General features: G+C 33.9%; 5 protein-coding genes and 1 long non-coding RNA gene across 9 annotated transcripts in view; 1 reads left to right on the top strand and 5 right to left on the bottom strand.

Moving 5' to 3' along the window:
• On the top strand, window positions 8,230-11,084 carry LOC18598843. The gene is made up of 2 exons (XM_018120513.1): window positions 8,230-8,795; window positions 9,952-11,084. Exons 1-2 carry the CDS (start codon window positions 8,705-8,707, stop codon window positions 10,776-10,778), a joined length of 918 nt encoding a protein of 305 aa, XP_017976002.1. The 5' UTR covers window positions 8,230-8,704; the 3' UTR covers window positions 10,779-11,084.
• On the bottom strand, window positions 25,933-32,396 carry LOC18598842 (UDP-N-acetylglucosamine--dolichyl-phosphate N-acetylglucosaminephosphotransferase). The gene is made up of 11 exons (XM_007028546.2): window positions 31,942-32,396; window positions 31,383-31,470; window positions 30,266-30,357; window positions 30,021-30,139; window positions 28,193-28,308; window positions 27,995-28,122; window positions 27,814-27,900; window positions 27,137-27,197; window positions 26,984-27,024; window positions 26,775-26,895; window positions 25,933-26,388 (listed from the first exon to the last, which is right to left on the bottom strand). The coding sequence occupies exons 1-11, from the start codon at window positions 32,295-32,297 to the stop codon at window positions 26,329-26,331; spliced, it is 1,269 nt and encodes a 422-aa protein (XP_007028608.1). The 5' UTR covers window positions 32,298-32,396; the 3' UTR covers window positions 25,933-26,328.
• On the bottom strand, window positions 32,909-39,943 carry LOC18598841 (DNA-(apurinic or apyrimidinic site) lyase, chloroplastic). Its single transcript, XM_007028544.2, has 12 exons — window positions 39,771-39,943; window positions 39,496-39,676; window positions 39,199-39,263; window positions 38,718-38,797; window positions 38,297-38,542; window positions 37,813-38,138; window positions 36,813-36,923; window positions 36,014-36,151; window positions 35,865-35,912; window positions 34,658-34,738; window positions 33,874-34,033; window positions 32,909-33,534 (listed from the first exon to the last, which is right to left on the bottom strand). The coding sequence occupies exons 1-12, from the start codon at window positions 39,818-39,820 to the stop codon at window positions 33,413-33,415; spliced, it is 1,608 nt and encodes a 535-aa protein (XP_007028606.2). The 5' UTR covers window positions 39,821-39,943; the 3' UTR covers window positions 32,909-33,412.
• On the bottom strand, window positions 40,152-47,610 carry LOC18598840 (glycosyltransferase-like At2g41451). Its single transcript, XM_007028543.2, has 11 exons — window positions 47,054-47,610; window positions 45,266-45,415; window positions 45,103-45,155; window positions 44,377-44,485; window positions 44,133-44,267; window positions 43,944-43,988; window positions 43,545-43,732; window positions 42,507-42,648; window positions 41,637-41,683; window positions 41,068-41,155; window positions 40,152-40,924 (listed from the first exon to the last, which is right to left on the bottom strand). The coding sequence occupies exons 1-11, from the start codon at window positions 47,408-47,410 to the stop codon at window positions 40,649-40,651; spliced, it is 1,590 nt and encodes a 529-aa protein (XP_007028605.2). The 5' UTR covers window positions 47,411-47,610; the 3' UTR covers window positions 40,152-40,648.
• LOC108662134 lies at window positions 55,535-56,408 on the bottom strand. The gene is made up of 2 exons (XR_001927916.1): window positions 56,247-56,408; window positions 55,535-56,160 (listed from the first exon to the last, which is right to left on the bottom strand). It is a non-coding gene; the product is annotated as an uncharacterized LOC108662134 (long non-coding RNA).
• LOC18598838 (folylpolyglutamate synthase) overlaps window positions 65,395-71,851 on the bottom strand; it is a 14,286-nt gene continuing 7,829 nt past the window's right edge. For 2 of the 4 annotated variants that reach the window (XM_018121756.1, XM_018121757.1), the window contains exons 7-17: window positions 71,574-71,657; window positions 70,822-70,878; window positions 70,516-70,576; window positions 70,178-70,224; window positions 69,970-70,047; window positions 69,313-69,471; window positions 68,690-69,019; window positions 68,424-68,502; window positions 67,428-67,583; window positions 65,950-66,143; window positions 65,395-65,816 (exon numbers count right to left, since the gene is read on the bottom strand). In XM_018121756.1, coding sequence (XP_017977245.1) covers window positions 65,757-65,816; window positions 65,950-66,143; window positions 67,428-67,583; window positions 68,424-68,502; window positions 68,690-69,019; window positions 69,313-69,471; window positions 69,970-70,047; window positions 70,178-70,224; window positions 70,516-70,576; window positions 70,822-70,878; window positions 71,574-71,657 — 1,305 coding nt within the window. In that variant the 3' untranslated portion in view covers window positions 65,395-65,756. The remainder of the gene's footprint in view (window positions 65,817-65,949; window positions 66,144-67,427; window positions 67,584-68,423; window positions 68,503-68,689; window positions 69,020-69,312; window positions 69,472-69,969; window positions 70,048-70,177; window positions 70,225-70,515; window positions 70,577-70,821; window positions 70,879-71,573; window positions 71,658-71,851) is intronic. The other 2 variants (XM_018121758.1, XM_018121759.1) reach the window with 2 other exon arrangements.

Below are 71,851 nucleotides of genomic sequence, written 5' to 3'. Positions count from 1 at the left end.
ACATGGTGTGGTTATAGAGATAGTTAGGTGTTAAGTAAATTAAATAGGTTCCTACTCGACACGGAGTGGATGCAAATAGAGTAAGGGTTGATCCAAGTATGCTTACCAAGCTCTTTGTCGGACCATAGTCTAAAGATATTGAGATTTTGTTGTGTTGATTGGGGTTCTAGACCCTTTAAGTTGTTTAACCACTAGTTAGATGAGCAGAGTTTCCAAAAAGGGGTGGCTGATTTTTGGAATAGCTAAGGTAATGCTTATTTAAGTAAATGAGGTATGTGGGGAAAATTAAGAGAATTGAAATCATTTATCAAAGATTGGAGAGTTAAGGTGTTGGGAAATACTCAACAGCAGATTCAAAGTCTTGAAGAGGAAATAAAATTGTTGCAAACAAATTGCCAAGATAAGGGAATGGATGAGGTTTGTAGAAGGGATTTGAGCATGAAAAAAGCTGAATTATGGGGCCTTTACAGCCAAAAAGAAAGAGAATGGGTTTAAAAGTCTAGAGTCAAATGGGTTAATGAAGGAGATCGCAACATAAAATACTTTCATGCGATGGCAACTACTAGAGGACATGTGAACCGCCTTGGATGTATTAAAAGTGCTAATGGTATCAGAGGAGTCTGTTAAAAATTAAAGAAGAAGTTGCTAAGTACTTTGAAGGTCTATACAAAGAAAATAAGGTGCTACAACTGGTTATTTTAGGATGCCAACTTAACAAACTGTCTAAGAAGTCAGTAAAGTTTTTGGAACGACCGTTTGATGAGGAGAACGTTTTAAAGATTATTAATGGGTGCAAACGACAATAAAACCTTAAGCTTTGACAGGTATAATATGAACTTCTTTAAGAAGCAATGGTCAATGGTGAAAGTAGATGTCATGAAATTAATGGACAGATTGTTTCATTGCGACAAATTACGGTATAGTGTTAATGCCTCTATTATAGCTTTTATACCCAAGGTTCCAAATATGACCAACTTGAAGGAATATCACCTAATCAGTTTAGTGGGTTGCTTGTATAAGATTTTAGCAAAAACCTTGGCTAACAGGTTGAAAATGGTTATGGGGGAAATGATTGGTTGTAATCAATTTTGCCTTTATCCAATGTTGTCAATTAATCGACTACGCTCTTATTGCCAATAAGGTCATCAATTGGATAAAGAAAGATGTTGTAAGGGGTGTGGTCTTTAAAATTGATTTCAAGAAAGCCTTTAATAGCATATGTTGGAGTTTTTGGATCATGTGATGGGTAATATGGGATTTGGAGTTAGACAAAGAAATTGGATCAGGGAGTGCATTTTCATAGCGAATATTTCCATTTTGGTCAATGGCTCGCCTTTAAGGCAATTTGGTATGGAAAGAGAGCTTCTACAAAGTTGTCCCCTCTATCTGTTCTTATTTAATATTGCTGGTGAAGCTCTTAGTTCTATATTGAGGAAAGTGAAAAGTATTGGATTATGTAAGAGGGGTGAAGATTGGAGATAGTGGTTTATGTGTTACTCATCTATAGTATGCAGATGATACAATTTTATTCTGCAAACTTAACTTAGAAAGTATCTTGGTGTTAAAGAGGTTGTTAAGATGTTTCTAAAGTGTCTCGAGCCTCAAAGTTAACCTCGTGAAGAGTCATCTTATTAGAATTAGGGTGGAACAAGGGCTAGTTTAGTGCTGGGCCAATAGGATCATGTATAAGGTAAGCAGTCTTCCCACTAAGTAACTAGGCCTGCTATTAGGGGTTAAGCACAACACCACCAAATTTTGGAACCTAGTTTTAGAGAAGAGCAGATTTAAGCTTGCAGTATGGAAAACTAAAATGTTGTTTTTTGAGGGAAGAATTACTTTGCTTAGATCTGTCATGGGCATTTTGCCAATGTTCTATATATCTTCATTTCAAGTATCTTGTCAAGTGAAAAATGAACTGAAAAAATTATAACGTAGCTTTTTATGGGGGGATGATGGATGAAAAAGAAAAATTCACTATGTCTAGTGGGATAAGGTTTGTAATTGTAGAGAATGTAGAGGGAATTGGAATTACGGACATAGAGATTCAAAATCAAGCCTTGCTCAACAAATGGATATAGAGATATAGTAAGGAGGCAAATAGTTATGAAGACAAATGGTTGTGACAAAAACCAACAATGACCCTTCCTTAATCTTGCTAAACTCGAGTGATAATAGGAAAGCCTCTACTTTGTGGATCCACATAACTAGTCCCCTTTCTCTTTCTAATAAAATTTTCTTGCAAGTTCTTTCTAATTTTGGTTTTGCAGTGGTCAATGGTAAAAATTTGCCTTTTTGGAGTGACGAATGAATCAAGGGTCATATCTTGGCTCAATCTTTCTTGAGAATCTTTGCTTTAATGAACAACAAAAATGGTAAGGTTATTGAGTATGGATATTAGGATATTGAGGGTTCTTGGGTTTGGAATGTTTGTTTAAGACATTGTTTATTTGAGTGGGACAATGAGCAATGGGAGCAACTAATTGTTGTCCTTAGTGAATTCCAATTAAGCAAAGAACTTAGGGACAAGTTGATTTGGAAAAAAGAGGCCAACGGAGTTTACACTATTAAATCTTTTTGTAAACATATTTTGGCACCAAACAAAAAAAAAGAATATATGGAAAAACATTTAGGCAGGTTTAGCCCCTTTTAGAATTGAAACTTTTGTTTGGCAGCTATTACACGGTAAGCTTGCAGTTAAAGATGAGTTGGCAAAAAGAGGAATAATGTATAACAACCCACTGCTATGTGTTTTGTGTAATATTAAACAAAGAAACATGTTACCATTTGTTTGTTGAATGTAGGGAATTTTAGAAGGTGTGGACAAGTTGGAGCAAGTTGTGTGGTTATGAATGGATTGCTCCTAGGGACATTAGATCTTTCTTTGAGGCTTGAAACGATAGTAACTTGGGTAACATTGATGCTCGAATTTGGAATATGGTTGTCTTTGCTATTGTTTGGTCCATCAGGAAATATAGAAATGAGGTTATTTTCAACGGCAAGGAATGGGAGATAGCTTAATGTTTGGAGTTAATCAAAGTGAGAATGGCAACTTGGTCCAATGTTAAGTGGCCAAATGATTACTTGTCTATCTTAGACACTTACAGACAACCTTTAGGACTTCGTCAACCTAAAATGAAGGAGAAACGGAACAATAACATCCCATGAGAGGCTCTTGGGAATGGCACTATGAAGTTCAACGTTGACGGAGTAGCACAATGATGCCCTAAGCTAGCCGATATCGGTGGTCTTCTTCGGAATAACAATAGAAAGGTTAAAATGTTGCTTTCTAAGAGCATTGGAATGGTTTATTCTAAACTTGTTGAAATTAGAGCCGTAAAGGACAACTTTGCTATATTTGTAACTTTTAAATGGAAAGAAACCTATGGACTCATGATTGAAAGCAACTCAAGCAACATTGTCAAATGGACAAAAGCATCAAACTTAGCCCCTTGGAGACTTAGGAAGTGGCTACTGCAGATTGAGAGGTTTAAAAAGGTTATCGGTCATTAGGACATCCAGCACACCAAAAGAGAAGCTAACCAAAGAACGAACATCTTGGCTGAGGATGGAGTGTATTTGTCTTATGATGTTCTATGCATTTTTAAGTAAGTTGCTCACCTTTCTCTTTCACTTTAGAATCTCTTGGAACTGTTTTTTGAGTTATGGTGAGTGGACTAGGCTCATTGATTTCTTGATTGGTATTGGTCTTTTTTGCTTTAATCTTGAATATGCTCCAACTTGTTTGGTTATGTTGATTCTGTTGGCTAATCTATAGGTGGATGTGATTCTCTGGAACCTTTATTTTTGTTTTAAATGATGGATTTTTTTTTTGTTTTTTGGTATTTTTTGCTAAAGAGGGTTTCTTGTATAACCATGTTAAATATTTTTTGCTCTCTACCGACTAGGTTTGTGTTTAAGTGCAAAATGTATAGGTGCACATGCAATGGCTTTGTTCTTTTTGCTTTCGTTTTTTGGGGCACCTTGCTTTGCCACTTTATGGTGTATTAGGGAAGTATTCTCTTTTATTGCCTTGTGCATACCTACCAATACCCCTTCTTGATGTTTTTGTATTTGTCACCTTACTAGTGGGAATCCTTTCATTCCATTAGGTTTAATGAAAGCTGCTCTTTAATTTTCAAAAAAAAAAAAGTTAAAAAGTTTACAAATCCTTAAATGAAAAGGGCTTAAGCGGTGATAAATCATGCAAGTATGGCTAAGTGTGTTTCCTATACATGCTGCGATATTTTGAGAATAACTCTCACTACAAAAGTTCAATTGATGTGATTCTTGAACCATTGGAAATCTAAGAGATAGAGCTACAACTTTCATGTTTACCACTTTTTCCAGTTCAGAACAAATCGAGGTCAAAATCACTTCGGAATAGGCTAGACTATTGTAGTTTCTACACTAGACAGCATGAAAACTTGAAAAGATATAGCCATGGTCGACCCTAAGGAAGTAACCACATGAAATCCAAGCTTTTATGAAACCATAATCAACCCTAAGTGAGTGGTAGTTGACTACACCAAGCCAAATCTAAAAAAATACAAGCTTTCTGGAAGAAGATCAACTAAAGAACTTCCATACTTGACTACAAGTGACTGTTAGACACAAAATTCAAAAAACAAATCGGCTAGTTTCTTGCTCTAATCATCTCCAACGGCTCCAAAACTCTTTCAACTTTAAAAAGGACCATTGGGAAGCATTTCAAGTTGAGGAAGAAGAAAAGAAAAAAAGCCAAACTCTTGAGGATCAAAATCTTGAAAGAAAATGAGAAAAATCAAGCTTTTTTAAGCTAAAATTTCTTTGTGCTTTCACTCTTATATTTTTACCCAATGTTAGGTATTCATCCTCCATTATACCAAACTAGTAAAATCTACCTTTTAGAGGCATTATTGCTATTCTTGTAAAGCTTCTAACTTAACCTTGAAAAGTTCATGTATGGGTTTGTAGTGATCCCGTTAAAAACCATGGGTTTGTGGTGAACTCATTAAAATTATGGGTTTGTGGTGAACTTGTTAAAACCATGGGTTTGTGATGAGCCCATTGAAAACCATGGATTTATTGTTAAACCCTTTAAAAACCGTGAGTTATTGCTTGATTTTGTAAAAAGCTGTTGTGAGGGTTATCACTTCATCTCATTAAAAAGCAAGAATCTTTTTTAGGGTCTGTTTGTTTTGCAGTAAAATATTTTTCGAAAAACGTTTTTGAGACTTATGCTTGCTTGGCAAACAGAAAATTAATTCTAGATGTAAAACATTTTACGAGCCAATAAAGTTAACCACGAAAAATGTCTTACGCCCTTAAGGAGTAAGACATTTTCCAGAGAACAACAAAAACACTTTTATACTAAGTTTATAAGTATAAGTTTGATAAATATTAATATTTAACTAAAAATATTAAAAATATATTAATATTAAAATTTAAAATAATTAATTTAAAATATTAATATTTAAATTATACAACGCTATTAAAATTAAAAAATTATTATTTTAATGAAACCATTCAATACAATTAAATTTTTTATTTATAAATGGAATAAATCTTACTAATAATTATAATAAAGAATATTCCAATGATCATCATTTGATGAATACACATTTATAATTGGTTTAAATCTTACTAATAATTAAAATAAAAATATTTCAATAATTGTTATTTAATGAATACATATTTATAAGTATAGGTTTTGGATATCTTATACAATTGATGAATATTTTTATTTTTATAGCTATGATAAAAAAGTGATAAGATGGAAAATTTTTAAAAAATTAGAGTTTATTTTTATTACAAATTTGTGGTTAAATGCTTTGGGAAATATCATTATAGATTTTATCCATTTTCATTTCCATTCTTAATTTTGATCCCAAATTAGTGAAATTCAAATATCAATATTGTTTTGTACTCAACTCGTATTTATTAATTTAACACCTAAATAACTCCATCATGATGAAAAATATTTTTCATAAAATGATCCAAGTAACAAATTCGACAGTTTATCCAAACAACAGAAAGCATTAAATTTTCCTATAAAACATTTGACACAGAAAACATTTTCCTTCAGCAAGTCATTTTTCGATTACCAAATGGACCCTTAGTGAATTGAAAATTCCTTGGTGAACCAAAGGAGTGGATGTAGGCACTTGAAAAGCCGAATCACTATAAATCTTTGTGTCTTGATTTATTTTTACGTTTTGTGATTTATTGTTGAAACTCTATTTTAGAAAAATCATTTGTTTTGATTTTAACACAAGTAGAAAATCCATTTTGAAGAAGTTTTGATTTTTACCTAGTGTCTTCATTTTATCATTGTTTTGTTTTGTTATATTTTTTTCCAAAAGAACTCATTTCATAAAGTGCTTGTAGTTTGATTCATACTATTCACATCTTGGTTGGTTCTTTGCTAAATCTTTTTCAACCATCACAATTTGTCCATCCCTATTGAAAAGATGTCTTGAAATGTTTTTCTCAAAGTTGCCTTTATTTTATTTACATTTGAAGAATGCTTAAGCATTTCAAAGTAATCATTTATTTATGTTTGATTAAATAGCTTTGATTAAAAGTTGCATATACATCAAGGTTTTTGTTAAAATTCCTCTTACAAGTTTTCAAAATGAGTTTCCTAGTCAACGATTGATTTTTGAGTCTTTATAGTCTATCAAGATTTTGTTTGAAAGACATTGGAGTTGATTTCTAAAAAGAACCACAACCATAGTCAACTATAGTTTCTTTATATTCGACTATAGCTTACTATTTTAACATTTTTCAATCTTTTTAAAATCCAATTCATCTCTATGGGATATTTTCATTGAACTAACTTTTTAAACAAAATAGACAAGAAATTTGAACTTTTAATTTCACTTTCTGATATAACATATCTTTTTATGTAATGAAATTTTAAAAAGTGTAACTATTTAGACTTACAGTTACATTTTTTTTCATATTTAATAATAATATAAAAAAGGCAATTTTCACTAGTATATGCAATCGTTAATAATTACATTTTGTTCATAATGTTATTAAAAAAACTTATGTAGTGCAGTTAAATATATAAAAATATTGTAAAAAGTATAAAAAAGTGTTAAATTATTTTTAATAACATATTTTAGAAATGTGTAGCTAATTGATGTATTTTAGTGCATCAATATATTTTTTGATTTCTTAATTTTTTTGGGATATAGATGAGAAATCTGCTTAGTCAATGCTTTATTTTTAGAAAATTGAATTTTTAAAATTATTCCAAACTTTAAAGTTATAAATGTCAATTAAATTAGAAAATTATAATTATTATCCTCCTTAACGCCTACCGACACTTGAAAACAGTAACTAAATATTTTGATATTCATTTATACTTTTCATTTATAATTTCAAAAAAAAGTAAAATTCTTAGCAGATTCATAAACAATAAATTATATCAAAACAAGTTTTTTTTTTCTTTCTCTTCCTCGACTCATTCACCCTATATTTTTCCTATTTTTCTTGCATTTTTAAAGTGCTCACACTCTTCTTTTTTGTCATGAATTTCCTCTTTTCCATGAAAAATTTGATTTGTAAACAAAAAAAAAACAAAGTACTCAGTAACAATTATTTATATACAAAAAAATATCTTGTTAATGAGTACCTCTTTTGTTTCATGTTTGAGTGCCCACTAATTACCTTTGATCAAACAAAATCAATTTTGACTAAGTTGATTTATTGTTTATTATAACATCATAAGTAGTTAAAATTTTTTTTTAAGAATTCTAAGCTCAATCATTCAAATTTTTTATTTTAAAAATTTTAATTTCAAATAATAAAACTCATTGGTTGATACATAATCTCTCTACTTTTCGAATCTTTTCTCTCTTAATTATAAAAAAAATAATATAACAAAAAATTAAGATATAAATTAATTAAGTTTGATTAAAAAATATTATTGATTATTTTCTTTGAAAAATACCCAAAGATGAAGGCCTTAAACATGAGTTCCCTACATAAAACTTATAAAAAAAAATATATGACGTATGCACACGAATACATTAATAAATAAATAAATATATAATATTTATTATATAATTTTTTTAAAAATATTTAACTTATTAATTAATACAAAATATATCGAGAACACTGCAAGATAAAATCATTGATAGTGATGGTTCGGTATGCAAAATCCTGTCGTAGACCTGAGGATAGGTTTAAATACTCATTTTTCGAGTCCAAAATTTAGAAGCATCTAGGTTACAAACTCCATCGGAACGCGTGGAATCCGGACCAATTTCACCGCCAATGACTCGGTCCTCATCAAAGATCCAAAGCGCCAAAAGGTCCAATTCTGTAAATTCAGCAAAAACCAAGGGCCGTTAAACACCATTATGCTTCCCTTAAAAACTCAAAAACAAAAGAAGACGTTTTCAAACAAAAACAAAGCCTTAGGAAAGGAGAAAAAAATAAAAAAGCTTTCCTAGTTATGATCACATAGGTAGAACGCATCCTTCAAATTCCCGCAACTTTTCAACCAATCCCGACCCAAAGTTTCAGATCATAACTCTGACACAAATTCTACACAACCCAGAATTCTTTTGGTTTGGGGGTGTTGAAAAAGTCACTGTATTTGGCACTGTTTATTTCTTGTTTTTCAAGTCGATTTGCCTTTATATTTCTTAGGGTACTTTTAACTTTTTTATTTTCTTCTTCTTCTGGGGGAGTTGTAGTTGTGGTTGTGGTTATGAATAATAATAACTGGAGAAGACAAAAAGGTGAAATTCATCATCAAGAGATGCAAGGGACGAGATCACACAGCAGAAAGCCACCACTCGGTACTTCTCTTTCCTTTGTCCTTTTCTTAAGTTTGTTTTAAGATGTTAATTATGCATTATTATTCTTTAATTTTCTTCAAAAGAAACGGTGCCTCTTCTTGTGGCTGCCTCCTTTTGTGTGTTTATATTTTGGAAATTTCATTGATGGTTAGCTTTCAGTATGGTAAAAATTAAGAGCTTTGATCTTCAAGTCTTCATGCAAAATAATTTATTTTGTGTTGCTTAAGTTAAGAGCAGAGCTGTTATAGCTTTTATGATGTTTTCTGATACTTTTCATGTGTTGTAATGGTTTGTGTTTGTATAGTACTAGCAATATTTTATCTGGGGCCGGAGGTGGGGGTGAGAGTTTATGGAGATAAATTAAATTGATTTAGTCAAATCGGGAGTTGGCCGATTTCCATAATTAGCTGCACTTATATGCTCTTTTATCTTAGTAATTTTGTTTTCAATGGTTTTTTTTTTTTTTTTTTGAGGGGGTGGGGAGGTGTTGGAATTGAATGGCAATAGAAGGAACGTTTTGTTATTTATTATTAATATTTATTGTTTGGTAAGTTTGAATATATTGCTCTGGATCTTAGACATCCCTGGATCTCTTTTTGAATTGGGATAGTGTTCCTTTGTTAGAATAAGAAAAAGAGCTGCCTTCTGCATGGTTACTAAGGAACTTGTTTCAGTTCCCAATCTTTTGTTGCAGATGGGAACAGTTGAGTGACAAATGTAAGGAAGGATATGGAAATCCACTATGAGATCGATAATTTTATTTTGAGATCATGAGAATTCTCCAGATGAGCAATACATTGTCATAAAGAGTATGCCGAATTATTCCAGCTGACAATATAATCTCTTGTAACTGTATTCTAACTAGCATGCAGACGGCATTGGTCCAAATATGCTCAGCTTATGCTTACGTATTCATTTTTGCTGTCGTTTTCTAGGCTTTTCCATAAATAGCTTATGGGATCAGCTGTATCCAAACTTAAAGTAGAGTTTCAGGATCTCTTTCCTATCTAGTTTCTTGCATGTGTCTCCCTTTCTGGAAATTATAGCAATGTGTTTCATTGAAAATGAATATGCCTATTATGATTATCTGATTTTATTGCAATAATGACTCCTGTGTGAATGATTACCCTGACATTTCTTAAATCCTCTATCCCAGCTACGTGGCAGCCTACCGTGCCTTCATGGGAGAAGAAGTTTTGCACTTTGGTAGGCTCTGTTCCGTGGCGGAAGCTCCTAGAAACCAAGAGGTTTATGTATCTTTATGACAATGTAGTCCAGTGGAATGACTCAGCTGGTGAAGAGGCATTCAATAACGCTAAAAACCGGTTTTGGGCTGAGATTAATGGCCTTCCTTGTGACATAAGACTCCCAGACCCTGACAGTTATATCGATGAAATAGATTGGGACTCCGAAATTGATCCTGAACTGCTTCTGGACTTGGAGAGAGAACCGAACACCCCTGATGAGAAGGATAAAAGTGAGAATGTTGTGATTCTTGGTAATTCTCTTCTTTTGAATCAGTCATTTTCCTGTGGTGGATGGGGGGATGCCGAAGAGGGTGTAGTGAAGGAGAATAACATGTCTTCCAATTGGAAAAACCAAGACTGTGAAAATTCTTGGGAGCAGAATTATGCTTCAAATAATTGCAACATGAAAGATATTGGATATAGAAACTGTTGGAATAATTCTTGGGAATGGAACCGAAGGGAGAATAACTATAATGAGTGGGACAATAATGAATCTAACTACGTGGATTATCGGAGTGGAGATTGGGATGCATGGGATGGTACAAGAAGAAAGAGAGAAGGCCCTGGGCGGTACATGTCAAGGTATAAAACCTCAAGATTTCATAGTGATAACCGTCAGAATAATCGGGGATGGAGGAATGTGAGAGGGAGGCAGAGGGCAAATTTTGCATATGAACGACCACCTGTGGATTCAACACAGTGGAACTCTGTGAATTATTGCGGGTGGGCCAATTAAACATTACGAAATTGGCAAAGCAGGAGTCCCTATGGAATTGGGAGTGGCAAGTTTTGTAAGTAAAAGGTTATAAGCATATGGTATATAATGCTGTAGATTGTAGGTCTCAATATTATTTTATTTGTTCTGTGTTGGTATGATAGTATATAATAGGTACAACAGCTTTTGGCAAAGTCCCTGTTATGTTCAATTTCCGTTGCATTTTTGTAGTTTGCTTCTTCGGAAGGCGTGTCTGAATTTCTAAATATTATTTTTAATCCTGAGAGTGTGTGTTGTTAAGTGATATGTTTGTTAATCTGTCCAATATATCGATCTGTTATAGTAATTATATTGTGACTAGTTGGAATTTATATCCATCATCGGCATTCTGTAGCCTGTATCTTGAGTCCAAAGGGCTTCAAATGTACTGTTATCTGTAGGAGCTTCCTGGCTGTCTGAGCAAAACTGTGTTTTGTTCCATCATGGGGTGGGCAATTTTTGATGTTCTTAGTTTCTGTTTATCTACGTTCTGTCGTTTTCATTCTTTTTCTTGCAGAAGTAATCTCTATTTGAAGGATATACTGTTGTGCTTGATCATCTGGATTTCAGGACTCTTTACCAAATCAAGTCTTATGAAGCTTTTTTAGCCCAAGTCTGCCGAAACAAACCAGCCAGGATGTTATAGTTTAACTTCCACTAAACGCCACGCTGGTTTTCTGCGAGCGGTATCAACGCCTACCTAGAACAATTATTCATTCTAGGCATCTTACTTTCATGCTTGCTCAAGAGAAAAAAAGACCATAGACCAAACTTCCCTTAAACTTAAGGTCAGGTTAAAATAATGCAAAATTTACTGTTCTGAAGAATTCAAACAATCAAAGAATTTTTCAAAGGAATAAGACAAAAGTATATTATAGTGCGTATAGTATATACGAGAGAAACTAAAGCATGTAATATTTAAAAACTTATTGAACTGTTTAATAAAATTTAAATAAATTTTTATTCTTTTATTATATTTAATCAATCTGTGTTTTTTTTATTTCGAAGTAAATAGGTTTTTATAAATAACAGTTGATTAATCATTTTATGACACATGGTATTAATGTGATATGTTGACATATTATAGTCAACGATAATGTTATACGTTAACATGACATAATAACATGTTCACGTGATATTTTTACTATTCACGTTAACATCACGTGATATAAAAAATAAAAAGTTATATTTTGAGTAATGACAATTAATTAATGACTAGTCATAAAAATCTATTTGATCCAAAACAAAAATATGATAATGTGATTGAACTCAATATAAATAAAAACTTACTTACATTTTCATGGACAGTTTAACGGAGTATTATGCCGAAAAGAAACATTGCTAATGATGATTTTACGTTGACTTGAAGTTATCTACAAATGAAATCTTAACAACCATGACCAGTACAATTAGACCCTTGGAAGAGGATAACAGTTTGCTGGGATCAACCAATACATCAAATCCGTTCACTGATGTCTCAAAATCATGCTCAATGTCACATTGCAATTTGTTCGACTCTGGTCCAAACTTGGACGTTTGGTCAAGTTTCGAATCAAAGTCATTATAACAATAGGATATAGTGTTGAACTTTATGCGTAATCATTTATACTAACTCAATATCTATTTATTACAATTGAAATTTAAAATATAAATCATATTTGATTCTTAACAAATGATTTGACAACGAAAATTTATTAACTTCATTAATTGTTGAGATTTAGTGTAATTAGGATCTTTCTTCTCAATTGACAACTCTCTTGTGGGTAAGATTCTTAATGTTTTTTGTCGACATGAGAGAAGTTTAGCCTTTCTTATATATATATCATAGGATTTAAGGTTTTTTTAGTGTAAACTTACACTAATAAGTGCACATATATTTGTTGGTTCCAATGAAATGCTAAGGAAGATTGAATAGCACCAAAAATTTTGAAGGTAAGTCTACACCGAGAAATTGCTCTCTTTCTTTTACTAAATTTCTTTTTTCAAACACCTACAAAAGCACAAATAAATTAATAACAACCTATCTTATCCACATTAACACCAAATTAAGTATAAATTAACCATGATTAGATTGACTCACCTAAAATAACTAATTTAAAATAATTAAATAAAATCTATTAATTTCTATGCATTACTACAAGAACTAAGCTAAATTATTATCAAATTAAGCTCAAATAACTCTATATTAGAGAGTTATCACTTTCTATCATATATCGTGCTACATTCAAATGAATTTCATGTGTTGCAGATTCCATCAACCATATATACAAAAAGCTAACATAACTGAAACTATTGCTCCTTCCATGCTATGTGAAAGCTAGGAAATAATGAAAGGTCTTCATCTGTGCATTTTTTATATCACTTGCATAACTTTTTTAGGGGTATTTTTCTTTTTTTCCTGTGATTATCCGTCGCATGGGTGAAAGGTCATAGTTTGGGCGAATTGAGAATTCTCCCACTTAATGCTCTGTTTTTAGCAACTTTCGAATATCAGTAAGAGTGACTTTAAATTATTTTTCACTCAATAACACATTCAGCCCATACTCTTCAAAATCATTAGGATTTTCCATCTCATTTTTATTTAGGCAATGCTAGAGTAAAATTCCTTAACAAGGGTAGGGCTATAATACTTATCTCTAAAAGTACTTAGACCCTTAATTTTAAGCTCATCAAAGAACCTAGATAAGTTTGTTTTAACCAAAGGGGTTTCATCAAAACTTCCCCAATCAACAAATTTTCGCATGATATAGTGGCATTTTCTATTTTCCTATGCCTATCATCATATGCTTGGTCCCTAAATCGTGAGGTTGAAGGCTTACTTTTTTAATGGAAATGCCTTCTGTTGCAGTAGCTTCTTTTGTCTTTGGGGCCATTTTCTTTTGGCCTTCCCTTTTCATTTCAGCTAACAAATCTAGAACCATTTTACCCCTTTTCTTGGGTATTGCAATAGACGAATCCTCAACTAGTCTCTTTTCTTTTCCCTTGTCAGTAACTTTGCTAGAAAGTGACGTTTTGGCCATTGATTTCGTCGAATTTGGAGGCTTAGGGTTTCTCCTATTAACTTAGAACTTAAAAGAAAGAGGACAGATTTTAGAGGAAATCTGGGTGTTTGAAGTTTTTATTCTCTAGATTGTGGGTTTTTCTTTTTTATGAAGTTGAAGAGTTTTGAGTTGAGGTCTTGCAATCGATTAACTCATGTTTTAAGTGGGTGGTTTTCCTGTACCTCCCACTCCTCATTTTTTTTAATTTTTTAGAGATTTTCGCATGACAATTTTCTCATCATTTAAAGTACTTTAATCGATTAGAGCAAGCTTTAACTAATTAAAGTGCTATTGACTTGAGATGCTTTTAATGACTAGAATTGCTTTTACTGGTTAAGGGAATTTTTAACTAATTAACACCTCATTGACTTAGGCCTACCACTTTAACATGAAATTGCTTTAATTGATTAAAGAAGGCTTAACTAATCAATGCAGGTCTTACCTTCCTTCTAAGGTCTCTTTAACTAAGTGGAATATTTTCTAATCAATTTAAAACAACAAATGAAATCAAACATCACACAATATTTCATCAAAAACATGTTCAATTCAACTTAATCAAAATTCATTAGCATTAATCATTTCTAAGTCTCTCCTAATTGTACAAAATTGATCTTCACCCAATAGTTTTGTGAAAATATCGACTAATTGATGCAGGGTATCTCTAATGAAATGATGTCTAATTTCTATGTGCTTGGTCCTAAAGTGTTGAATAGAATTGTTTTAAAGATGTTTATGGCACTAGTATTGTAACAGAAGATAAGAACATTATGCATGGACATGCCAAAATAATTTAGTTGTTGCCTAATCCATAATATTTGTGCACAACAACAACCTAGTGAAATATATTCAGCTTAAGCAGTTGAAAGAGCAATCGACTTTTGTTTTTGGCAAGACCAAGACACAAGCATGTTTCCAAGAAATTGAAAAGTGCCACTAGTGCTTTTCCAATCAGTTTTGCTATCAACAAAATCAATATCAAAATAGCCAAGAATATTAAAAGATGATCTTTTGGATACCATAGTCCTAAGCCTTAAGTATTCAAAAGATATCTAAAAATCCTCTTCACCGCAGTCAAATGTGATTCTTTGGAACATGATTGGAATCTTGCACATAGATAAACACTAAACAAAATATTAGGTCTACTTCTAGTTAAATAAAGAAGTGAGTCAATCATATCTCTATAGAGTTATTGGTTCACATTTTTTCCTTTATCATCTTTGTCAAGCTTTGTGGAAGGACTCATACGAGTTCTTATTGATTTCAGTCACACCAAATTTTTTCAGCATTTCCTTAGTGTGTTTTTCTTGGTTGATGAATATTTCATCCTTGCATTGGTTGATTTATAGACCAAGGAAGAATTTTAGCTCTCCTATCATGCTCATTTCAAATTCACCCTGCATTTTCTTAGTAAAATTCTCATACAAATTTTCATTAGTAGCACCAAATACTATATCATCAAAATATATTTGAACCAAAATCAAATCATTTTTATCTTTTTTATGAAAAGAGTATTATCTACATTTCCCTTAAAGTATTTCTTTTTCAATTAAAAATTTTGAAAGTCTTTCATACCAAGCTCTAGGAACTTGTTTCAATCTATATAAAGCTTTATACAATATATAGACATGATCAATTTTTTCAAAATCTTCAAAACCAAAAGGCTATTCAACATACACTTTTTCGTATATAAAGCCATTTAGAAATGCACTTTTGACATCAATTTGAAACAATTTAAAATTCATGAAACAAGCATAGGCAAGCAAAAGTCAAATTGCTTCTAATCTAGCTACAAGAGCAAAAGTTTCATCATAATTAATACCTTCTTCTTGATTGTAGTCTTGAGTAACTAGCCTTGCTTTGTTTCTTACCACATTTCCCTGTTCATCCAACTTGTTTTTAAATGCCCATTTTGTACCAAAAATTAGATGGTTAGTTGTTCTTGGAACTAAGGTCCAAATTTTGTTCCTTTCAAATTGAAGAAGTTTTTCTTGCATAGCAATAATCTAACTCTCTTCCTTTTCGATTTCCTCAAAGTTCTTTGGTTCCACTTATGAAATGAATGCCAGATATTCACAAGTTTCCCTTAGTCCTTTCTAGTTTTGACACCTTGCGAGGGATCACCAATAATTTGTTCTTGAGGATGATTTCTTACAAATCTCCAGCTTCTAGGTAGATCATTGTATTGATTTTCAACTCTTTGCAAATCTTCTAGAGGTGGTTCTTCTCCATCTTTCTCCTTTGAGTTCTCTCCATCATCTTTTTTGCTGTCCAAGATCATTTTTTCCATTTTCTTCTCAATATAATCTACATCATCATCAAATACTACCTTTCTTTGTGCAGCATTAGCATCATAAAAAACAATATGAATTGACTCTTTTATGACTAAAGTTCTTTTGTTAAACACTTTATTGCTTTAAAGTTTAATTCATAACCTAAGAAAATAGCTTCATCACTCCTAGCATCAAACTTTCTTAAGGTATATTTTTCATTATTTAAAACAAAGCATTTGCACCCAAAACTCCTTAAATGTGAAATGTTTGGTTTTCTTCCTTTAAGGGGTTTTAGAAATTATGACTCTAATGAAAACTCTATTCAAAATGCAAACGACTGTGTTCACAACTTCAGCCCAAAAATATTTTAGTAAATTGTTTTTATATAGCATTGTTCTTACTTTTCTTTTAAAGTCCTATTTTTTTTGTTTTAACAACTCCATTTGTTATAGAGTTTTAAGAGCTGAGAGTATATGATCAAAACCATTCTCATTGCAAAAGATTTCAAAATCATCACTTTTAAACTCACTACCATGGTCACTTCTAACAATAACAATGGTAAGCCCTTTCTCATTTTGCACTCTTTTACAATGTTTAACAAAAGTAGGCAATGCATCATCTTTATGAGTAAGAAAGTATACCCATGTATATCTCAAGTAATCATCTACAATAATAAAGCCATATGACTTGCCTCCTAGACTAGTAACAATAATTGGTCCAAACAAGTCAACATGTAATAATTCAAGTGATCTAGTAGTTGAGATTATTTTCTTAGATTTAAATGAACTTTTAACTTGTTTCTCAAATTGACATGCATCACAAACCTTGTTATTTTCAAAAGATATCTTTGGAAGTCCAGTAATTAGGTCCTTTGTTAAGAGTTTTGAAATAATGTGCATGTTAGTATATCCTAATCTTCTATGCCACAACCAACTATCACATACATCTTTGGCTATAAGACATGATTCACTACTAGGCTCAATTTCATCAAGAAAGATAACATACATGTTCTTAATTTTTTTTCCAATAAATGCAACTTTGTTAGTGTCAACATCAATTACTTGACATCCATGAGAACCAAAGCAAACTCTAAAGTCTTTATCACAAAACTGACTAATACTTAGTAAGTTATGTCTTATACTTTTAACAAATAAAACATGCTTAATTTGAGTTTGAGAAGTGTTACCAATGGTTCCAATTCCTTAGATAACACTTTTGGAGTCATCACCAAAGGAAACAATACCACTCTTCTTCCTATCAAGCTTTGTAAACAATTTCCCATTGCTAGTCACGTGTCTTAAGCAGCCCATATCCAAATACTAAGGCTGCCTTTCTTTTGGTTGAGTTTCAAAACATTAATCCTTTTACTCTTACTCAACCTATAAAATAATTTTTAATTTTTCTTTAGAGGTACCCATACTTTGATGGGCCCTGGGGGGTTAACAAGCACATGAGATCTTTTAGGCACCCAAACCAATTTGGTTTTGGGAAGGTTACTTCCATTATGATAGCAATCATAAGAGAAATGACTTTTCTTGCCACATACATAGCAATGACGTGAGGATGCATTACTTCTCTTTCTAAAAATTGTAATGCCTTTTGGGCTCTCTTCATTTTTCAATTTCAATTTTGAGCTCTCTTTCATTGAAGCTTTGAAAGCAACATTTTCAACCATTACCTTTTCTAAGGCTATATTTTTGCTCTCTACTTCCAATTTCAAGAGTTCAAAATCTGTTTTGGAATGTTCAAGTTCAATTTGAAGCACATTCCTTTGATCAAAAGCAAAATTAAAATCATGCTTAATTGTTTCTAGTTCATCATCCAATACTTGTTAGTTAAAATTCTACTATGCAAGTATACGTATCAAATAGATAGTATATAAGCAAGTAGAATATCGATCTCACAGAGAATTGATATAAAATTTTACTAAGTATTAAATTTAGAACAATTTAGTTTTATTCAAATAATTAAAATATAAATTCTAATTAAACTAAAAATTACTCAACTAAAACTAATTTAATTAAAAATTAAAGCAACAAGATAATTGGGTAAAAAGCAAATCAAACAAGCCTAGGATTACAATATCCCTCACACTTCATCTAAATCTTACCTCTCTTCCTTAACTTATTTCATTGGGTTGAATTGGTAACCTAGAGTCCTCAATTATTTATAAAAGTCTCCCGACTTATCTTATAAAAATATATATTTTAATCAAAAAACTATATCTCTATGTGAATTGAAATTAAAATAGACTCATTAAGTTCAAACTCTAATCTGGTTACATAAGGCCTATAGGTATATACCTATCCTATACGCAAATCAACTAATATGATCATATGCTATCCAATTTTAGTCTACACTAAACTCTTTTTTTTAAGTTTGTTTAGGTTCCTAAATCAATTTAATTGGTGATCAGGCAATGAAAAGCATTAAGAACAAATTGAAATAAACTATTCCAATCCCATTAAAGATAAGCAAGAAATAGATTAAAAATTTAGATTACATATGAGTTCAACTGCAATCCTAGAAAAATAGTTTAGCTATGCATAATTGCAAAAACAATTAACATTATAGAAATTTCAACCACTGAGAGTAACAAGAAAAATAAAAGCTAAGAAAAAAAACAAAACGATTAATTGCAGCTTGTTTCTCAAGTTTTTGCCTCAACTTTTGACTTCTTAAATCTCCAAAGGTAGTCTAACCTAATTTCTCCTAAAACATACCATTTACATTAAAAAAATCTTAACCCACAATTCCCTAAATTAACCTACTAATTCTAACTATCGGGCTTAAAATTGTAATAAGGCCCAAACATCAATTGTCAACCTTAAAATTGAAATTTTCGCAACAGTACACCCAGCCATTTTCTGAAGTGATTTTTTCTATCTTCAAAGTAGAACTGGGCAAAGTGATCTCATGAAAGTTGTGGCTCTATCTTTTAACTTTCCAATGGTCTAAGAATCGCATTATTTGGAGTTTAATAGCATGAGTTATGGTCAAAATACTAACACATATGCAAGCATACTCTATGTCTGTCAACACCTTACTTTCCAAAACTAAGCATAATTCTTTTAATTGTTACAAAAAACATAAAAACTAATAAATAATAACCAAATTAAAGAAAATAAACATAAAATTAAAATAACTCATTTAAAACTAAACTAATTATAAAAACAACTAAAAATAACTAAATTATAATTGAAAATTAAAGACTTAGCAAATATTTAATACAAAATTGGACTAAAATAATTCTATAAAATAGAATTATCAATGTTATGGCTTTGTTCCTTATTGTTTTAAATTTCAATGCAAGCCTTTCAAATTCAGCATATAAGCAATCATACTCATCTTGAAGTTCATCATAAGAAATATAACAAGAGTTAAATGTTACCTCAAATTTTTCTTCTTTTGCCATTAGGCAGAAATTTGCTCTTTTTTTTCAATTTTTCTTTTTCTTTCTCTAAGCTTGAAGAATCATCGTTAGACCATGTTGCTGCCACCATTGCTCTTTTTGGTTTCTTCATTTTCTTTAAAGATTTTTCCTTGACGAGTAGGAATTCGGATTTGAAATGACCAAATTTTTTACATTCGAAGCAAACCATTTCATCCTTTTTGTTGAGATCACCCTTGTGCTTATTTTTCCATGAAGAACCTTGATCATTCTTATAATTATTTCGTCCAATCCTTCTACCTTTTGTCCCATGAGCTTTTTGAATCTTCTAGCTATCATGGCTAACTCTTCATCATCATCACTTGATAGATTTTCTAGTTCTTCCTCAAGTGTGCTGATCTTTAAAGTACGATTTTTCGTTTTCTCTTTAGCTTCTTTTTTTTCCTACTCTTCTTCTTTTTCTTTCATTTCAAGTTCATGTGTGAAGAGTGAGCACTAGATTTCATCAAGAGTAACTTTATTAAGATCTTTAGCCTCTCAGATGGCAATGAATTTAGGTTTTTAGCTTTTTGAGAGGCATTTAAGCAACCTCTTAACTAACTCATGTTCAGAGATGGTTTTGCCAAACTGATTGAACTTGTTTGTAATGTTGGTAAACCTATCAAACATGATAGAGATGTCTTCACCCAGTTTCATTTTGAACAGTTTATAGTTATGGGTGAGTAAAACAATTTTAGACTCTTTAACTTGAGAAGTCCCTTCACGAATGACTCTAAGGTTTTTCCAAATTTTCTTGATTGTGATAAAGCTAGAGATTTTATTGAATTCAATGGGAGTCAATGCACAATGGAAAGTGTTAATAGTTTTAAAATTGATTTGAACTTTTTTTACTTCAGCTTCAGTCCACTCTACCCTTGGTTTGAGAATTTTCTCTCTCATGACAAAACTAGGTGAGGTGAGAATATAAGGTCATTCTGTAGTTACATCTCACATTTCATAATCAAGAACTCTAATATAAATGACGTTTTAGTGCTCCAATAAGCATAATTTGATCCATCAAATCGAAAAGGCTTATTTGTGGATTAATCCTCAACAACAACAAACTTTTGCATAGCCATTTAGATTTCCCTTAAAGATGTTAAGCCTTAATTTTAAGGGTGTTAGGGAGGGTGAATAACACTAAAAATTTTAAAGGTAACTTTTTGTGCTTGAAGAGCTCTTTATTAAATAAGATAAAGGGTTTAAAACTTGTTAAAATTAAGAGACAAGAAGTAAGGAAAAGTTGAGAGAAGTGGACAAAACACAAGTGTTTATAATGATTTGGTCCCCTTGACCTACATCCACTATCTTGATCTCTCAATGAAGAATTTTTAACCTAACTTCACTAAACCAGTAGAATTAACAACTTTCACCAAGTTTTTACAAGATGAGTTGTTAACCCAAGCTCTAATCCCTTATAATAAATCTTAGAATGCTTCCCACACTTTAACCAACCAAGAAATAAGAAGAAAACTTTGACCGTTGGAGTTTCCTTTTATACTTGGAAACTCAGATTTTTCTGTTGGAGATAGTTTTTAGCCGTTGTCAGAAAATTTGAGGCCTTTTTAGCAGTTATTTTGTCTTTTAGCATTGAAATTCAAATAAGCAGACAATGTTCCATTATTGTTTAAAGGCAAGCTTTAATCGATTAAGCTTTATTTGACTAGCACTATCTGGTAGCTTTTTTCACTAGTTAACTAGTTAAAGGACACTCTAATTGATTAAAAACATTTTGTTTTCAAACTTATCGAACTAGTAATCTTCCTTTAATTGGTTAATTCTTTCTTTAATTGATTAGGGCTTCTTTTCCTTCAACAATATTATTGGAATATAATATACTTTATTATATCATAAAATATAAGGTAAAATGCCCTAACCTTCTAAGTTTTTGTCATAATTATATGCGGGTCTATTAATATTCGAAATGAATAGTCTACTCAAAAAGAATATCTTTTGCTAGACATATAAGTTATATCGTTAGCCCACCATCAATGTTTCAATTACTTTTTTGATATGGCAATAGTTTTAGGATTTTAACTTTCATTAATTTTAAAATTACCACTATATAAAATACAATTTTTTTCTATCTTTACCTAAGCTTTCTCTTTCTTTCTCACTAAATTTTCTCCACCATGGACAACTACAATGGACGACATGGCAAGCATCAATCAAACATTCCCCAATCGAATCTAGCCATAGGAACATGGAATTGAACGTTCCCCTACTAGATCCAACTGTAGGAACGTTGGATCTGGCGCTCCCTTGCGTTTGTCAACATTCCTCGACGTCGCCATATCTAGCCGAGGAGTGCCATATCCAACCGTGAAGTGGCCAGTCGGTGTAAAGGAGTGCTGCTAGCTATTTTGAAGGGGAGGAAAAAAGTGGAGAAAGAAAAAAGGTATTTTAAACATTTAACGTTTATCTGTTAACACCATTTAAATATATCACAAGGATATGTTCAAATAAAATTAAGCACAAAAATAAAACAATGCCAAAATTTCCCACTAACCAATTACATCAGAAGATTCCATAATACCCATGTCATAAACATGTTTCTTGAAAGTGACAGGGCACAATCCCTTGATTAAAGAATCAGTTATCATGTTATCAGTTGTAATATGTTTTATTGAAGTGTCACCTACTTTCACCAATTTTTTAACTGTCAAATATTTATCTCCTTGTACTTAGCCCTTGTGATATCTCCATTGTTATTAGTGAACTTAACTATTGCAACATTATCATAAAGTCAATCATCAATAATTTTTTAATGAGATTTCTCAACTAGGCAACTTGTGTAGCTATTCCATAACATGCTGCAAATTTTGCTTATATAGTGGACAAGGCCACAAGTTTTAGCTTTATACTTTTTCAAGATATTACACCACGTGTCAGCATATTAGAAAACATCCTAATGCTGATTTCCGATCATCTAAACACTTGCCAACATAAAAATGTATAACCTTCCAACATAAGCCTTTTAGCCTTTTGACAAATTAGCATGAAATCCTTAATCCTCTTCAAATATCTCATCACATTTTTTATAGCTTCATAATGATCTCTATCAAGATTAGATCATTATCTTCTAAAAAGATCTATTGTAAAAGTAATGTTAGGCCTTGTGCACACTTGTGCATACATCAAGCTCCTTGTTGCATTACCATATGGCACCGTTTTCATAAATTCCCCCTCAACAACATTGTCAAGATATTGCACCAAGTACATTTTATCACCTTTAACAATCAACATCTCTTCACTATTTCATTCATGCATAGAAAATCTATCTAACACACGATCGATTTATGCACACTGAAAGTCCTAACAAGTGAAGAGATCTATCTTTATGGATTTCAATCCCAATGACATAGGATGTTTTTCCCAAGATCTTTAATGTTTGTTTCGATAATAATTTTCTTAGTCTCTTGCAACATGCATAAATCACTACTTGCAACCAAGATATCATCAACATACAAGATGAAAAAAATAAGCTTGCTTCCACGGTTTTCAGAAATATGCATTAATCTACTTTGTTCTCAACAAAATCAAAAGAGATTATCAATTCATAAAATTTAAGATACTACTGACGAAAAACTTGTTTGAACTCATAAATACACTTTGAGTCTACACAAAAGATGATCGTAACTATACTCTTTAAACACTTAAGTTACAACATATAGACCTCTCTAATAGGATTCTCATTCAAGAAAACAATCTTAACATCCATTTTGTACGGCCCTAAATCATAATGAGCTACTAGTGCCATAATTACTCTAAAAAGCATTTTTGTAGAATACAGGAAAAAAAGCTCCATTATTATCAATTATTTTTCTTTAAAGTTCCACAATCTTCAAAAATATGTATCAGTCTATTTTGTTCTTAACAAAATCAAAAGAGATTATCAATTCATCAAATTTAAAATACTACTGACGAGAAGCTTGTTTAAACTCATAAATACACTTTAAGTCTACACAAAAGATGATCTTAACCATACCCTTTAAATACTTAAGTTACAACATATAGACCTTTCTAACAAGATTCTCATTCAAGAAGACAATCTTAACATCCATTTTGTGTGGCTCTAAATCATAATGAGTTATTAGTGCCATAATTACTCTAAAAAGAATTCTTGTAGAATACATGAATAAAAGTTCCATTATTATCAATTATTTTTCTCTAAATTAAACCTTTAGCAACCAATTTGGTTTTAAACCTCTAATGTTTCTTTTGAAACCTTATTTGGTCTTGTACACCCATTTAAAACCAATTGATTTGCAACCCTCAATTAGCTCAACAAGTTCTCAACCACAATTGTTTGATATAGATATTACTAGATCTAATTAAGGACTGGAAATAGCTTTTGAAAAAGTTACTGAATCAAGTACTTGACCAATATCGTAATCCTTTCCAAGGTAGAATTCGTAGATGTAGCTTCCTTACCCTCATGGATTTTTTTTATTATTGACACTTGTTTTACGACATTTTGTTATTGAGAAATCTCTTCAAGAATCGCTTAAACTTATTCTTACTTCCCAACTTGTGTATTTACCACAGTATCATACAATATGGGTATAGATATACTTATAGTCTTAGTATGCTCTCCCTGATCTCTATCTTGAGAGCAACTAGTATTAGCTACATATAACTTTAAAAATGTTGTTATTCTTGCCTCAACAATTTTGTCTCCTCCACTTGAGAAATAAATTTATAACCCATGAAATGATCTAAGTACCAAATAAGTCAAAGAGGCGGTTGCTGGAGATGATTGAGCATAAAGATTTAGAGATTGTCGACAAAAATGCTACTATTAAGACTTATCTTGATAAGATTCTAATCTTCTATTTTTTTTATTTTGTAAGTTTGGGCCCCTAAATCATATAAAATTTTTCCTAGACAAATAATGGTTGGCTTTTTTATTTTTATTTTATTTAAAGCATTTTTGTAGTTTCTTATTTCTAAATTCTTATAAAATGTCTCAGCAACATGGTAGTAGTACCACATCAACATCACATTATCACTTAAAATCCATGCATGTGTTTGATCAACATCACAGTAGCATTAATTATTGCATCATTCTTTGAATGTCAAATCATCAGATTCAACACCACATCAACAAGAATATGTTATGTCAATACAAGTCAAATACTATGTTAATATAAATAAAGGAAAGAGTGTGGTACCGTTTTAATGATTAGATTGATTTTGTTAACTTTTATAAATTATTGTACATGAATTAAATCTATCGTTTTGACAAAGCATAAGGACAAATTGTATAATTTGACCATTTATATTGTACTTCATTCTTTTAAGATTTGAATATGAAACTTTTAAATTAAAAATATCAAATTTTTATAATTGGAATATCTTTAAAACCATATGTTTTCTACTTATAAGCATATGTTTTAAGTATACGGGGAATCATTTTAATTTAGTGAATTAAAAGGACTACTCAAATGGTATAGAATTCCTCAAGTGCCTTATAGTTAATGCATGTTTTGCCTAACTTTTTTTCAGCTTATCTATTTCTTAAAAGCAAAAGTCAAGCCAAACATGATCTTTTGAGAAGCTCTTAAAAAAAATAACTTTTTTTTTAAGAACAAATTTAAAAAAAAAACCTCCAAGGAACAGCTTTTTCTTCTCTTCCTTTAAAAATACAAAAAAAATTTTATTTTTGTTCCAAAAATATCCTCATTTGTTAAAAATAATTACAATATTACCCTCTTAAAAAAAATACCTTCTATGATAATTTTAACAAAAATTATAACTTATAGAAAAGATTTTATAAAAAATATTTTACCAAACAACTTTAATTTAATTTTAAAAGTTATTATTTTTCATAAGAACTTCATAATAGTTTTTAAGAGCAATCTTGATTGCTACAAGTACAAATCAATCGAAATTTTTAAATTTTACAAATAAAATTTAAAGATAAAAATATATCTTATTAAACTATATTTTGTAAAATTTATGAATTAATAATTACTAAATACACATACGACTTTGAGAACCTTCTAATCTTAAAAGAGTAAGAGAACTTAAATGAAAAAGGATTTTCCTAATGATTGCCCAGAAGACACACTTTAGGTTTAGTAAATATACCATGTATGGTAATATTTTTGTTGAAATACAATAATTAACAATTAAAATGTGACGAATTTCAATACATTAAGGGAAAATATAATGTAATATAGCAACTTTAAAAAATGTTCCTAAGGTACTCTGAGCAAAACTCAACAAAAGAAGTGGGAAAAGTTTGTTTTTTTTTTTTAAAAAAAATACTAGGAAAAATAAGTTCAAAACAAAAATATAAGTAAACATTATTTCGGAATCTTAAAATAGAAAAATGCAGCAATCAATTTAAGATAAAATTACTAATAATAATTCAATAATTGCAACCACCATAACAATAATAATAAAAATGTAGTTCAAATTACCTCAGTCAATGTACAGTTTCAAACAAGGCAAGGCGAGGTTGTACATCAACTAAGCCTAATGACTTACGAATAACTAATGCAAAAGGAACAGTAAATACAGAGAGTTTTGAGCCATTGGCTTCCTATGATCTAATGTCGTCCAACTTTCTCTTCCACACCAAAATGTAAATTGTCAAGTGATATATATAAAAAAAAAGGGAAAATTATGCAAGTAATACTATTGTCAGCATTCATCCCAATGTTGTCAAGACTGCAGGTCATTTGTCTCTGCTGAAAGACGTACTCTCGTGTTCCGATGCTAAATTATTCTACACGACAAACCCGTATAGCAAAACTATTTTGCTTTTCTCTGATGTTGCTACCTTATTTGTACCATCCGGCGAGGAAGTACCTCAGCATGAAACAGAAGCAGCATCCTAGGGCCTATGGGAAGCAAACATACATAAATGAGACAGAAACAAACAAATGGATGCTGCAGGGTACTCTGGAGATATTCAACTTGAAAAACGAAAAATTAAGAACTATTTTTCACAAGATATAAGTTACGAACTGCATTCGTGTTTAAATTGGTCAACCTTCAGAGAGCAACAGGAATATGACACAAACTCATTGTCAGGATTGTGGGAACCCAAATTTATTTGGTTGTGTACAATCCTGTCAAATCTTTCTACGTCTAGCCAATGTAAGATGGTAAAGTCTCAATGCCTGCTATAAGTTGTTCATCTACAACCTGACTCCTCTGGTACTTTGACATTACAGAAACAAAATGTTGGTCAAGCAGAGAAAGAATGCAAACATGAGAAAATCACCTGAACAAAAAGAAGGTGGAGGCAGAGTGACTTTTCTGATTTTGGGCCAACTATTCTCAAGTAAAAGTTAACAAGTGTCCCATCATGTGTCCCAGTAAGTAGTCCAGTCTCAGGATTGAATCTAAAGATACAAAAGATAATGATTAAAAGATAAAAGAAAATTTTGATGCAGGCAACAAGCTTAGTCTTATATGGGTAAAAACAACTACCTTGGAAGACGATGTCGTGGGCATTTCACATAGCCAGAAAGCTAAAAAAATTGTATGTCAATGCAAATTAGCTGTTTTGCATATTCTTCAGAAGAGTTATAAATAGTTAGAGAGAGAGAGAGAGAGAGAGAGAAAGAGGATAGCAGATCAAACCTGAGGAAGTGACAAGAGAAAGTTCAACACTTGAGGAAGAAAGAAAATCAAGAGTGTTTCACTGTAGCAAGAAATAGAAAGAGAAAAACCAAAAAGAATTTAATCAATATTGAATAGTTTATAAGCATAGCCCGCCTCCCCCAAATTAAAGCTTGCTGATGGTAAGCATAAATACTTAGTTTGTCCAGAAAATCATGGATATTAAGCCACATAAGTTCATCAAAATAGTAGATTGGAGCAGGACATTCAGATATCCTGCTTTTAATCCCTGAATAGCGGTATTGAATTACATAGTAAGTCAGCACCAAGAGTTAAAATCAAATGGAACGGATAGAGGTCAAATCAGCAAATTCGTTTTGATTAGGATAAATATCTAAAACCATACATGCCATTAGTAGGGGCAATACAGCATATTTCTTAAAACATGGCCTTCAAGTTGGCTTGCCATGTTCTTTTACTTGCACATCACCCTTTTTTTATCACAAAACGAAGACATGTTAACTCCCAAATGTTTGGTCAGAAGGCACAGCATTTACTCCCATGGCATTATGTAAAACTTAAAAGAGACATACATACACGCATACATGGATGCATATGTATCTATTGATGTATGGATACAGGTACATCTTATCCAAGCAAAGGCGATACGAATGAAACAGAGTGTGACAAACACACACCTATAGTGTCCGAGAATCCCAACGACAGCCATGGTCATTCCAGCAAAGTATGTGTATGTATCGCCAACAAAAACTGAAGAAGGATACCTACAAACAACAGAAGCAAAAAACCATTAGTAAGACTTTGTTAGCCACGAAGTAGGATTTGCAAACAGCTGGTGGTCAAATGCAGGGTTGTTACCAGTTGTAAGAAAGTAAAGCCAACGAGGTGGCTAGTAAGGGTTGAACAAGATAAATAGAGAAAGCATGAGCTTGCTTGTACTCAGGATCTGAAGATGCTCCAATTTGCATTATATTATGTATCAAAATCTGTGAATTGCAACAAGAAGTTAGATTGCATAAAAGTCAGATTCCAAATATCATAGTTGTTTATGCTTACAGCTGATGCAATCACAACTGTTTGCCCAACTTCAAGGCCATTCAAACCAGCATGAATGTTGATGGAATTTGTGCAGAATACTGCCAAAAGCCCCATATACAATTTATATACGCATCCTGCCACAACAAAACCAACTATGAGTTCCTTGCAAGGATAAACAGCTCACTGACTTGGTTATCTACTTAAAAATTCATTTTTTCTTTAAAAACAAAGGAAATATAAAAATTTGAAAGTTGAACAAAGCTTAGCAGTTCAATAAGGATAAATCCTAACTTGAGAGAGGACAGAAAACAGAGATGACAAATTTAACAACGTTTATGCTCACATTTTAAGTCCCAACTCTTCAAAATTTTAGCAATATATAGGCCCTCTGTTTTTTCCCACATAAAAGATTACATGTAAACTCCAACTACATATAAGACATATCTCAACACTTTCCTTTATATCCTCACACATGCCCCAAAAAGTATCAGCATACAGATATAACATTAATATTATAGGAAATCTGGACTGTCCTGGCTTCAAAGATGGTATATTTGTCTGTACAATAAAAAAAAAAAACAGATGCTGTATGCTTATATGTATGATAACATACACTTTATCTAATAACAAACTCCTTTTCCTTGATTCAGTTCATCATTAAAACCAATCCAAGCTGATTGATTTCTTGGCATGGCTCAGTCAAACTATGTACATCATTAAGTTATAGGCCCACACCTAACTATCTTCTATATTATCCCAGGGTAAAGGTTTAACTCATCAATCAGCATATCTTAGTATTTTTTTCATTAACGAGCAAAAACATAATGAACTTTAGAACTTGATGGTTGCCCAGCCTTGCTTTACACTGTAAAAAATAAGTGCCAAAAGGTGCATCAAGGAAACCTGAAAATATTTTCATGTATTCTAATCTATAAACAATGGGTTCTAACAAGTTACCAAGTCAAATATTTGTCTCAGACGCAAACAAAATTCCGCAGGCTTAGCTCAATTGTGTTCATCAGGCTCAGGCAAGGGGCAAATATTTCCATCACTGAGGATAATCATTTCAATTATTGCAATTATATGGACAATCATTAACTAAAGCTCAGGACATGCTAGCATGTCAACAAGTACGTTTACTGAACAACAGGTTGAACACTTGATGCAACATTCTGATGCCAATTTTCATTATGCTGTGACCACTATCTAAAAGTTAATTCATATTAAAGCTCCAAAGTCGAGAGACATGTTAAAACTTGACCAAACTTACATTTGCAGTTTCTTGCACAACTTGACCAAACATATTGTTTAAACAAAGATCCTCCTGTGTTATTTTCATACAATAAATGCCAATATATGTATGCATTTACTTCAAAAGCTGATCCAACCACAACAACTACCCAATGCAACTTGAAAAACCAACCAAATTCATTGAAAAATCAATGATAAAAGAAAAAAGACCTGAGCTAGAACCTCACCCCCAACTAAAATGTGCTTTATTAGCTACTTGTTAGAGGAAACAAGTGGTTTGAAGCTGACCCTAAACAAAGACCCACCGATCCAGCCAAAACCCAACTTAACCAGCCTGATTTCACTCAAAAGGTCAATGGAACCTCAACTCAAAATAACCCAAAAAAAGTCAAAACCCTAAATGACTAGAACCAAAGATGACCCAACCTGCCCAATGGCCAGAAATTTGAGATTATAATTAGAGGTAGATTGGTGCTCAATATAAGAGAGAAACATTATAACATTAGAAAATGAGAGAAACAGAACAAGCACCATCCTGACATTAGAAAAGGTTCTTATTCTTACTGCCAAATTAATTCTGAGTATCATTTCGTACCTAGATCCAACACCTCTAGCCCAACAAATGAAACAAGAGGCTTTGGAATGATGATAGTTGTGTGCCCAGCATAGGCCATCAACAATGGAAGAGCAGCAATTGATGGCAGTAGTAGTTTCCTGCTCTTCATAAAAACAACATAAGGATAGTGTTAAAAATTAGTGTAGAAGCCATGGACACCCTTCCAAAAAATTAACAGGCTTCCACCGAGTATGCAAAAACCTTAAGGGTAAATGTATACTCACACTCTCCAAGGGACATCCAGGACATCATCTACGAATCCAAGCAAAATCATGAAGCAGATAGATGCTAAGGCTGCATTGTACTCAACAAGCCACTGAATAAACAATAACCAACAAATTGATCTTCAATTCTACAAAACATTAAACTCTCCATGAAGAAGCTAACATCAAAGCTAATGCAATTTGGACTTGCCCTAAATTATGATCCAAGAACCAAAATCTTTATTGTCTTAAAGATGAGGGATAGGAACCATGCAATGCTGGTAGAAAAAGTAACATATACATAAGAAAAAGCAAAAGAGCAAAAGTTTCTTAGAAGCCAACAAAAGAAAATGGAGTTATCTCAAAGTTCAACGTTCCCTGTACTATACTTAACTCAACTAAGCCTTAATCCCAAAGTATTTGAGGCCAGCTACTCGAAAAAATTTCCCCCCATTCCACTCAATTAGGGGCTTTAACATTTGATAAAAGAATTAAAGAAGCTAAATCGTTTTTTAGAATGACTTCAACATTGTAATATGGTTTACCTCTAAGTCTTTTCATTCTTTCTACAAATCTCAAATAACATTGATATATCTTATGGTACTCCTTTTCTCTTCAAGACCAACCAGAAGTGTTCTCTAGAAATTCTATCTCATCCTTTTGCCAATGTTATGCTTGGTTTATGGAAAGAATATAGTAGGAATTGAAATGGGAACAGGAGTGAGAATGAGAACAATACTAATACCTAGTTTATTTAGTGAAAAGGAAAAAAGGTATAAATTCCTATTTTATCCTATTTTTATGCCTGCTATAACTATTCTTCCCTTATACATTCCAAGAAAATTCCCAATTTTCTATTTTTTTCTTGTTTTTCCTTCTCTCACCACCTTGCCTTTTCAAAGCTGCTATTTTCAATGGTTTCATTCAAGTTCCATACTTAATACTCAAATGTGCAATTAACTATGTGTTAAACCGCGCAGTCATTTCCTCAAAATGCTATCAATCGTTCCTAGCTTTTGAATATTTTCATAAACTATTAATTTCTGACACTGAAAAATAGAGTTACACAATGTGAAGTTCAAAAAGAAATAAATAAGCAAAAACACAGCTAGAAACTTCTGGGACAAATCACACTTACATTTGAATCTGCCGTGAAGTTAAAATATTGAAACAAGATAGCCAAAACCAAGAAGACAATACCTACAACAATTCCCAATGACTCAGGCCTGCAAAACCAAAAGCCGCCTTCACTAAGTAGAGTGTTTTTTTTAAATTATTTTTTATAATTTTCATAAATGGAAAAAATTCCAACTTAAGTATAAGAATCTTAGCTGATGGCATATAGTAGCAGCATCTAAAAGCACTACCAACAGAATTCAAAAAAAGAAACTTGATAGTATTGAATAAAGGTTCGGATACAAAACCAGAAGCCAACATTGAGGATCTAACTTATAGGCAACTCGTTAATTTATTTAATGGAAGTAAAATGATAAAGCAGAGACATTTATTAAACAATGTAAAGTGCCAAAGGAATAATCACCTTGACAAATACCCAGTTTATGAAAATAAAAATTCAATCCTCAACTAGCTAATCCAATCAGAATTCTAAATGAAAACATACCCAGTTCAACAAAATTCAAAAGCAATCACAACCCATTTTTTTTCTTATAAGAAAAAACAGAAAATTTTAAACTTACACTTTAACAGTGCCTTGAGGGGTACCCTTCTTGTTAATATCAAATCCAAATAAATTGCGTTTTAAAACATATCTAGAAGCAACAGGAATCATTCTCTGAGTAAGGAAGAAGCCGGCAACGCTAAGGGCAGCATTGATAAGGATGGATCTCTTGAGGTCTTGCTCGATCTTATATCGCTGGAAAAGAAGGTAAAAGTAAGAAATTGAAAAGAAAAGACAGAGCTTAAAGATGAGGCCTTTCTTTGGTGGAGAGATCGGTGGGTCGGTTTGGGTGGTTGTTTCTTGGGTTAGAGGAGGATTCGGCTTTGTTTCTGTCGGTGTTGCTGTCGTTGCTGAAGCTCTCTTGCGAGCTGCCATGGCTGCTGCTCTGTTTCTCTGCAAAGTTTTGTTTGTCTCAAATATGTTAAGTCTTTGAATTGTCGCTGCGGTGTCTCTATTCTATGTTACATTACATGGAAAGTTGGAGTGGGTTGGGGCTTTTGAGTATCATTTTTGGCGTCATTGAACCAACGAGATCTTGCCACGATAGCAAGTTTCATGCCTACGTGTAACATATTTTCCACATAAGCCATTGCAGAAAATAATATACATCATTTCTAAAACATCAACCTTAGTCTGAATACTTTTTCTACTGTTTATTTATTGGCTTCTTTTATTCAAAGTCCAAGTCAACATGGAACATCCAACTGACCACAATTGATTCCAATGGTAGAGGGATTTAGGGGGAAAGAACGTCCACAGTATTAAGTTAAACTAAGGATGGAAAGATTAGTCATGCTCATGCCCTCCCTGTTGCAGGACAAGTTTAGATTCTACAATATTTGGGATGAACCAAAGAATAAAACATGTTTTGGTTCAATCAAAATGCATATAAAATAGGCAAGATGATGTGTAATATAATAAATTAGATTGACAAAGATTCAGTATTTCTCCCCCACCAAGCGTAAAAGCTTTTAGCAAAGGAATGATGGAAAATTGCCAAATTCAGTATCATTGTCCCCTTCAATTCAATCACATGCAAAACCATCAACAACAAAATCAAGTCAATGGGACAATCAATGACAACAATTGCAACAAGACTTGTGTGCCAGGGAAGCATAAGTTTCATAAGTACAATCAGTATTACTGCATACACAAGTGTTCATTACATATGAAAGTGGGCCGCCAAAAACGCTTGCAAAACAAGATTGTACCAACTACGCAAAGCCATACATTTTAATACAATCTCATAAAGTTCAAATGCCCTTTTGAGTTTCCACCCTCTTCCAATTTTCTGCAAAATCAATGCCAACAGCATAAGATGTAATTGCTTCCCGCTACGTCAGTAGCACAGCAGCAACTGCATCGGTGAAATTCCATTTTGTAACTCCCAACACCCTCAAACTTCTTTCAAGTTGGGTTTTGGTTGACAACAATGTTGCACTTATCCCATTCAAACGCCAATTAATCCAGTGTTGCTGGGGCAGACTAGACTAGACCTTGAGTATAAGGCCAATAGGGCAATGATCACTACCCATAACATCAGGGAGAATATACGAGTCATGAACATCATCAGCTATGGCTTCTGAAACTAGGAAATAGTCCAGCCTCCACCCTGTTCCAAAAAACAAAATTTTAACTAAATATGGGGGCACTGCCAAAATAAATATGCTAAATATTTATTAATGATGGAAGCTAATCACAGTGACTGTTACATTAACTCCCCTCAAAAATCTTACTAATCTCTAGAAGCAACGCCAAAACAAAATTCGACCATTCCCAGCATAAATAAACAAATAAATATTAATCATTTTGAGGTACAGGAAGTATCCTCAAGTCAAAGGCTACTTGAAATGGTCTCATATACTTCAAAAAAATTGGCACAAAATTAATCTTACAAATGAAGAAGGATAAAAAGAATAAGAGGGTAAGTTTAAAATGTAGGATGTCACACCTTTGTTAGTTTTGCGCACACCATGCCGATAACCCCAGTAAGTATAGCCCACAACACCTGGATGCTGCTTTCTAAAGGTGTCCACAAACCCCCTGGATAAGAAGTTTGTGCCAAAAGATTGCCTTTCTTCAATTGTAAACCCAGCACTTCTTTTATTTCCCTACATTTTAAAATTTGAAACATCTATTATAACATTTCACTGAAAACAGAGTTGCTGCTCTAATTTGCATCAGGGAACCAGTAACATTATGATGGAGTAATAGACGAGGCTGCATTTTGTATATTTCACAAATTCCTGATGCATTGAGCAGAACACCAAGGCTTAGGAACCTTATTTTCCTGTGATTGAACGTCATAAAAACCAACATCAAGCAGTTTAAAGACTGAAACAGAGTTCTGTTGTATTGCATCGCTTGCCTCTCAGATCTAAAGTCATTATAATTTTAAAGGGTAAGAGATGGCTTGTCTCACCCTAGATATTTCCATATGTATTTGCATAAGAGAACTCTAAATGAAATGTAACACTAAGGAAACGAGAAGTAATTCATAGTTTTTAGACAAGTCCATCATCCAAGGATAAGCAGGTAACATATCAAACTTAGTAATCAACAATGGCCCCAGAGTGACAAGACAGAAAGAACTTGCAATGATTGTTAATCAATTATTGCTTTGCAGAACACTTATAATAGTTCTTTGATTAAACAAATATGCTTATATTGGTTAAGCTATTAGTCAAATAAAAGCATGAGTTCTACAAAAAACATCAAAATTTTGAATGACTTACAGCAGGGTTATAAATGTCTATCTCTTCATGTGCACAATTTAGATCCCCTGTCAAAATGACCGGCTTTGACTTTTCCAGTTCCTGCATCATACAAGGGAAGCAGCTGAAGCATTAGGTCTCACAGGGAAAAGGTAAATTAAATATGTTTTGCAAGAACAAAGTTAGTTCTATTAAGAAAGAATGTAGAAAAGCCCCCTTAAAGGAAATTATGATACCTACAATACTTTGTGATACAGAACAGAAAGAGGAATAGATTAGGCAGGGAGAAAGATGAGGCAAAGAGAGAAAATAGATATTTGAGAGAAATCACAGGGAACTATGGGAGGAAAGGAAGAGAAAGAGAGAGAAACTACAGGAATAGTGGACAGAGAAAGGTAAATGGAGAATAGAGGGAGGAAGGAAGAGAAGAGGAATAATAGTGAGAAAGATAGCGAATTAAGTCTCAACAGTATAGATATCAGCATCAGCATACACTACTTTAATCAAAATTAATGTAGGTACTTAAAGACTACTCTAAACAAGCAAAACGAATTAATATAAAGATCTAAAATATCCTAGACATATTTTTTAAAAAAAATTGAGCCCATAAAATTTACAAACTTAATAAATAAATTGCTAAAAAAATTTAATCTTTCAATATCCATCCTTCCCTGCATATGCATTCTGAATACTGCTAAAAGAACTAGCATTCAGCAAGAGAAAAAACTTGGAAAAGGGTGATGGCATAACAGATGAGAAACCTTTGGTAAATTGAATAGAATATAATTACTGACAAGTCACAAAATTGGCAACTTACAATAATTTGTTTCATACTAATCCAAATGGACAAGTAATATAAAAAAATAACCAATATGTTGCTACATTATTGATGACAATTTCGCAATGAAGAAATTAATTACCCTAAATCTTTTTTTTCTTTCTAACTAGGAAAGGGGGATTTGAACCAGCTTTTTGAGCAGAGGAATATATGCACCTATCACCTTTTCAAATGCACGTTGCTCAAAATCTAAAGACCCAAATCTAATGTCTCCTGCGAATTCATAGGATTATATATGCCAAAGCATGAATAACAAGTCAAAGGGGGGAGAGGAGAAAGCAAGACAGGGAGGATGCTTAAACTCTCCAGTATAGAGCACAAATCAGAAAACTAAAATAACTAAGTCAAAAATGAAATGACAATGAGAAAGGGAAATATAAGCATGCTTACTTTTATGTAATTGCTAAGAGCAGGATCCCATTCTGTAATCCTGTATGTCTGGATTTAAAAACAAAGCCATCAGTCAAAAAGTTTGAAAAATTCAAATGGAAAAGACAAATATTGGCAAGTAACATACAAAATGTGTTTAAGCCAATTACCAGCCTTCTCAAGCCATCCCCAGAATTAGGAACATAGACACTTAACAAATAAAAAGAATCGAATTCTGCTGTCACAACCCGTCCTTCACTATCATGATCTGATTTGCCTAGGCCATATCTGACTGAAAGCGGCTTAATCTGTCAGACAACTGCTATTTTTTAACAGCAAACTAATAAAAAGCAAAGCAATTGAAACAGCAAAAGATACTTGAATTTCAAAAGGTCAAGCTCCCAAAAAATGTACAGTAGACATGGAATCAAGAAAACAGACACCAAATCCTAGTGCCCAGTAAGTTCATTAGATTGAAATAAATCCCGTTGATTAAAATTCGCAAAATGGATTAATCAAGTATGATTAGTCTTCACCTTTCCCATAGTTTTCTGTATCAGGTCACAACGTCCCATTTCATCATTAGAATCTGAACGGTAGCTAGAAACATGAAACTTGATACTGTGATGTTTTAAGTTCTAATCTGCCGATTCCATCAACAATATTTCAAATTTTCAATGCAAGAGACAAGCATTTCCAACATTAAAGCATATCTTGCAAAATTAAGCAACTAGCAAATAAGAGTATTAAGTTAGCAGACATATAATCCAGCAGAAGCTACTCTAAGAAGTAACCTCACTGCCGTCAAAAGAGTGAATACTTGCTTGATATGTCACCCCAAGGTCCTAATTTATAAACAAGATAGGGATATAAAAAGTGTGGCATACTTTCTATCCCCAAAGGTGCAAAATAATCTGAGGGCCACACATATGATAAGCCACTTCTGAATCCTAGAAAGAACAGGCATACCCGAGATATTATTGCTGTACCAGCATAACCAAGTTTTGAATTACTGCATGTCCAGAAGCTATTCTCATATCCTTCTATGAGAGACTGTTTGATTGACTTGACATCTTTCTCCTGTTTCAAAATTAATAAGTGCCTTCAATATATCAAGAAAATTAACAAGTCCAAGATGCTCACATTTCTTATGTACACACAAACAAATACATGCGCACACAGACACACACATGTAAAGAAAATACACACTCTCACAAGGACAGACAAACACAGAGTCAAATAAGCACAGTCTCACATATACAAACACAAGGGAAAAAGATGTTATTGGCAATTTATAATATCAACAAATTGTCAGATTCTAACATGTCCTGAATTTTTGCACAGAAAGAAATAAAATGTTTCCGCAATTATCTAAAGCTAGAGCAGCCATGACTAAATCAATCAAAATTTCTCAATTTGGTCATCATTTGACGCTCAAAGAAGAAAACTAGTATTACCTGGCCAGTTTGAGTTATGAAAATATTTAAAAAAAAAAAAAACCTTCAACCACTTAATTGAGAAGGTTACTCATTTCTAACCCTTTTTAACCAATTCCAATTAGGAGCCATATTACAACTTGACTCACATTTGTATGAAAACAAATCCTAGGTGTCAAATAGAATCAAATGACAGCAAAATGCCCACAACTAAAGTTAGTGCAAAAACATCCAATATTAACATAATTGTATATCAACATTCTGCAAGGACAAACATCCATCAAGAGGGAAAATGCCTTAGCAGCCACTTTATAAGTTTGCTGCTAATTGCTATAACTATGTCTGCACATAGGAATTAATGATGTAAGAGGTGCTTCAAGCACTCCAGTAAAATATCTAGTGATCCAATTAACGCAGATATCACGGTAAGCTAAGGCAGAGAAAGTTTTATACTACAATGAGACTTTCTCAATAAAACTATCTATAATATATTGAAATTTTCTAAGCTACAAAATGATATATTATATACTTGCCTGCAGTTTAGTCTCCTGCAAACACAATACATCAAAGTTTTCCCTTTCGGCAAGTTGCAGGGCAGAGAATCCCTCTAATTTCAGCAATGCTCTAAGCCCATTGACATTCCAAGACAGAACCTTGACAAACTTTGGATTCCCCATAGGAGGTGGAGGTCTCATGATTCTAGGATTATATGCTATCCACCCTTTCTGAGGCTTCTTATGGGCAAAAATCGTCCATGGTTCGCTTTGATTCACTGTAAGGGTAACTCCATTTTCAGCACTAACACCTTTGCTATCAACATCTGAAGATACTTTCCTCTTTGTCTGAGAAGGCTTCCTACCTAGCCACATCAAGGATCAAACACAATAATCCATCCTTTTAGTCAAACTAAATGAACCACCAAAACCGAACTACATGAGAGAACGATGGAATAGTTCCATAAATCACAACAACTACATAAAACGCTAATGCTACAGATGTCTATATCTTCTGCACTACCTGAAGCACGACCAGTTTTAACAGATAGCTTCTGCTCTATCGTGACAATTTTAGTATCAACTTCAACTGTTTCACCCTTAATTTGCATTTGGTTTAACGTCCTCCTGCTCCGCTGAACCCTGGAAACCTTAGAAATAGTGTTAACATCTTGGACTTGGTCCTCTATGGATCCTGCCTCCATTCTTATAGATATGCTTTCATCATAATTGGAAGGATCTTGTTTATCTGCTAAAAAAGAACTTCCACCTGCACATGCAAAGAATTTCAGAGATCAGAAAAGGAAGCTTGCACATGCAATTAATTATTATACCCGCTATAAGAAAATTTATGTTGTTATCCTCAATCTTGATTGCTATCATATGAAGACTTGCAGGATACCAAAATATATATTATAACTTAAATTCTATAGAAAATTGCATACCATCTATTTCCTTGGCCAAATAGCACTGTAAAGCAGATACAAGGTCACGTTTGGAACCTTTGGCAGGGACACCAGCACTCCTGTCAATTAAAAACAGTTAAAACAAACTCAGATCTTAAATTAGACACGTCCAATTTACCTTTTTCATGGGTCAATAAAATCCCATTAACCAGGCTTAAAAAGGAAATTCAGGATTACATACTTCATAAGTTAAAGGAAAGTGTCTACAACAGAATGGGAATGTGATTAAGAAAAAATTCAACTAATTTGTGTTGGTCACATGAGCTGTTTCACCTCATAGCTCCATTTGTGGAACAATCTTCTTTCCAATCAACAAACTAAATGTAGGAGTTAACACACAAAAATTTTCTAAATGCAAAGTGCATAAATGACAGAAATCAATCCATGATGCAGAATGCAAGAACATCAAACAGAGGAGTTATACACTTTTATATGTTAGCCCTTGAAACTTGTTATTTACCTCAATGCAGTTCTGAGTTGTTGAACTGTCATTGCCTCTATTTTTCCTGGATCATCCTTGAAATTCTGCATTCCAAGTACCTTTCATTTACATTCTTAAGCAATTATCAATATCAAAAGCATAAAATTAATACCTTATAACTCAAAATATAATATCTGATTAAACATAAGGATTTGTAGCCATTAATCCTTTTGACCTGTTTATCATTATTGTGCTTAACTAATTTACTTTTCTTAACATTTTCATTAAACCCAAACAGAAAACTAAGAAAAAAGCATGCAAAAAAAAAGAAGAAACCTTGAGAAGAGGCTTATCAGAAATGGGGTTATTGTTGTCTATTACTCCTTTGGGTTTCTTATCAATGTTTTGGTCATCTATGGAGGATGAAGTCGAAAAGCTTCTTCTCTTAGACCCCATTACTTTGCCTCTCGAAGGGACAAATCTTCCAACTCCCAAACTCCTTGGAGCCGCTGCAAAGCTACATATTTTCCAGTCAGCTTAAATTTCTATAAGAACAAACAACAAAAAAGAGAAACAACAAATGAATTTTATCGGAGAAAGAAAAAGAAAACCTTGAAAGATTGATCAAAGTCTTAAAACCAAGTGGCGATGCTTGGTTCATCTATGGAACCCAATGTCAGAGACAGAGAGGAAGCGCGAGTTAGCAGTTAAACAGCCGAAAAGTGTTGGCATCGCTCCTACTATTATACACAGTGGAAAGCACGTGTTATTGAGCGTGTGGCTCTCCAACCGGACTACCCGGATTCGATCTTATTAATACATATTTTTCAATTTATGATTTGGTTTTCCTTTTGCCAATTCAGTAATTGAGTTCTGGTAATATAAATGGAAATTTGTTATTTTATGAAAAGTTTTTTAAATTGTTAATGTATTTATATGCAATTATAATTGAGTGAAATGTACTGAGATAAAGTATGGATACAAAGTGGAGAGAATGGAGAATAGAATGCAATTGATTGTTTCAAGTAAATGCAAAAGAATACCATATTCTAAAGTTTGATTGATGAACATCATCAATCATCTGAGTCTGAGTGGGGGAATGGAAAATGATGATGAATGCCCCTCTCAACTAAATAGTATCACAAACTGGTTCAATGTTTACAGCCTCCAGCCATTAGCCTTAGGCATCCAAAACCAATATCAAAGATGCAACAATCATCAATCTGTATTAGTCAGAATCCCGCTCTACACCTCTCACTCTATCATCATCTAATATAATCTAAACCTGAAGAAATGTACAGCAGCGCTTGGGTAATGATCGGGAAGAGCCCCACGAAAAGCCAACACTGGAAAATGCCCCCACCAGAGCCAGAGCTGGAGCCAGAGCCGGCAAACCAAGTTGTCTCATTTTACCCCACTTTCTATTTCAATTTTCTCAACTCTTTGCAGGAACAATGAGGCAGCAGTAATCACTGTGAATTTGATGCCATTATATTACCATGTGCATATCATCCAGTACTGGAGGAGAAAGTGGTGGGATTGCCGAATTATAAGAAAATTTGTTGGTGATCTCCAAGATCCTTCTGGCAGTGGCCTGAGATTCTGTCACACCAATCTTTCTGGAAGAAATTATTCCAGGTTTATCTACTCTAGAAGAGTTGCTACTCTCAACGGATGTCAAAAACTTGTCCTTTGAGAGAGTCGTCTGTGCTGATTGTACTATAGAACTGAAAATACCAGATTCCCTAAGTCCTTGAATTACAACCTGTGAGAAGAGAAAAAAGTGAATGATTCGAGGAATCTTGACACTTGAACCACGCATGGTCATCAGCAAAATAATCCATAGCAAAGATCAGCTGAAAACCACAAGGCAGGCTTCATATAAACATGCCCAGTAGCTTAACTCACCATGGGAGCATAAATCCGAGCTAAAATGCCCTTCCTCAAAAGTTTCAAGTTCAATGCTTTATCAGTCCACACCACACGCTCACGGTACCTAAGTAAAAAGAACAACATTATTTGAGGAAGATAAATATCAACTCCGATCCCACACAACCAAGAAACAAAATAGATTGTTCGGTGAGAAATATATTTCGTCTACTTGGAAAAGTAAGGAGTAGATCATCAGAAACAATCCAACAGTCTAACAATTTGCAAAGTGATAATTAACTATATTAAGCCCAATAACTGTACGCATTTGACACATGAAGACAGTCTCATGTATTAATGCTCCTAAAAGAAATCACTAGGGTATATGAGTCCATTTATAGTCTAAACCTATCATTAAATGTCTTAACTTAGATAACAAGAGGATTTCAAGAAAATAACATTCAGAATAGCTCCTCACAAAGCAACTTTTCAAGGTAAAAACTAGAACCCCTCTCTTATAACATGCAACACCATAAGCTCTATTTGGTTTATATTTGAAATGAAAAACATGAAATAGAGGGCATTTAATATGTTAATATAAGCATTACCAGCGAAGCATTTCCTCCTCGGTTGCAGTTGAAGCAATTATGAATGCCTGTTGAAGTAAAACATGAAAGAACAGTAAGCAAAATTAAGCCCAAATATTAAAAGCATCATCTAAAGTATATCACAATCGAGAGTACCCTAGAAAGCACTTGCCTTGCCTCCCTCCCTTTATCTAAATATTACAATCATCAGCAAATACGTAATCATAATAGATAACTTTCCAACTCTCTCCCTCCCTAACAAACATGGAACTTTCTATAATACAACCATATCAAATTAACATATATACCACTTGACAAAGACCTTGCTGATGTAGACTACCTAACATGATTATAATGCAAAGAACAGGTCAGGCACCACCATACATTATGTCTATGGCTTAAACTTACAAAATGGCCAAAGCCAACATCAAGGAAAACCCACCTACTAATTATAAAGAGGCCTCCACTTTTACATTTAATATTGTTCCTTGCCTAGCCTGTGCTTTATTAAGTACATTAATATCTAAATTTACTGGAGAAATACAATCAGGATCAACATACATCCAGATCAGTAAATACAAGTAAAGCCTGACATAAACTAGCAATATGCTAGCTCAACTAGCCTTGAAATGATTGTAAGTAACACTCAAGTTCGCACCCAAGGAAAGGTAAGCCAAAATTCAATTTTCCTAAGGGCGAAATGCCACTTATCTTAGACAACATATTATCTTAAAAAACTCAGGAAATATGACAAACTCATATCTAAAATTAGATAGATACCCAAATGGAAAACAACAGAAAACCCTTCAAGTAAAAGCAAGGGCAAAAGAAACTAAAATGCAAGTTAGAAATATATAAAAGGATTATGATGGTGCATCAGTTGGAACTCACAGCTCTATCAAATTCTAACATGAAACATCTTTTAACATCCTCCTTTGTAGGCTTGCAGCCACATCGATCACGCCTTGAAGTGAGATCAGAAAATTTGGGGTATGTATAATGCAGAACAGCAGCCTCATCCAATTTGATCTCCCTATAAAATATTACACAAAATCAAGGTAGTTAAATACCTATAAATTAGAAAGGAAGGAAGTTGTGCTCTTCAATCATAAAGCATATGCCTTTTAAAAAGAGGTTAGAAAAAAAGAAACAGAAGAAATGAAAGAATCCATCATTAAGGTAGAGAGCAACCACGTTAATAGCAATTAACAACTTATCATACAAAAGTGCAAATCAAAGTTGTCAAAGGTGCAAGGGCCACTCTAAGCAATAGGACCCTTACATCACCTGAGGTGCAAAGTGCAAAAAAACCACTCGCTTAAGTCAAATAATATGCTAAATTTTAAAAGATAATTAATAGTATATGAAACAAAGAAAATTCTCTGCACTGTATTTAATAAGCTTGAAATCCATGATTTTTTCAATAGAACATAAAGAGTGTGCTTTATCATATTGTTTACCGTGTTCCAAAGATGAAGAATTATTGTACTAGTTAACTAAAGTCATAACTGAAGAAGCTCAACATTTTTTCACTTCAATCTTCGACTAAGAGTTGTGCATGGACTCTATTATCCAATGCTTTATTCTTGTAAAGAGAGCTCACATTATCTTCTTTTGGTGATGAAAACAAAAGCTGATAAAAGAAATTAGAAGTTAAAGAAGCCAAAATGACACCTAAGTCAAATGCGCCTTTTTTGCACTTGTGGCTTTAACAAAAGCACGCCTACACACAAGCAGCATGCACCTGATCAAGGGTGCCTTGCCTAAAGCAGTGCAAGCACTGTACTAGGTTTGCAAAGCACCTTAGCACCTAGGCAAGCACCTTAGCAACACTGATACAGAAAAACATGTAAAGATTTCATATGACAAATAACATTAAACCACATCATTTCATTCATACAAAACAATAGAATAAGAAAGTAACCATACTTTGGTGTCTTCATGTAGTTATGCCATCTATGCGCACCATTAGGACGAAGATGATCTTGAATACGAGCAGCTGATTTCCCATTTCCATAGGTCAGAAAGTAGTTTGGATTACCACGGGTTGCGTCTTTATAATTGCCAAAGTACACATCCTTGGGAAGATGATCATAGTTCTTCTTGAACATTGAGACCTATGCCAAGATAGAAGATGGAATCATAAACAATGAATGCATACATAATCACAACTACAGCAAAAACTGCTGCACGCAGACAGTTACAAAGAAGATTGGGTTATCTGCAAGTGTAAGAGACAGGAAACTTAATAATGTTCCCTTCAAACTAATATTAGTCTTATAAACCTAGCCAAAATAAAGCATGAGAAACAGATAGAGGAAATTATACCTCAGTAAAAGGTTCCTTGATATCATCCCGCTCGACACTGCTCTCCTGAAAAATTTATATGGTATAATTACCTTCAGTGTCAACAACAATGATCGAACAAAATAAGACACGAAACACAATTTCACTCTTTATCACCAAAATACACACAATTCAAACTTGATCTAAATTTGTAAAGGCAGCTCTACTCACATAATTTGGGAAGACAACCATATCAACATTTCTAGGCACATCTGACAACAATTGTCTCAAGGAGTACTCACGAGCTCCCGCAGGATGTATAAGCTCATCAGTGTCAAGATGAATAATCCAATCCATGCCAGCATCCTATAAATGAATGAAGAAAAAAATTGTAAGGCTAAGAGTTATACATCAACATGAATTTAAGCTACACGTACATATGTATTATCCCAGATAAGAAAATGTAATAACATACCCTTGCCATGACAATAGCCATTTCCATGTTAAGGGACTGCTTCACAAACAACTCGTAATTACATGGTTTGTAGAAGAAGCTTGCCAACCAAGTCTCGTTCCAGATACGACTACAAGCACCAATAGCAAAAATAGGACAAGGAAATAGAAGAACATTAGGTCAGACTCTATGAATATATAAAAGGTACCCTTTTTTTTTTACCAGGAATGTAAAAGGTACTTCAATAAAGTATTTAATAAAAAAAGAAATGAAAAAGAAAGTAAGGGCATCTCAGGAAATCATTGTATGGAAGCAAACAGATTATCTCATCAAGTACGACAAATCCAGAAAACCACAATAACATATAAAGAAAAGTTGATGGCATAAAATCTAATGGTAGTGTAAAAAAGTTATATGTTCATCTCCGACATAGCACTATTTATTTCAGAGCTTATGTCTCTCAACAAAATGTGTATTTTATTCTGATTTCATGGGCTCACCAGAATAGTATTTTGGTCCCTATCGATACTTTGATTTGATTGCTACCAAATCACTGGTATCCCAGGACTGAACCTCCAAAATTTACTCTCTCTCTCTGCCCCACTCCACTCTCTAGCATTGAGTTCTCCCACAATCATTTAAGTTTTGTATAGAAAAAAGGAAAGTGCAAAATGTGCCTTCTAATAGCAGACCACGACAAAACATATACTTTTTGTCATCAACTATTCAACCAAATCATGTACCGACCTTTTAGCTTGTTGTTCCTCTAATTCTTTTGTTCTGTATATCACTTTCACCCCCTGCAAAAGATGTATTTTGCTTATAATAACAGAAGCAAAGTAGAATGAACACTAGAACATAATAACAAAGTATTGCAAATGAGAAGGAGGGATAAAGGATTTATACTCACCGGAATTGATTCTAGGACTTTAGACACATTAGGAGAGGCAGCCTTCCCCTCAACAAAAAGGAAAAAGGTTGAAACTCCAATAACCTTGTGATAAAAAATCCATGGTAATGTCTGTTCCAAGCCTGCCGAAGTACTTGAAATAATACATATCTGGCATGCAGCAAAACCACCAAAAGAATGTAAGAAGTAGCTTTCCAAATTCATCACAACGTTGAAAAGACATACATGGGTGATAATAATGGTCTATGTCCAGCAAAAAATTTCTTTAAGAAAATGAGAGAGAGAGAGAGAGTTGACATGTCAAAAGGCCATAGAGGTGAAGCAATCACAAAGAGTAAAAAGAGGAATCTTGGAGGATCTTTCTCTTTTCTGACAAATAAACAAGATTAATTTTTTAACTTACAAATCATTTAATATTAATTGAGAAGAGAACAAACAAGAGAAATAAAAATAATTTAAAAAAGAAAAGCGTATTTAAAACACAAACACCCCTGCATTTTGAAAAACCATGCACTTATCAATTTTCTTACACTTACACCCTGAAAAGTGTAGACAATTTTCAAAATACATGGATGAAAGCTGTTTGTTTTGATCAAATGTCACGTGGAAGTTTATAATTTTTCCTTGCATCTGTTGAAACGTTTTTGCTGCTACAGTTCAGAAGATGTTCATTTACAACAAGGCATGAAAAAGGTGTTACTGCAAACAGATTTCATATCCACCCAAACCTTATACGATAATACCTAAATATACATTTTAACACCATCAATTTCGAAATTCACACAAAAATAACGTTTTATTAGTAAAAGAACAACCAGTTTTAATGTGCAAACAAAAAGAAATTTTCCCGCTAGAATCTACAATGAGCTATCGACAAAACAAACCAATGGTAGCACAAGAACATATTTCCAAAAGTAGACCTTTTGTGATGCAGGATGAAAGAAGCTGCATAATCAATTAAACTCTTCAAATATTTGATCTTGTTGCTTAGTTAAATTTTATGAAATTAATAATAATTTGTGTGTGTGTGTGTGTGTGTGTGTGTGTGTGTGTTTATATATATATATGACTATTACTTAGTANTATATATGACATCTTAGATTATTTAGGATATTATATTATTTAGAGGGAAGCTTATTCCCTGAGTATCAGGGCCTTCCCAGATTATATTTGCCATTCTGTGTTTATATTTGGGTTTAGGGGTGTAACCTTTAATTACTTTATGTTGTTTCAACTTTCTCCTACCTTATAATTATTATGAACTATTGACTTTCATTATTATTATTGAAATGTCTGTCCCCGGAATTGATTCTCCCATCTTAGTTCTTCTATCTCTTTTCCTTTCTGCTCTAATTTTTTCCCTCTCTGATCTGAACCTTTCCCATGTTCTAAATCATCTAGACGACGGCTATGAAGACATTTAGCAGTTGAAATTAATTTACATCTGATTACGGCCATGCCTACTTTTGGCTTGATGGTTTACTGTTCTCGACAAAATATTCAATTCAGAAAAGTAAGTAGTCCATTTCCGGCTAAATTAGGGCCTAAACCTCGGTATATAGCAGATTCATTGAGATAAGTAAATTAAGTCTATTTACTTTTCACTCATTCCTAATTCACTAAAATCAATACCATCCGATTCACTTGTCTCATAGAAAAAGAAACCGAAACTAAGATCATCCAATAATAACAATAAAATGAGAAGGCATCATAGAATAAGAATGTACATTTTCATCAACTCTAAAAAGGGAGGCCCACCAAAGATCAAGACCAGGAAATCCAACTAACCTTAGGCCTAAGATCCGACCCGAAATCGAACTTCCAATCCTTATAATAAGGGAAGGCCGGGGACCGGCTCTGACCCAAAAGATCAACGCAACCCGAAGCGGAGCGCCGATCGGAGGGAGAGTTAGAACCGGAGTTGACCATGCCAGGGAACTGGAAAGGGTCAGGGGACCAACGAGTGATGGGGTCGGTGAGACCGCCTCGCCATTGGAGAATAAAAGCAAAGAAAGCGAGGGTTAATGGGAGGAGAGTCAGGAGCAAAAGAAGACGAGATGTAAAGGTTTGCTGAGAAGAAGAAAGGGAAGAAGAGGAAGAAGAAGAGGAGGATGAGGGTCTTGAAGAAGAGTAGAGACCCGCCATGAGAGAGTGATGAGGAGAGGCACAGATTGAAGCACATATGGAGAATGAAAATGTATGATTAAATATAAGTATAGGTAGGAGAGAGTGAAAAGGGAACAAGAATTGAAACCGAAGAGAAGTTGGCGAAGGAGACTGACATTCACACACACACAACAACAACGAAGAGCCGTTTTGTCGTGGGCGTTGTAAATGCCGTCTTCAAGTTCTTTCCTTATAATAAAATTGATATTCAACTGATGAGCTTTGGCCACAACTACAAGACTTCTTCTTTTTTTTTTTTTTTTTAAATTCCATTTAGAGAAATTTTTTATGTATAAAAAATAAAAATATTATAAGAACACTCAACTCAATTTCAAATTGTATACTGTTAACTAAAAGTAAAACAAATTAAATATTTAGAAACACATAAATCAATTAACATAAAGTTAAATCAATTGCAAAATTCAAAACCTAAGAGGTTAGAGTCTTAAATGGTTGATGAAGAAATTACCAAGTTAAAATGATTTTATTTTTGGGCGTATTTGTTGGCAATGCTCCTTTTCTATGATATTTTATCTTATCTAATTGTGTAACACTCCTTTTCTATCCCACAAATAGTGCAATGCTCTCGTTGCACTTTTACCCATAAAGAAAAAGATCGTACCTTGATCCGAGTCTACCTCAATCTTAATATTTTTCATGAGAGTCTCACTTCAGTGAAGATCTGAATCTCTCTCATACTACTTGTCATGGATCCTTATTTCTAATATTTTATAGGTGGAAGAAAACCTTTACTTATAAATCCAATACCCACCCCTCTCTTACATATACTCATGATAGTTACTTTAAATAAAAATAAATAAATGAAAGATGACACTTAGCCAAAAAAATAAAAAGTTAAATGTGACACATATTTGATATTTTTGGCTACTAAAAGAAGGTGCCTGTAGTTTGTTTCAAGAGTTGTAATTTAATTAACTTTTAAAATTGTAAATTGAATTGCTAAATATATAATTTATAATTTTAAAATATATGTAATGAAAAAATATAAAAAAGGGAAATAACGACAAAATAGAAAAAAAAATATAGATTAATTATTGTTTGGGCATGAAATAACCTAACTTTCTTGAGAAATTGTGAAAAATAAAGAAAAACGTTTTGGTACATGTGGAAAAAGTAAAGAATGCTTAACCATTCCTAAAATTTAAATGGTTTGCTATTTTTTATATTCTAGAATTATATTTTGGAATCGCAATAATGTTTAACATTTTATTTTTATTAGAAACGTTCCTTCAAAGAGTAATTATCTAAGAGAGAGTGAATTGGAGTTTAAAAATTTTTGAAAAATAAAGTAAGAACTGCTATAATCGATTATGAAGAAGCTCTAGTCGACTATGATTGGTTTTTTTTTTTTGGTAAAACCTTTTCAAAAACTATTTAGACAAATATAGAGTCGAGAAGACTTGATAATCGATTCTAGATGAGAAACTCGTTTTAAAAGCTTGTAAGAAAAGTTTCAAGGAAAACTTTGATGAATATACATATTTTAAACAAGTCCATTCAATCAACCATAGACAAATGATCATTTTGATATGCGTTTTTCAAATGTAGATCAAACAAGTTTAATTTAAGAAAAAAATATTTTAAGAAATCTTTTCAACAAGAGATATTCAAGTAGTGAGGATTGAGAAAGATTGAACAAACAAGCAACTAATGAAATAAATTTTCTTGAATTGAAATGAAATGAAGCAAAATAATGAAATGAAGACATTAAGTAAAAATCAAATCTTTTTCAAAATAAATATCCTACTCATGTCAAAAACAAAGTAAGTAATTTTTTAAAATAGTTTTCAACAATAAATCATAAAGCATAAAAATAAATTAAGACACAAAAAATTTATAGTGGTTTGATTTTCTCAAATGCTTACATCCACTCTTTTGCTAATTAAGAAATTTTTAATCCATTAAAAAATTATTAGTTTTTAAATGGATAACGATAACGCTTACACAAAGATTTTTGCTTTTTAATAGGATCAAGCAATAACCCTTACACAATCCACTAAAAAGATTTCTACTTTTTAATGAGAAGCGATAATCCTTACACAATTTATTAAAGGGATATTTACTTTTTAATGGAAAACGATAAACTTATACTAACTTTTCAAGGCTAAGTTAAAACCATGACAAGTAACAGTAAGAGTGCCTCTAAAAGGTTGATTTTGCTAATTTAGTACAATAGAGAAAAAATGTCTAACAATAGATAAAAGATTGGAGTGTAAGCACAAAGAAGGTTGAGCTCAAGTAAGCTTGGTTTTGTTTGATTTTCTCTATTTTACTTTCAAGACCATGATCGTCAAGAGTTTGGCCCTCTTTCTTTTTTTCTTCTTCTTCACTTTGAAATACTTCCAAATGGTCTTTTTTATAATTGAAAAAGTCTTGGAGCTATTGGAGCAAGAAACTAGCTATTTTCGTTATGAATTTTGTCTAACGGTCATATATAGTTGAGTATAGAAGTTCTCTAGTCAATCCACTTCCAGAAAGCTTGTATTTTTTACATCAAAACTTAGAGGGTCGAATATAGCTTTGTCAAGGTCAACTATGGCTTCATTTCTTTACGATTTTTCATCAGTCTTGACATAGGGTCTACTATAGAATTTATAAGGTCGACTATAGCTATGTATTTTTAAGACTTGTTCGTTCTTACCCGTTCTGCCATAAGATCAACTCGCCTTACTGTAGGATTGATTGGAGTTTTTTTTATTTAAGATTCCTTGATATTTTAGCATGTAACTTTGGCCATATCTTCCTTGTGATCAAATGTCGAGTGATGATTGAATTTCTTGATATGAAGCAAGCTTGGTATAGTGTAAATTGATAATCTTTGAATGCTTTGAGATAAACTTCATCACTTGTGAGCCTAACTTGTAATTTTAACATCTCAAGAATAAATGTTAGAGGGATCATAAACTCGTACAACTAAATCATATAAGGTTATAGATATAATTCAATAACTTCAATAATCAAGTTCGTAATTATATATGAACAAATATATAAGAATTAATCATTTCAAGAACTTGTCAAGTATTACTCTAGTAAAGCAAATGTAAATTTGAATCATTTTGTCATAACCAAAACTATACTCATTTTCAAGCTAACAATTTTAATTTATGAACAATTCATTTTGATAACATGTGAAAAATTTGAGTATAATACCTAAAAAAAATTTAAACTATTTAGAAAAAATTCAAATAAGTTTTATTCTTTTGTTACGTACAATTAAATTTTTTATATTTTTATTTTGAGTCAAAATAAACTCAACTTACTAATGATTGTTAATAAAAATACCGCTTGTCATTTTATGCCACATGACACAAACATGACATGCTAATATAGTATAATGATATGGTCATGTGATATTTTTACTATTCACATTAGTGTTATCTACATTAAAGGAGTAGCATTTTAACTAATAACAGTTAGTTAACTACTAATCAAAAAGATCTATTTGGTCCAAAAAAAGTATAAGAACTTGATTAAACATAATAAAAAAATAACTTATTTGAATTTTTTAAAATAATTTATAAGTTTTTTAAAATATTATGCCAAAAATTTAAGAGAAAATTGTGAGAAATGGATCTCATGATAAGGTGATTTCAAAAATAACCACCCATATAAAGTTATCTGTTTTTAGCCAAAAAGAAGCATGAGTAGACCAAAATGTCCTTAAAAACATCGTTTAAAATTAGGGTCCCGATATCTCCCTCTCGCTAGAGAGAAAATTAAAAAAAATAAATGCTTAGCTGTTTGAGCTCGATCATCTTTCTCTTTCAACTCTCTGAACTGTCTCAACTCTGCCAACTCTCTGTTGAGCACCATCGTCATCAGCTCTCTCAGCTCTCTGAACTGTATGAGCTCTGTCAACTCTTTATTGAGCACCATCGTCATCGGGCCGTGATCTATCTCTCGGCATCTAGCCATATTGTCGTAGATTAACAGACCCTATAGCAAAGATAACATCAAAGTATGTTATTGGGTTTGGGTTTATTGCTGCAACACTTAAATTTCTGAAACATTTGGTGTAAATTAGAACATGGATTAGAAACATTGCCCAGAGTTATTACACGGCATGCATCTATAACATGTGTTAGCATTATTTTAGCGTGTCACGACATTGGTTATTTTAGGGCAGTTCGTGTAACGAGTCAATAATTACACTGATTGACGTGTCACATGCCATGGGTATTTTAGGCCAGTTCGTGTAAAGACACAGTAATTATAGTCATTGGTGTGTCAGCGTTGGCGTGTTACAACATTTTACATTATATGCATGGCGTGTTACCACATTTTACGTTATATGCATGGGAAGTTACCACATTATACGTTATATGCATGGCGTGTTACAACATGACTGACAAATTCTAGAACACGTCATATCATGTAATGTGTTAAATGATTTACAAATTATTGTTGTTTTCAAAATTTCAATGGGGTTCTAATTATGCGACTTATGATAAGACACGATGGTCAGTAGGTGGATGGCATTTACAAGGGTGGTGAGTCACGAATGCTAGGGTTTAAGAGTGATTTGTCGTTTGTGGGATTGATGAAGCTGGTTGAAGATATTGTTGGGGTAAATTCAGAAATTGACGAGATTGAGTTGCATGCATTGAGCAGTGCACTTGAAGAGCTATCATGGTCAATTATCAAGGAAGATGAGGATGTTGCATTAATTTTGCTAGAACAGAGGAATGTTTCGGCTGTGTATGTCAGCATTAAGGGACGCCAAACAAATGTTATGTCACATGAAGAAGCTGAATAACATGGTAATTAGCTCAATCAAAATGAGATATACAATGCTTCACATATACCACAGCATTCGATCTGTAACCCACAATAATGGCAATTGACGTATGCACAAGAGTTTGTGTAGCCCGATAGACACACGACATTCACAGAACAGTTGGTTGCACAATTTCAATCAGGATGTGCATCGAACCAATTAGTTACTTCTATCCAACAAATGCAACGATCGGGTGAAACTGTATAGGATGTAATGGCATTTTCAAATGAGAATGCGACACTTGAGTACAACACTAGGACGTTGGAGGGTTACACTGCGACTCTCGAGGATAATACTGCATGTGATGAGGGAAATAAGGATTTGTTCCCTGTTGGTGAAGATAGATTTGATGACAATTCGGATGATGGGCCTGATGAATGGCATGATGAGAGTTCAGACGAAGACTGGCTTTATGATAGTGACATTCCAATTTGCAATAATGTTGAAGGCGAAACGGAACCTGTTGAAAGTGTTGATGTAAGAGATGTTCAGTGTGATGACCCCATATACAATAACCCCATCGCTGATGAGAACGGGATTCGTTCCCTTGGTACATTGCTCCATGACAGTTATCAAGAAAGGGGAATGCAAGGATATCTCGTACTTGGGTAATTCCAAGTGCAAAAAGGTTCTCCTTCCAAACAATTACAACTGATGAGCCGAAATGTGTCGATGATCGCTTATACAAAGGAAGTATATTTTTCTCGAAGGCCAAGTTGAAACGAGCTTTGAACATGTTGGCTCTAAAAGAGCAATTTGGGATAAGAGTAAAAAGGTCATGTAAAGCTCGTTATAAGGTTGATTGCAAGGACAAGGCATGCAAGTTCAGTGTGCGTGCAACAAAGTTACCTGAAAGAAGAGAATATTGACGAGTTCGGTCGTTCCACAAAGTACACACATGTACTGTCGATGGTTTGCAAAGACGATTTGCAACCGCAAGTGCGAAGATAATTAGTGAACTTATGTCACACAAGTTTTAGGCTAATGGAGTAGCACTGAGACCTAAGGACATAATTCGTGAGATGAGAGTTCAGTGGGGATTGGAATGCCTGTATGGTAAGGCCTGGCAAGTGAAGGAGTATGTGAAGAGGCTTGTTTTCGGTCCCCCAGATTAGTCATTTCAACTACTACCCTCGTATTTTTATATGTTGGAACAAGTAAATCTCGGCACAGTCACTGCAGTGTCTACTGATGAGGTAGAAAGATTCAAATATTATTTTTGGGCATACAGGGCTGGTGTTAGGGGGTTTAGGGATGTAATGCGTCCTACGGTTGCTATTGATGCGACACATCTGAAAGGCAGGTTCAAAAGTGTTCTGTTTGTCGCTGTATGCAAATATGCGAACAAGTGCGTATATCCAGTTGCATTTGGCATCAACCATGTTGAGGACGAAGACTCGTGGACGTGGTTTCTTAGCAAGTTGCGTGAAACAGTCGGTTGTCTTGAAAACACTATGTTCATTTTTTATCAGCATCTCGACATTAAGAAAGAAATCCAAAATACATATCCAAAAGCGCACCACAGTTTATGCAGGTACCACTTGAAGAAAAACTTTAAAAACAAGTTCAAGCGTGACGACGTTTTTATGATTTTCACCCTTGCTCGAGATTACTATAAGGTTTTCGATTTCAACAGACATATGACCCAGCTCAAGCAGATTCACATGAGAACCCACGCTAACCTTATGAGAATAAGCCCTGAGAGATGGGCATGTGCTTGTTCACTGGCAAGGAGATACCAAATGATGACATCCAACATTGCGGAATGTGTTAACTCATGCTTAAAGCATGCAAGACAAATGCCAATCACTGTTTTGATCGAGTTCATCAGAGACATGTTCCAGCGTTGGTTCTTTGACCGGTACGAAGAGGCCATCAAGGTGACCATGCCCCTCAGCCCTTAGGTTGCTAAGCAGTTGAGCAAACAGTTCAATGATGCACATTGCTCTGTGGTTAAACCTATCAATCGAGTGGAGTGAGAAGTTAAAAACGGGAAGATGGACAGACCTGTAAACCTGTCCCCGAAGGCATGTTCATGTTGTGAGTTCCAAATAGATTTACTACCATATAGCCATGCCATTGCAGCAATAAGGTCAGAATATCTTTATTTCTTGTTTGAACCCTAATTGACATAGTATTTACATTGTACTTGAAGATTGAGTTCATTGTATTTTTCAGTAAATGTAAACATGAAGCCATTGAATTCTACACTAACTACTATAAGACAACCATTTTGGTTGAGGGTTAAGTGAGGTCCATTCGCCCTGTGGGCCATCTTAGTGAGTGGGACATCCCCCTTCATGTGGAACAAATTGTCGTCTTGCCACCACCTTGGCGAGGCCAAGCGGGAAAACCTAGGAGGTGAAGGATTCCATCGGTCGGTGAAAGCAGTCGAGCACGGAGATGTTCGCAATGCAAGAGGTACGACCATAACAGACAAAATTGCCCATCACCATTTACAGTTCCATCCACATATTCAGCACCATCTCCAAGTCAATCGGTGCCTCCACGAGTGCCCCGACCGAAAGCATGTTCAAGTTACAGACAAACCGGTCACACATGCAACAACTGTCCAATATAAAGGACAATGTCTGAAAACGTAGGGTGTCTTGTGGATGAAGACAGCTTGTCGGCCTAACTAAATGTGTAACCCATGTGTAATCCTTTGTCACAATTTGCTCTTGTAGTATCTTACATTCATTCATATTTAGATTTTGTGTTTGTTAGTTTCCTGTTGTAGATGAGTCTTTATTTTTTTTATTAATTTTGTAGATATATTATTTGATTATTCATTTCATTTTGTCCATAGTTTTGAACACTTAATAGACTTCCGAAGTCCTTATACTATTACCTCCATATAAAATTTTAAGCCAATCAATTAACAAAATAATAATAATAATATTGTACCAAGGAGTTTACTTCAAAGGATGCAAGTCTAGAAAAATAAAATTTTGGACTAATTAAAAATATATGATATGAAATTTAAGATTAAAACACATGACTTGACCAAACAAATTTAAAAAATTTATGGATCATCCAATCAAATTTGATCAATGAATAATAATAACTAATTTTTATTACATTAAAACATTTTAAAGATAAAATTGAAGTATAAGGATGAAAATTCCTGAAAAATATATTATGCTAAGCTGACATGCTGAGTGCATGCAGATTTCTGTGGTGACATGTTGACTTGTTCCAGTTTTTAGGGGTGACATGCCATGCTTGAATTGTGTGACACGCCACGTGGTTACAATATTAAAATTTAAAGGCACTGTGTTTGAATTGACAAAAAAAAAGTAATGTATAAAATGAACGAATATCAAAATTAATAAAATTAATTGTATATACAAAAAATGTATAGACAAGGGTCGATATGTTCAAGCTTCGCTCTCACAACTGTTGGAAAAAATTTCTAAAGCGTATTGGCGACGCATATTTGCAATCATATTTTGCTTAACTCTGATCGATTCTGATTGCAAGATATCGTTAATGTAGCTTATCATGAACATACCGCAACTGACACTATTACCCTGCCGATGCACTTTAGCTTTTGACAAATGAATGTCCAATGGCATCGGCGTCAAATCTCATGTCTTCAGGCGTGTTTTGTGAAATAACTGGCTTGGTGGTAGATGATTGGCATAAATGTCCTAAGGGGTGTCATCTGAGCCGCTTGCACTCCGTTATCCTTAGCATCCAAAGTTCTTGCGGAGTCCACCACCTTGATCGTCCACCTCACCAAGTCGATCTTCGCTACCACCCAATGCCCACCAACATTGCAAGGTGCAAGGATGAAATCGACATCTTCCCATTTTTTCCCGTATGTCAGCTTCTCACCCTCCACATATGCCTTTAACTCATCGGGAATTACCATAGTCGATCGGGCATCTTCAGTTGGAAATGAGGTGTGTAGCATATGGATAGTGTCCTGTGAAGCATGTATACATTAGCTTACACTTAATGCAATAAAAAACTTAGTATTTTTAGAATTGAAAAATTTTCAAATAAACTTACGAAGAATATCGTGTCAACCACGCATGCATGGGTAATGTACAGCTTTGATTTCGGCTATGTCATCCGCTTACAAAGTACGCTGAGGCATGTACGTATATGTTCACTAGTCATTTCTTCTTTGGGATCCTCTAATATTGTGAAAAAGTCAACCTCTTAATTCCCTAAGATCCCGATGTTACGCCTGCATATGTAAGAAAATGAGTTTGAAAAGCCTTGGTGGATTAATGCTTCATTAAAAAATAATACTTGCAATGTTATTTATAAGCGTACCTCGCGCACTCGTCTTTCTTGCAAGCTTCGTACGCTTTAACCGTTGTGCTCTTTACATCCCGACGGCTCACTAAGGGGTCGACGTATGGGCTTGCCTTGTATTTGCTAGCCATTTTCACCCAAGCCCGCTCAGTTGGGTCTAAAATTTCCGCTGCATGATGATGGACATCAAATGACTCTAGTGATGACAATCGTGAGCCACTGGCTTCAGGAGTGCTTTGAGGAAGATGTTCCCCTCCTGTTGCTGGCTCCATTAATGCATCGACCTGAGGAAGATCCTCTCATTTCGCCACGACTAAGTGAAGGTCCCCCTCCCCTCACGCAGATGCATCGATAACTGGATCGGCCTCAAGAACAGGGTCTCCCTCAGCACCAGCAACATCATCGTGAATGTGCACACCAAGTTCATCATCGTGCCTATAATCATTATCATCGTGGTCCTCACCAGCACCGTCAGATGAAGGACCGCCCTACTTAACGAGACAAATGGGAAAATCCGTTAGCTTATATAATACCACAAACCATAAACTGAGCATAAAAAATAGAACTACACCGACTAAACGTAAAAGATCAATATATGAGTGAAGATAGAATAGCGTACCTGTGATTTAAGGCCGTCTAGAATCTTAGCAACGACACGATCCTCAAACATTTGCATCGCCAGAGTCAACGACTGAATTGAAGTCTTCAGCTTTGACATGTTTTTTTCATACCGGTGCATGATCCGTTGCAGTTGACGCTTCGTGACTACTTTGTCATTGACTCTTGTCGACTAGGTCAACTGCAATAACATATATTACTGTGTTATTCAATAATCATATATGGAATTGTTGAACCTTACCCGTTATAACTTTAATATCCTTATCGACAACTCATTACCACTTTGAGGTTGAGCATGATCGATTGGTGGTTGAGGAGCTGTGGTCGCATCGTCCAACTGCAAACACAAATATGTTATTTGATAATCACATATGGAATTGTTGAACAAAAGTTGTTATAACCATCCTTACCAACTTCTTGTTAGCATTGTGAATCTGAGGAGGATCTATCGGTGGTTGTGGAGCTGTCGTCGCATGGTCCAACTACAAACACAGATATGTTATTCAATAATCACATATGGAATTGTTGAACACAAACCTTTAGAACCGTCCTTACCGACTCTTCACTGTCATTACCATGGTCGTCACCTTCCCCTATCAACTCAGGGACCGAAAGCTCATCGACAACAACAGAGGCGGTGTGCCTCCTCTTCATGGAACCGGTGGCTCTTTTGTGCTTCAAGTTTCTCCTATTTTCCCTCACACCTAAGCCTCAATCCGCCCGATCCTTCATGTGCCCCATTGGCATGTATTGGTGGCCTTCAAATAACGGGACATCAATGTCCACAAAATAATCCCGACTGGCCTCATCCGGGGTGGGCTCTAAGGTCTCCACTGTCCACAACTGCAAAATAGAGATTGTGATTAAATTTTAGAAAAAAATTATTATACAAATTCACAGTAAAAATTAGTAACTATTCACTCACTTGCTGAGATGACTCCAACATCTCAACTGCCTTATAGAAGTCTTTTGGCTTCTGGTTGCATTGCCATCTGTACATGCGTGGGTAGACATCCTTCGGAGCAGAGGGGGCAACTATCTTTCGTAAGGCCGAAATTGCCTCCATTGCCTAGAATTGCAAGTCAAATGTAACCATTATCAGACCGTAAATGATAAACGATTGCAATCATAAATTATTATGTCAAAAGGAAAATGAAAAATGTTACGTGACAGTACCTGTCATAACGTGCGAGTCCAGGAACTCGACCGCCAGACGTGATGAAAACACACTAGGAGTCACCACCAATCTTTTTTTCTAGGTGTGATTGGCCACCTATTGACTCGATTCTAATCGACGAAGTCTTAAATTAATTTTAAGCCTCGTCGATAGAATCTTAAACTGGTCTACGTTTTTTAGGTCTAGGTTCAGGAGTACGGTTACGCCTAGGGAAAGATTAGCACCCCTGGGACGCCCGTTCCATGAACGGTACCATTTTTTTAGATTATCCTATTGAGCTTTAATCTTTAAGTTCATTATATTTTCTTAGCTATTATTCACTTATTTTATCTCCAATTTTACTAAATTATTTTGCTTGATTTTAAAATGAAATGCAAATGTGAGGCATGATGAAATGCATGTCGTGAAATAAAAAAAATGTCAGACGAATAACCTTTTATCGAGGACGTTCTCTCGGATCCGCCCATCATACTGGTGGGACCTGGGGAGTTCTCTCACCTAGGGAATTATCCGAGAAATTCGCCTTCGTAAATTTGATGAATAAATCCCATCATTGGGGTTATCGTACGTTTTTCTTTAAAAATAATGTTTTGTGAATATGAACTTATTACAAGCAAAAGCCTTTTTATTAAAGATGTTTCTCGAGCCCTCTCATCATACTGGTGGGACCCGAGGACATCCTTTCACCTAGGGAGCTTTCCGAAAGAAACTCGCCTTCGTAAGATCTACGAAAAATCACATCATCGAGACTTATACTCGCAAATAAAAATATCTATATGCAATGATATGCATGATGCAATAGAAATATATGATATGCTTTTGAAGTTTATTTTTATTTTATTATTTTTATTATTATTATATTTTTTTATTTTTTCATTATATTTTTATTTATTTAAAATTAAAAAACTCAAAACCCCAAAATTGAGGCCCTCCCATCATACTGGTGGAGCCTTAATTTGGATTTTGATCCTAGGGAAAATTAGCCTAGGATTACGACTTCTCGCGTCCCGACCGATCATCCCATCATCGGTATTGTTTACTTGTGTTTTTAAAATTGAATAATTCTTCTCTTTGCTCTCGTTCTCATTATTCCTTTATTTGTAGCTATATCTATTTTATAAAACTATCTCCTTTAAATACTTTGATAATTACATATTTAGTTTTACCACAATTTTTATTTTTTCATTCATTTCCATTCATAATTTTTCTATATCAACTTTTCTAATGAAGTTTATTATGTCTCACATTTCGACCCCTCTTACATCTTATACTATATCTTGAATCTAACCATATATTCCTTTATGTGTAGGTTATCCATTTAAGCAAACCCATTCCTATCACTAAATATTTATTATTATATTTCATTATATATTTTATATTCAACATTTGCCTAAAGTTATTTATTATTTCTAGTTGTTAAGTATCCATGTATTTCCACATATGAGTATTTCATTTTTGTATCCATTTTTTATAATTAGATAATAGGTGAATATTTTGGTTTTTATCTAACCTTATGGTAATTTCTATCTCTTCTATATTTTCCTAAAATAGTTTTTGCTTATTGTAATTATCTATATTTTTTTTAGATTTCCTACCTCACTGATTTTTCTTCCTTAACCTTTTTAATTCATTCCATCACACTAATATACTCTATATGTTATCTCATCTTCCTTAATATAAAGCTATATTATGCAAATCTTCCAACTTAAAAACATCAACATACACCACAAAATATCTGAATAAAAAAAAAGCCTAAGGCTTACCCAAAATTAGCTTCCCTTCCGACGAAACGGCGTCGTTCTACCTATTGACTATATAAACTTCTTCTTCTTTTTTTTTTATTTTATTCAGCTGGAGGTGCCCTGCTCTTTTCTACCCGTTCCCTTCTTCTTCTCTACTAGCTTTCTTACCCACATCGTCGGCGACAACAGAACCCTTCTCACTCTAAACCCACAATTGCAGCCTTTCTTCCCTTCTCTCACTCTTTTCCTCACTGACGGTTTGAAGACTGCTCACTGAACCTTTAAATATCTCTTCCCCTTTGCCGACAGCCCCAAGATAGGACCAAATAAAAAACAAAAAGAAAAAAACCTTCACTCTCATTGTCTACCGATGGCCTCTCTTTCTAGCCAAGTTCTTTTCGGCGTCGGCTCCTTTTCACTACTCGACGGCCCAAGCTATCTCTCTCTATTTTTTTAACAACCAGGACACTCAACCAAAACTCCCTCTCTTTGGTCGGCGGCACTAATCGAGCCTTCTTTCCTCCCTATTTTCTCTCACCCAAACGCTCAAGCACTCTCCCCAAAATAGCCGCACAAAACCCCAAAAATCTCCCTTAAAAAAATAACTAAAAATCCCCCTAAAATGAGCCAAAAAATCACCCAAAAGCCCCAACTATTCTCCCTCTCTCATTGTACATATTTTTTGATTTTTTGGTTGAGGATTTGTGGTTATGGCTGCTAGAAAACTTAGGGCTTTTGATTTTGGTTCTTTGTGTTTTTGGGTTGCTAGGGATTCCTAAGAATTTTTTGATTGTCTGTTCTTTGATTCTTGGCTCCTCCCCCAGGTTGCTACAGTGCCCCCTCCCTTTATACTCGTTTGTGGCTTTTGGAGGGGGCACGTTCCACTACTCTGCCAGACACGAGTTTTTCGGGTCTGGCACTGTAGTGGTGGTACTGGTAGGGGTGTCCGCGTTCTGCCAGTACTCTCTTTTTTTTTTCTCTTTTTTTTTTAACTATTCAGTTAATTAATTTTTAATTAATATTTAACTTTGGTTTATTATTTGTCAAAATTTAAGTGTCTACAGTACTTGTATCACCCATGTGAATCCGTAAATGTTGTACCGTAAACGAACCTTCTGCATGTTCGAGGAAGGCACTTCGAACCCTTTCAAAAGGTAGTCCAAGTTCAGCCTCCAAATATAGTGACCCCATGGGAAGACATTCTAAGCGTCGATGTCTTCCACCAACGAGAAGAGCCAAGGCGTCACCCGTATACGGTAGTCTTGACCAAACAAATTGTTATTCGCGATCAAGATGAGTGCCATCTTGGTCGCATCTCCTGATCGCTGAAAGTTACCTTCGCGAAACGTATCAAGCAAGGCTTGCAACTTAACGCTCTGTTGCCCGTTCTAGTATCGCGCATGAATTTCGTCCTCAACAATCTTGTACGATCGTGTGAACACATCCGGCATTAGACCAAACTTTAGTCCGGTGATAAGGCAAAACTCTTGCTTTGATATGTGAGCCTTGCTTTTCCCAATCGCAAACCATAACTCATGCTCCATTGAATCTGTCACAGTGATTTGACGGATCATGATGTTATGCAAGAGACCAGCGGAGAAGTAGCCTTACGGATATACGTCCAGCAGCAACCCGAAGCACATACACTTCATTGCATCATACTCCCCTTTCTCTTAGAGGGTCTTATTGATGTTATAAAGTTGGGACCACTTATAGTGGGTGTTAATAGCGACATTGAACACCCACTTCTCCCTCGGCACAATAAGCAAATTGTCAAGATCCTCATACTGTCTGAACTGCATCTGCAAAACATGGCACACATGCACGAGTGAGTTAACCTATAATGTGGTAGCACGCCATGCATGTAACGTAGAATGTGGTAACATGCCATGCATATAATGTAAACTATGGTAACACGCCATGCATATAACGTAGAATGTGGTAACACGCCATGCATATAACATAAACTGTGGTAACACGCATATAACGTAAGCTGTGGTAACACGCCATGCATATAACGTAAAATGTAGTAACACGCCAACACGCCAATCACTATAATTACTGTGTCTTTACACGAACTGGCCTAAAATACCCGTGACGTGTGACACACTAATCAGTGTAATTACTGACCCGTTACACGAACTGCCCTAAAATAACCAATGTCATGACACGCTAAAAACCCCAAAAAATAGTTTACCCACTATACGCCATATCTGTTATAGTTCAAAACTTTGGTACGACCATAAAATTGGGAAGAAAACAGTTTAAACTTAAAAATTGAAAAAGATTGAAAAAACACGAATATATCACATAAACCCAGTAAAAAATCAATGAATAGAAGAAAGTTGTAAAAGGAGTTTTATTTTCAAACTGACTGACCTCTTCACTGATAATTGACATTGTTGTTGTGGTGTCGTCAAGCTTGCAAAGAAGAAAGTCAAGCACTCTGCTATATTTGGGAATGAGGAATGAGGAAGAACACAGACGTTTGCGATTTCTGAAAAATATTTAATTAAAATGAAATGGCCTCACAATTTCCTCTATAAATATTCATTTATTGAATTCATTCAGTTGAAGTCCAATCGGTTTCCTTGTTATTTGCCCTCTTTTTTTTTTCATTTTTCAAACCATGTCGTGTCACCCATCAATTACCATGTCGTGTCACACACTCTAAACCGTGCCGTGTCACAGATCTCCATGGAGTTTGACAAACTCTGAACATTGACGTGTCACAGATTCCCTTCGTGGCGTGTCACGACTCTAAACGCTGGCGTCTCACAGATTCCCTCCATGGTGTGTCACCAACTCTAAACGTTGGCATGTCACAGATTCCCTCAATGGCGTGTCACCAACTCTGAACGCTGATGTGTCACACATTCCCACCATGGCGTGTCACAAACTCTAAACCCTGTCGTGTCACACATTCCAACCATGTCGTGTCACAAATTCTAAAACCTACCGTATCATAGCCCTGCCACACATTCCCACCATGTCGTGTTACACATTCCTAACATGTCGTGTCACAAACTCTAAACCCTGCCCTACCACAGTTGTCTCACATATGGCCTGTTGTAGCATGACCATTTCGTGCTTTGGATTCACATTTTTCTCCTTTCGATTCACCATCGTATCATGGATTTCTGGTTTCACAACATTCTCCAAGCTTTCGACTCATCACAACCGATTGCTCGTTCGATTTAATATCACTCTTCTTTTATTATCTGAATGTCATGTCCAAAATCTCTGAAAAACCATCTCATACAACATTATTTTGTTTTGCACAAGCTTCGCAAAAAAAAAGGATGTTTTTAAGGAAAATAATTATCTGTGTTTGCAGTTGGACAATAATTCAGAAGATGGATCAAAGAAGATGGCTCATTAAGGATATTTTTGTCTCAAAATCTATTCTTTTGAATAAAAACAGTTAAAATTATCTGGAGGCTTATTTACAAAAACACGTTATTTTTAAGGGTTAAAAAAAAATTTTCCCAAAATTTAACATGTAGAGAAAGATTTCTTTTTTATTTTATTTTATTATTGATGGATGGTTATATCCATTGAATTTTTAATTATGTTTGGGAAATTTCAATCATTTTGGAATTTGAGAGTATTTTGGGAGATGAGATGAGAGAATTAGGGACAAAAAGGAGAAGGAAAGAGAGAAACCATTGGCAGACGGAAGGATCAATCATCGCATTGTAAATTCTTTCGATAAAGGGTTGGAGTAGTCTTCCCAACACCAAATCAGTATTGAGATTTTTAATTTTTTTGTAAAAATTAAATATATTTTATTTAATATAATAAAATCAACAGATTATATTTAATACATTGATAATTTATAGAATCTATATACTACCTGCATATAAATGTTATAAACTATTAGTAAATTAAATATCATCATTTCGTTAATAAAAAAATTTAAAAATTAAAAATTCTCATAATTAATATTTATTTTGACAAACTTTTAAATTTTTATTGTTATACATTTATGATATGAAGTGACATTTTTGATTTTTTAATGATGCACAAATACTAGAAATTGATAATACATCAAATATAAATATAAAACGACGTCAATATGTATAAACCCATACAGAATATATTGAATTGAATCTGTCCAAACAATGCATACGAATGGCAAGCAACCTAAGTGGAACAATGCCTGCTCATATATATATAGAGAGAGAGAGACAGAGACTAAATGGTATATTTCATCACCATTATCTGAAGGAGCAGGAACCACCAGGAATCTGAAGCTTTGTATCCCACTTATAGAAATGGTTATCATTTCATTTGTTTGAATGTAAGGAAAAATAAAGTATGATTGGATCAAACCTTATCTTCTCTAATTATTGAAGCATGCTCTTCTTTGGAAAACCAACCTTTTAATGATTTGCCAAACAAACAACTTGTCTCCAATCACTCAAAAAGGATAGTCCCATAACATGAACTACCATTATGTCAACACTAATATATTAATTGACAAAAGAAACCTTGCTTTTTTTAATTTTTTTTTTTAAAAAAAAACAGAAAAAATGGGATAATTTAAGTTCAATAAAATCAAGTCAATAAAGAGAATAAACTTGAGAAGCGGCTTTCAGGTGTTAGTGGAAATAAAGTTTGTTTTCCCCTTAAAGGTAAAAGTTTGAGAGAGGAGGAAGAAAAGGAAAATGTGATGAAGAAGTAATAGTAGCTGTGCACTTTAGATAGTGGGATGGCGCTTGCACATTCCTGTGAGCTTACAGAAGGGAGTGTAGGTGCATGGTTGGCATCATCCACTATCCATTCCATGCTGAAAAGGGAGGAAAGGCCTAAAACCCTTCATGTGCACCTCATCTAATTGCTTCACATCTTGGGCTAGACACAATATATATCGGCTTTGTTTTAGTTGCTTTGGGCAGTGTTTAAAAGCCACCTTTTAAAGTGTCAGTAATAGGACTCAACCATTGGCCTTGACTTTCTTGCCTCTTAAGTTCTCATCTCAGGAGTCTACAAAACCAGCATAAAGTTACACTGAACCTACATTCATCCTCTTAAGTTATTACCTGTAGTTCTTTCATTCATTTTTCCCCATTCAAGAGGAAATTTCTCAAGCTTTTCCAATTTCTTCTTGCTCCCAAGCAATAATGTTACAAAATGGAACACTTTGCTTTTATACTCAAGAATGAAAATCAGAATCAAGAAGGCTCTGCATTTAGGCCTCTCTCTCAACACTTGGCATATCTTCCATCCACCAGAATAAAGACCCATGGATCAAGTAAAACTGTTCCCTACTTGTGCACAATGTTATAGACGGGATACACTATTTTTCTTGGAATGCCTTGAATTATATACAATCTGGTTACTAAGGGCGTATCAGACAATTGAATTATGATAGCACTTGAATCTATAAATGCGAAAAATAAAGGTTTCCTTTTTTGTAAACAATGGATTAGTTATACAACACTAGGTGTTTTTATAAAATACAAAATAAATCACACAATAAACTTACAGGAAAAGGAAGCATTATTAGTACCCAAGTATCACCTGGCACAATAAATCACAGGTGTCGCAGCTGTGTGATCAAAATCAACTCTGAATCTCAATCAGTTATATGTGTTTGTAAGCATAGGCATCTGTGTATCTTCTTCCATTTGGTTAGAACCTAAAATTTGATTAAGGAAATCATGTGAAAGTACTTTTGTGGAAGCCCCCTATGATCCATATCCTCTTTAAGTTAAATCATCTCCTCAAGAGCTTCAGCACATCACCGACCAGATGCAGTGAACCAGTCACAAGAACCTGAGTTCACAAGGAGAATATACAGTGTCTGAGTTAGTGCAAATGTCTAAACCATTTAAGGCAGAGTTAGAAAAAGAATAGGTAAGAGAAGTGAAGATATCAATGCTTTTGAAGCTTAAGATAAAATTCTCACCTGAACTCTGACAGAAGGTTTTTCTTTAACACAATCCCTCAACCATTTTATTGTCTGTGGCAATGAAGGCATCACAGCACTGCAAGCTAAAAGTTGATCTGCAGCACTGCAATGAAATGCATCCTCATAGAGGAACTCAAGTGATGGTAAGCTCACTGTGCGGTTCATCATGGTGCTTCTGTCAAGCACAGGATCTGTTTGTAGCCCAATATAAACAGCAGGAGTTAATTAAATCACTGTCATCTAAAATGCATTACAGTACAATCAAATGCCTTATGCATATTGGACTTGGGCCTTAAAACAGTAAATTCAGTTAAAATATCATCTTCATGAACTTATCTTTCTGATTACACAAATCACATATGCCATAACCTGGGTACCAGGAAAGCTTTCCAAGTTGTTCCCTAAACCCAGAGAATTGCTCTCGACTCCTATTCATGACGTAGTGGCCTCAAATAATTTTGATAGTTAAAGCCATAACCATAGACAATAGGGGTGAAAGAAAGCTATACTTCAATCAAACCCATTGCTAATTCAGCATCTTTATTTACTGAAATCCAAATCATTTGTCGACCCCTCATCGTCCTTGTGTTCTCTTTAGGGTAACAACTAAAGGTTCATAATGAGAGCTCAAGACAACTATGTTTCAGTAAACATAGTAAACATCAGCTTCCTACTTGAAAAACAATTGAAATTTTGAACACCAATAAAACCTTAGCAAAAAACCCAATAAAACTAGTATATCCACAACATCTTGCGATAAAACAATGTAACTAAAGAGCTACTCATCACTGGATTCCTAGTTCTGGGCATACTTTTAACAACCTAACTAATAAAAATTTGCTTTGTTGTAGAGTTGGACCTGTATGCACTGCATCAGCCATTTGCAAATCTTAAATGATATATATTATTGTTGGAAAATTTACACCATAAGTTTAACAACAATCCTATTTAACTGCTAATTTTCCCCTATGGTAGGTAAAAAATGATGATAACAAATGTACCTTTTAGTGAAACAGGGTGGTGGGCACAAACTCAATAAAAAACGGAACTGGCAAAAGAAAATTAAGACAATAGGTTTTTAAATTTTGGGGTGCAAATGAGCCGAGCTGATTCCAGGCCATTTAGAAAAAGCTTGGATCAAAATGAATATTAAATATTTTAATCATTCTTATTTTTAAAAAATATAAATATTGTTTCTATTTTTGAAAATATAAATGGTATGTTGATATTATATTTCTCTCAAAATTATTAGATAAATATTTAATTAAAATAGTATATTATTTTGAGCTAAATGGAGCTTGAACCAGCTTGTCAACAAAGCAGGCCTACTCATCAGAGCATGAGCTTGTGGTGTCCAGGCTTGCATGAACTTCAAGCTTGACTAAAAATGAAACAAGCCAAGAAAGAAAATTCCAAAGTGCAACTCAATCGCACCACTAAATGCCATAAGATATATTATGAAAAATAAAGAATACCTGGCCCATGGATAACCTTTTCCCAAATCCTCTGGAGGCTAAACTGCCATGAAAAGTCCCCGCTTGTGCTATCTGAAGCAGTAATTGAGGTGCCAGAAGTAACCTTATTATATTTTGACATGTTTGGAACAAAAAGTGCTTTGGACAAATGTGTGCCTGAGCAACATAATGCCAAAATCCTGATGATGTCAGTATTATAAGTCCCATTACCACAGATATAGACAACAGAAAACATGCACACACAAATGAAGATTAACTGCAGTAATATTGCTTTAGGTAGCGTAACAAGACGCAGAGAGATAAGTGTAATAAGTTTTCACACAACAATAGCAAAGCTTCTTTCCTAGGGATAATAGCTCAGCAAAAAAAAAAAAAAAATCCCAAGTCTCTAGGAGGCAACCTCTCTAACACAATTCCATATTGTCAGCTCAGAACATTGTCAGTGTTATATCTTTCAGAAACTCTTAACAGACAAGAATAAAGTGAAAGCATTTGCATCATCACAGTGGAGCACTATAGTCCAGAATGAAGCATATTTATGACTAAAAAGAACTAGAACACCCAATGAATTTTACCCAAAGACTATTCACTTTTATTAATTGATCTGAGAGTGATAAATAGTATGTATACTTAGGAAGAAATGAGAGAACATTGATTGTGATAATCTGGGCATTTGTGAAAAAGCAATGGCCCTATAGTATTAATCTGGTTGAAGTGAACTGAAGATGCAGAAGGGCATATTTAATCTGAGAAAGAAATTTCCCATTATTTAGTCTTACAGAAGTTGAGTAGTGAGAGAGAGAGAGAGAATAAAGCAAAAAATGATAGAACAAAAATAATCCAGCTGATGCTGCACCATGTTGAATACAAATATAGGAATAGAGCCTCACAGTACTTGTAACTTGATTCCTACCGATAAAACACAAAAACTTATAATTTCTGCGAGAAATTAGAATCACATTGTTATTAATGTTTTTGAGTTCAAAGAAGCTCTACCTGAGGAAGAGCAAGCATTAACAAGATGAGTAAGCAAAACTTGAGGGTCTCTCACCTCCATGCAGTTGAACAAGAGAATCTGTAACAAGGTTTAAACATTTAAATGAGTGCCATTATTCTAGCTGACCTGACCAATGTTAAGGATATATGAACATTTATTGATGCATACAGAGAGCCAAATACCATGCATTCTACATAATATATCCAGGAAAAACTCACAAATGTACAAAATGGAAATAGATATTAATGCTTATTACACATTTTACCTGCTTTGAAATTACATTAGACTCCTCAACCTTGTCCTTTATATGTCTAGCACAACCATTCCCAAAATTTCTCAAAGCAGATAATGATAGAGGTGACACCTTCCCATTCCCTTTTGCAACACTAGAAAACCATCTGGCACAGGCCTCCATGCTCTCAGGACTATGAGCTCCATCCAAATAAAAAATGAGATTTCCACAGGAATTCTCATCCGTTGCTGATGAATTATAGTATTTTGAAAACTTATCATAAACAATTTCAGCCCTCCCAGAAAGATACGCAGTTGAAAGACCTCTACAAAATGCTTCTGGAATATCAGTTTCCTGACTGTCCTGTTTTTTAAGTCCACAAAGTCTTGCAGTTAATGCTCAGAGAGAGACAGACGGACAGATAGACAATGGAAACTAATTGCAAAAGAAATTACTTTCTTCTTAAAGCCTTAATCTCCCTCACATCCACACACAGACAATCCAAGTTATATGTTCTATAGATAAAGAAAATTTCCATGGTCTCTCATGATGAAAAACAGTTTAATAAGTTAATAAGCCACATACTACTTAAAGAATGATATAGTAAGTGTAGATGTAATGAGCAAAATAAAAAGTGCAGATGGAGTAGAACCAACATTGTGTAATATCTTTTCCCAGTTTCCTGTTCTCTGAAGCCAACATTTGCAAAGTGAAACAGCAAGACCAGCATTAATGAGCTGATGATCACCAGACAAGCTAATTTTTACTCCTTTCAAATTTTTACTATCAAGAGGTGCAGCTACGTTTAAAGGAACCTGCGGTTTTATTTAACAGAGAGAAAGTAATAAGTAGTGCTGAAACTAATTAACAAGTCTTTCTGCATCTGCACATGAACATAACAGGGAGAAGACCACGTGTAGATGATCAATTATCCTCATAACAATAATTCAATTAACTATTCCCCACAGTGATCTATCTAGGCATTTTTTGAGGATATAAGAAAGAAATCATAATGTCCCTTTTTGTTGATAATCAAAGTGAATTAAAGTAGCTGGATGCTAAGTTATAGCCTTTTGTTGAATGGATCATTATTTCAGCGATTTCTATGATTGTAATAAGTAATTATTATTACCCTGCAACCACAAAAGCTAAGCATCTGGTCTACAGATATAACAATAAAAAATCAGAGGTCAAATATTTATAGTTTAGCCATTGAGATCAGGACAAGAAAAAGTAATTTCATCCTGACATAAGTTACAAACAAGAAACTAGCAAGATATTGTTCAAAATGATATAACTAGTAAACATAATACCATCAGTTCATGAGCCCTCTCCTGAAGAACCTCCATTGCTTCAGAAAGTTGGGGAACCGTGAATGCAGGAATTTGATGCTTCAAGGGAGAGAAGACATCAATGTAATTTAGAAAATACTTAAAAGAAAAATTTGAATTTAAATAATTGAAACAGAGTTTCAATAACAAATTTGTAGAAAACTGTTTTTGGCTAGTTTGAGTTTCATACCTTAAAAATTCCAGCCTTGTGTAGAGCAATCTGACCCAGGATATTTCCTGCGTGCCACCATAATCATTACCCTGAAGTAAGCAGCAAAATACTTGTTTTTTCTCTCATCCCAATTTGTTTGTTACCTCGAATGAAATGCACAAAAGTTGATATTCTGACAAAGTAGGAGGAAATTTGACACAAGTTTTGGTGCTAAGAGATTACAGTGACATATGTAAAGCCCTTTCCCAGAAGAATAAAATAAATTTCTCATGACTATGCATCAAGTTTAAATTGAATCTATCTACAAATTTGTAGGAACTTCCTGACGGAAATAGTAATATCAGAAAATAATGTACCCAATGTCTCCATGTGATCCATCCCCAGAGAAGTAATGCCACAGACAACAGGTTGTTTAATCTGCATAATTTGATAAAAGAATTACAAAGTCATTGATTTCATTCTTTAAATTGAATTTATAATTTTTCAAAATATCTGAAAACATAATGCAGAAAAGAAGTTTATCTTTCCTGTTTTGCTTTTCCATTTTTATTTACTTTATAATTTGTAAAACCAGCAGGAGCAAATGAGTTCAATATTTGGAGCAACTCCAAAATAACAAAAAAGAATAAAAAACTTCGCCAATTCTTTGCAGAGATAATTACCACATTTGTTGAATCTCTGGTTCCTCCCAGTCCAACTTCAATAATCGCAACATCCACCTAAGAACAATCGCATTGAAAAAACCATCGCAAAGTAACTAAAAGGGGAAAACAATAAAGAATAATTAAAATCAATAACATTAAGTACCAAAAATTTAGTCTGAATGTATCTGCAGGTGATAGATGACAACATAAAGGGTTTATAGTAGACCTATCCGAATGTCAACTTGTAGGCCTATTAGGATGTTGGAGTGACATAGAAAAGGGAAGACAACAGTGGGATCACCAACAACATCAGATAATGCTAGTTTTGAAAATGCTATGGAAGCATTAATCTGCTGCATAAAGCATGCTGCAGAGTTTTAAAGATGAAACATATGTTTTCCAATTATTGGAATGAATCTCTATAAATGCTGAATAAATTGAACCACAGCAGATTCATCCATGGAATAGGAAGGTTTTCCAAAAGAGATTTAAATCTTAAGGAAGCACTAGCAAGAGACCCCACACCAGGAAATTCAGCTACTAAATGACCTAATAAGGATGCATGTTAGACCTAAGAAAGGAGTATTTCTTCTATTTGCCCCTGAATATATAATTCATGAAAACATAAACATTTTATTCTTAATGATATACACTTAAATGAGTACATATAAATACTAATGTAGAACTAACCATTGATGTTCATTGATTCCAATACAGGAACTGAGGTCTCTTAACAAGATTTAATGGGAAATAAAGAATGCACAACAAACCTGTTCACATACAAATATTTTGAATGCTAAAACAGTAAGGAACTGAAACAGTGGAGGCATTGGTAGAGCATCTGTAATATTTTCCTGCAAAGAAATTCCAGAATATAAAATGCCAGTATACTGGCTTCCAGAGCAGTCAAACGCAATAAATTACCATTGACAATGAGCCAAAGGGAAGTCTAGCATGTATGAATTATTCAGCGCAGGTCATATTATGATGTATTAATTTGCTAAGAACAAGCATCATCTATCACCATTGATATATATATTCTCCCAAT

The sequence above is a fragment of the Theobroma cacao genome, chromosome 5, assembly GCF_000208745.1.
Source record: "Theobroma cacao cultivar B97-61/B2 chromosome 5, Criollo_cocoa_genome_V2, whole genome shotgun sequence".
Lineage (NCBI taxonomy): Eukaryota > Viridiplantae > Streptophyta > Magnoliopsida > Malvales > Malvaceae > Theobroma > Theobroma cacao.
This window is presented reverse-complemented; position numbering and strand designations above follow the sequence as displayed.

What these genes read in the sequence shown, in the direction of transcription:
- LOC18598840 (XM_007028543.2), bottom strand. Translation starts at nt 47,410, where the DNA reads ATGGCGGGTCTCTACTCTTCTTCAAGACCCTCATCCTCCTCTTCTTCT. An exon ending in AAGTCCTAGAATCAATTCCG is followed by an intron (nt 45,156 to 45,265) that starts GTGAGTATAAAT and finishes CATCTTTTGCAG; the next exon opens with GGGGTGAAAGTGATATACAG. An exon ending in AACTACATGAAGACACCAAA is followed by an intron (nt 42,649 to 43,544) that starts GTATGGTTACTT and finishes AATATTTTATAG; the next exon opens with GGAGATCAAATTGGATGAGG.
- LOC18598842 (XM_007028546.2), bottom strand. Translation starts at nt 32,297, where the DNA reads ATGGCAGCTCGCAAGAGAGCTTCAGCAACGACAGCAACACCGACAGAA. An exon ending in CTGGATGTCCCTTGGAGAGT is followed by an intron (nt 30,140 to 30,265) that starts GTGAGTATACAT and finishes TATGAAGAGCAG; the next exon opens with GAAACTACTACTGCCATCAA. An exon ending in GGGATTCTCGGACACTATAG is followed by an intron (nt 27,198 to 27,813) that starts GTGTGTGTTTGT and finishes TTCTTGCTACAG; the next exon opens with TGAAACACTCTTGATTTTCT.
- LOC18598843 (XM_018120513.1), top strand. Translation starts at nt 8,705, where the DNA reads ATGAATAATAATAACTGGAGAAGACAAAAAGGTGAAATTCATCATCAA. An exon ending in CAGCAGAAAGCCACCACTCG is followed by an intron (nt 8,796 to 9,951) that starts GTACTTCTCTTT and finishes CCTCTATCCCAG; the next exon opens with CTACGTGGCAGCCTACCGTG.
- LOC18598841 (XM_007028544.2), bottom strand. Translation starts at nt 39,820, where the DNA reads ATGAACCAAGCATCGCCACTTGGTTTTAAGACTTTGATCAATCTTTCA. An exon ending in TGCAGGAGACTAAACTGCAG is followed by an intron (nt 36,924 to 37,812) that starts GCAAGTATATAA and finishes ATTTTGAAACAG; the next exon opens with GAGAAAGATGTCAAGTCAAT. An exon ending in GTACAGCAATAATATCTCGG is followed by an intron (nt 36,152 to 36,812) that starts GTATGCCTGTTC and finishes GTTGTCTGACAG; the next exon opens with ATTAAGCCGCTTTCAGTCAG.